Source organism: Equus asinus, chromosome 20 (genome assembly GCF_041296235.1).
Source record: "Equus asinus isolate D_3611 breed Donkey chromosome 20, EquAss-T2T_v2, whole genome shotgun sequence".
Lineage (NCBI taxonomy): Eukaryota > Metazoa > Chordata > Mammalia > Perissodactyla > Equidae > Equus > Equus asinus.
The window spans coordinates 23,399,006-23,455,569 of NC_091809.1; the positions used below are offsets into that span (position 1 = coordinate 23,399,006).

At 44.6% G+C, this 56,564-nt stretch overlaps 1 protein-coding gene and 1 long non-coding RNA gene across 9 annotated transcripts; both read left to right on the plus strand.

Annotated features, from left to right (window-relative positions):
• Positions 1–5,717: 5,717 nt before the first annotated feature.
• LOC106846413 (zinc finger protein 709-like) lies at positions 5,718–31,587 on the plus strand. 8 transcript variants are annotated; one of them, XR_011496171.1, is made up of 8 exons: positions 5,718–5,877; positions 6,749–6,942; positions 7,856–7,963; positions 18,484–18,610; positions 18,815–18,875; positions 19,269–21,586; positions 21,687–21,995; positions 23,688–31,587. XR_011496171.1 is itself a non-coding variant. In XM_070492100.1 (6 exons), the coding sequence occupies exons 3-6, from the start codon at positions 7,901–7,903 to the stop codon at positions 21,511–21,513; spliced, it is 2,496 nt and encodes an 831-aa protein (XP_070348201.1). In that variant the 5' UTR covers positions 5,718–5,877; positions 6,749–6,942; positions 7,856–7,900; the 3' UTR covers positions 21,514–23,376. The 8 variants fall into 8 exon arrangements, 4 of the variants coding, with proteins under 4 accessions (XP_070348201.1, XP_070348205.1, XP_070348202.1 ...); XR_011496168.1 differs by having other exon boundaries at positions 19,269–21,995; positions 23,688–31,583; XR_011496169.1 differs by lacking the exon at positions 23,688–31,587 and having other exon boundaries at positions 19,269–21,596; positions 21,687–23,376.
• A 20,742-nt stretch (positions 31,588–52,329) lies between these two features.
• Positions 52,330–53,615, plus strand: LOC106824728 (uncharacterized). Its single transcript, XR_006516102.2, has 2 exons — positions 52,330–52,651; positions 53,122–53,615. It is a non-coding gene; the product is annotated as an uncharacterized lncRNA (long non-coding RNA).
• Positions 53,616–56,564: the final 2,949 nt, after the last annotated feature.

Genomic DNA, 56,564 nt, shown 5'->3' on the forward strand with positions numbered 1-56,564 from the left:
GAGAAGAACAGCAGTACACGTAATTATGCATGTATATTGAAAACAGGATAAATACCTATTTTTTCTTTCTTTTAGCTGATATCAAGGGAACCGTATAAAATAGTATGTAGTTAATGTGCTGTTGTCCTTATTCCATATAGAGCTGTAACATATGTGTAATTTGTTTCTCATTCAAAGCACAAAGGTCCTGGGTGGGCGCAAAGCTGTGTTGTGCTAAGGAAGTGACTATAGACAGTAAAGAAATAAATGTAACAAGATATTATTGGTTCTAGCCTTAGTAGATGTAATCTGCATCAGAATAATACCACAAAAACGGCAAAAGAGAATAGGGCTCTATATGAGTAAAGATTCTGTGCATCACTGGAATGGAGTTGGTGTAATCTGAAGCTCCTTCTTATAAATTAAGAAGCATGTGTTGAATAGTAGAGCAACCCCTAAAGAAGAAAGAACTTCAACAATAGAGTGAAGAAGTCATTTAAAAATTGCAATGCTCCATTAGAAGATATTCAGTTAATGCAATAGAAAGCCATAAAGAAGAAGAGGAGAGGGGCAGCCCCATGGCCGAGTGGTTAAGTTCGCACGCTCTGCTTCAGTGGCCCAGGGTGTCGGTTCAGATCCTGGGTGCGGACACGGCACCACTCATCAGGCCATGCTGAGGCGGCGTCCCACACGCCACAACTAAATGGACTCACAACTTAAAATATACAACTATGTACCGGGGGGCTTTGGGGAGAAAAAGGAAAAATAAAATCTTAAAAAAAAAAAAAAGAAGGAGTGGAGAAACTAAAAAGAACATGACAATTGTATAAATTAAAACTAAAAAGGCAGGTGTCATTGCAACTAGGTCAGGAATACTAAATGCGATTGCATTACACGATCCAGGCAGGAGGAAGTGATTGTCACCTCAGATTAAAACAAAGAAACCATGATCTAAATACATGGTCTGTACAGGAAGCACACTATAGATTCAAAGATACAGATTGAAAGGAAACGCAGGGAAAAATGTACATCTGGATTCAGCCCCCCAAATTCAGCTGGAGAGATGACACAAATATCTAGCAAAATAGACTTTAAAACAAAAAATATTACTAGAGCTAATAAGGAACATTGTATCGTACCTGTGGGGTGAAAGGTTATAGCCTGCAACTAACACAGTACAAAGAAATAAATTTATAGGCGTTAATGCCCGTACTAACAAGGAAGAGAGATCTCAAATCAGTAACCTACCCTTTGCTTTAACCGGCTTGAAAAGATGAGGTACCAAACCCAAAAGTAAGAAGAAAAGGAAACAAATTAGAGAACTGAGGTGAAATGGACAAATTCCTAAAAGACAGAAACTAGGGAACCTAAATCAAGAATAACTGGAAAATCGCAATAGAAGTAAACAAGTGAAGGGGTTGAATTGGTAAACAAGCGACCACCCACAAAGGAAGGCCAGGCCCAGATTGTTTCAGCACAGAAATCTCTGAAACCTTCAGAGATCCTTAATACCAATTCCCCACACACTCGTCTAAAAATCACAATGGAGACAATAATTTGCATTCATTTTCTGGGGCCAGTTGCAGCAAATACCAGCAAACCCAATCCAGGAAGATATAAAAGAATTACGCACCATGATCAAGAAGGATCTATTCAAGGGATGAAAGGTTGGGTCAATATCCAAAATCCATTTATGTCATCAAGGATATCAACAGACTAAAAAGTAACAATGGCATCACATCATTTCAACAGAACACAGGGAAAATAACTGACAAAATGCAGTACCCTTTCATGGTGAAAGCTCTCAGATTACCAGGAATTAAGGAAATTTCCTAACGTCATAATGAGCACTATGGAAAAGTCACAGCTAGTATAATATTTAATTGGAAAAGATTGGCTGCTTTCCCCTAAAGAAAGAAACCAACGAAGCATGTCTGCTCTTGCGACTTCTATTCCAGAATGTACGGGAGATTTTAGCTGGAATCTTTATGCAGCAAAAGAAAAGAAAATGCATAAAGAAGGGTTAGAAAGATGTAAACCTATCTCTACTTCCAGCTGAGCTATCTTGGTTTTAGCAAACTGTCAGGAATCCACTACAAAGTTTAGTAGAACTGATAATTACAGTTAGCAACATGGTAGGATACAGGATCAAGATATAAAAATCAATTGTATTTCTATACACTTGCAATGAACAATCTGATAATGAAATGAAGAAATGCATTGACAGTAAGTTCAAAAGAAGAACATCTTTGGAATAAACTTAGCCAGAGAAGTACAAAATGGATGCCCACAAAGGTGCAAAATATGGGCAGAAGAAATTAAAAAGGTATAAATAAATGGCAAACCTCCCAATTTTGTGAATCAGAAGACTTAACATTGTTGAAATGGCACTATTCCCCAGATGACCTGAGATTCAGCACATACCTGTCATCGATGCCAAGTGATTCCTCTACACAAAGTGGCAGGCTCGCTCATAAAATTATGGGAATTGCAAGGGAGTCAGAGTAGTCAAAGCAATCTTGGAAACAGAAGAACAAAATGGTAGGACTAACATTTCCTGATTTCCAACTTTGTCATATGCAATGGTAATCAAGAGTGTGTGGTACTAACACAAGGACAGACATACAGATCTACGGACTAGATTGAGATTTGAGAACTAAACCCATACCTCTGTGGTCCACTGATATTTTTTAAAATTGCCAAGAACGGGGTAAGAATATTCTTTTCATAAATGGGTGCTGGGCAAGTGGATGGCCATATGCCCAAAAAGAGGTTTTATCCTTATATGAAATCACATACAATAATTTACCATAAATGATGAAGACCTAAAACTTAGAGTAAACAATAACACAATCAGATAAAATATAGGAAAAAACTTAAGCACCTTGGGTTTGGCAAAGAATTATTAGATAAGACACCGAGAGCAAAAACGGGAAAAAATACGTTACTTGCACTTCATCGAATCAATCACTTTTGTGCTTCAAAGGACCCCATCGAGACAGTGAACACACCCTTTGGAACTCTTGTGCACTACTGCTGTGAATGAAAAATTATTTTGATGGTATGAATGCAACATGGCAATTCTTCTAAATATTACAAACTGAGTTACTCCCTGAACTAGCAATGCCGCTTCTGGGAATGGCAGTAGATTTGAAAGCAGGGACTTCAACAGATATACGTCCACTGCTGTTTATACTAGCATTTTACACATTTGCCACAAGGTGGAAGTAACCCAGGTGCCCTTCAACGGATGAATGGATCAAGAAAATCTGGCACATACATACAATGGTGTATCATTCAGCTTGGAAAAGAAAGCCAGTTCTGACATGGGCTACAACTGAACTGCACTTAAAAATGGTTGAAAATGTAAATTGTATGGTATGCATATGGTACCACAATCAAAAGCAGAAATTTTAAGGCAAGAGAGTGAAAACACAACCTATAGAATGGAACAAAATTCTGCAAATCGTAATTCTGTTAAGGAACTTGTATCAAAAATACCTCAAGACCTCCTCAATCTTAATCAGAAAAAGTCAAAAAACTCTATTTAAATATGGTAAAGGATCTGAATACACTGTTTTCCAAGGAAGACAGGGAAATGCTCAAGAACATATGTAAAGATGCTGGGCATCCTTAATGAGGAAGGAAACGCAAATCAAAACCCCAATGAGATACCACTTCACCCCCACTAGGATGGCTGGAATCAAGATGTGAGGTAAGAAGTGTTGTTGAGGATGTATTTAGAAATTGGAACTCCCACACGTGGGTGGTGAGAATGCAAAATGGTGTAGTTACTGTGGAAAAGGCTCTGGGAGTTCCTCAAATATAAAAGCTAAAATTACCATGTGACCCATCAATTCTATTCCTGGGTACTTAGTCACATTGTGTGTGTGTGGGGGGGTGTGTGGGTGTGTGTGTGTGTGTGTGTGTGTGTGGTGAGAAGACTTCATCCGCTGTCTTAGCAAATTTCAAGTACACAAATTGTATACATATATCAAGTCATCGCACTGTGATCTCTAAATATGGACAGTTGTGTTGTTCAGTTATCCCTTGATAAAGCTAAGGGGTGTGGGAAGAGTTTCCAGGTGCATCCGACATTCATTCAAAAAGACGTCCTTTTTCTTATATCAGGGAAGGTAAGTCAACGGCCTTAGATCTGGATGTTATAGCCGTTAACATTTGAGAGGTCTCTAGGGACAAGGGCAAAAACTGATCTAAAATAAATTTCCTTCCAGTGTCAGATGTACACCTGAGACTTTAATGAACACGTCACACGCTGTGGTTACACTGAGAAGAGTCCTCGCACCCAGCCTAGGCTGTGGGATTCAAACTTCCCACCAGAGCCAAGTGTCCTGGGATATTTTATCTCTTTTTTTTTCTTTTTTGGTGAGGAAGATGGGCCCTAAGCTATCTGTTGCCTGTCTTCCTCTATTTTGTATGTGGGACACCGCCAGAGGGTGGCTTTCATGAGTGGTGTGTAGGTCCACACCCGGGATCTGACCCTGGGAACCCTAGACCACCTGAAGCAGAGCGTGTGAATTTAACCACTACACACTAGGCCAGTCCCCATGGACTCTTTATCTTAAGGAGCAAGTGAGTGGGGTGGGAGGCATGGGTGGAAGGCTCATTGCTGACAAGGATCACTGAATAAAAGGGAGCCTGACCCTTTATCACAGATGGTGAGGTCACATTTAAGTGTCAGTGTTTCTCAACAAGGGTCAGAGTTCCACATTTGGCCTTGCAGGCTTATCACAAGCCCATGGCCCCTAGAGGACATAAGATCTTATTATTTCCACGTGGCCTGGCCTGGGTCACCCTCATGGTCTGTGACGAGGATTATTTCAGGCTGGTTACTTTTAAAAACACTGCAGAAGGGAAGGAGGCTCTGAGGAGTGGAATTTGCTTGCCCTTTGATGAGGATATTTGCATTTGTGAAGGAAGTCTCCATCTGTGGGGGCTTCTCCCTCTCTGCACCAGGAGGAAGCGGGGATGACCTTACCTCTAGAAACTCTAAATGGGGAGGGCAAGGTCTTAAGCATTGTTTATTGTGCTTGTCTGGTAACCTCATGTAGCTGACTCCCCCCACCATCAACATCCTCCGGGAAGCACAGGACATCCTGACTTAATCGGATCTGATTCTTATCTAAAGTTATAGGACCCAATAACCAGACCCCACCTGCACTGACATCATTTTAATGACGTTTGTTTACATATTCTTTCCTTTGTCTTGTAAAGAGATAATTCACCTTAAGTTTAGCTCCAACCTTCAACATACTGCAGCAGCTCTTGCTGCCCGTGGGTCCTGTCCCCAGGCAGCAGCTCTTTACTGTCCAAGGGCCCTGTCGCCATGCTATTCCATACTATTCTCTGAATAAAAGAGCACTACTGCTAGACCTTGAGAGTATGAGAAATCCTTCTTCGGACTCCTCTGCTCACCGAGCCTGCATCAGTCTGTACTTGCGCCATTTGAAACTCAGTCAGTCCTTCCCCCTGCACACCTGGACGCCTGAGTTCACAAAGAGCTGGGTGGAAACAATAGAGGCAGCCCCAGGCCAGGAAAAAGTTCCGTTTAAATGCAAACGTGCCGGGTGAGTCTGGTTCCAGCCGGCAGCCTAGGCGGGTTTGGCTGAACCCTGCAGCCTCCCCGCTGCTGTCACTCTGGCATGAGGCGGCGGGGCGTTTGGGATTGTCCAATCAGGGGAGGCTCTGGGGCAGGAGGGTGGGGCCGTGCGCTGGACTTCCTGTGAAGGTGGCTTCCGGCTGCTGCCGCGCTGCGGGTGAGCTGTCTTCTGCCGTAAGTGTGGTGGTGGCTCTGCCAGAGCCTCTGTCGCACTGTGACCTGCACTGGCCGTGGGGGTCGTAGGAAGGACTCAGGAGGACCCAGGAGCCCTGGAAATGGTGAGAGTGCGGCCCCGGGGCGAGGACACGGCAGGCGGGGCTGGTGGGAAGCGGCGGGGCGGGCCCGGCCTCCCGCGGTCCCGGCCTCCCGCGGTCCCTTCCGGGATCTGCGGCCCCGAGTCCGCGGTGTCGCCGCTGGGCTCTCAGGCCTCTCCGGCCGCAGCGTGGGGGCGGGGCCGGCAGCCGGGCCCCGGGCGTCCTGTGGTCCCTGCGCGCGGCGACTTGGGCCGGAGCGTCTCTGGGCCGCTGTGCGCCCGCAGCCCCGCGTGTCCCAGACAGTGCGGGGCCCGCGGGAGCGTCCGCAGGACAGTCGGGCCTCGGTCTCCGGGTTCCGCGCGCGGAGGGGCTGCGGTCTGTGGGTCCCCAGGCCCTCCTTTCTCCGCAGGGGGCACCTGTTTTCTCTGAATTTTCCATGTATTCGGGGAGCCGGGTCTCAAATCCACAGTCCTGTCCCCACAGGCTGCTCTTCCTGGGACAGACAGTAAATCCGTAAATTTTCAGATGCCTCCCCGCCCTCCCAAAGCCACTTCCCCTCTTTGATTCACAGGATCCTTATCAACACTTGGTCCTCCATGGCGCGTTTCAACCAGACCCAATATGTTAACCGTTTATCATTATCCCCCAGAGCCCTGGATGGCTCTATTTTTTTTTTTTCTGTAAGATTTTTTTTTTCCTTTTTCTACCCAAAGCTCCACCCCCCACATAGTTGTATATTTTAGTTGTGAGTCCTTGTAGTTGTGACATGTGGGACGCTGCCTCAGCATGGCCTGATGAGTGGTGCCATGTCTGCACCCAGGATTCGAACTGTCGAAACCCTGGGCCACTGAAGCGGAGCACGTGAATTTAACCACTGGGCCACACGGGGGCCCAGGATGGCTCTATGTTACAGATTACATTTGTCTGTGTGATGCGGCCTCCGGGAGCAGAGAAGTCGAAAGAAAGATTCCTTGGACTCTCAAGGTCTGGCAGTAGTGCTCCTTCATTCAGAGAACAGCGTGTGGACAGGACCCATGGGCAGGAAGAGCTGCAATGGATTGAGGGCAGGGCTAAACTTATAAGGCATAGGTATGTGAGTTATTTCTTTACAAGACAAAGGAAAGATCGTGTGAAAAAGTTGTGGGGCCGGCCGGTGGCACAGCAGTTAAGTTCTCACGTTCTGCTTCGGGGGCGCAGGGTTTGCTTGTTTGGATCCAGGTGCAGACATGGCACCGCTTGGCAAGCCATGCTGTGGCAGCATCCCACATATAAAGTAGAGAATGATGGGCACAGATGTTAGCTCAGGGCCAGTGTTCCTCAGCAAAAAAGAGGAGGATTGGCAGCAGATGTTAGCTCAGGGCTAATCTTCCAAAACAAAAAAGTCATTAAAATGGCTGGTGCAGGTGTGTTTGGTTATTGGGTGGTCCTGTACCTTTAGATAAGAATCAGCTGGGATCAGGTCAGGATGTCCTGTGCTTCCCAAGGATGATGCAGATTGGTATGCAGGGCAGGACGCCTTGGGCTTCTTTCCCTTGGGCAGCCTGGATCCTCATCATGTAGATATTGTACATGAGAGGAAAGCAGAGAATAATCATCTGGAACCTCACTACATGAAATCCTTGTGCCTCTCCCCAAGGATCCTCTGGGCCCCGACATCCTATGGGAAGTGCTTTGGGTGGAGGTTCCAGTTGAAAAAATGTCCTGGGTGATCGGTCCCATTGGCATCCGCCCACCCCCCATTTGTGAATGAGAAAAAATTATTCACTTATTTAAGTCTTGGTTTTTCAATAAGGGTAAATACATTTACTGAACACACCTTGGAAGACCCTGTAAAATAGTTCCAAACAGGCACCAAAGAGGTGAATTTCAGGAAAAATATAATATTTGTTTGTTACGTTCCATTTGTTAAGAATACTTGTTTCACTCTGTCTTCACCTGAGCATGTGTAGTAAGTTTCTGAGATCTGTTCTTTACTTTTGGATGTTTTCAAATGAAATTCCAGGGCTTAGACATGCTGACCACAAGCGTTCAAGTGTGATGTCTTGTGATGGAAATAATGTCACCACAGGACCAGGAACAGAGTTGTCATCCCAAAGCGTGCGTCTTTGGCGTAAGTGCTATTTTGAGCTGGTGATTATTAAAAAAACAGCAGACACAGGCAAATCTCAGAAACCTAGAAGTTACTCTTTTGTAAGGGAAATTTACATTCTAAGAGAGACGTCCCTTTGTAAGGGTGCCTCCCTCTGTGTGCCAGGAAGTGCAGGATGACTCTAGATCTCTAGAAACTCTTACCAGTGGAGAAGGTAATGAGTTGAATCTGCATGACAACTTCACCCTTGTTTATGGTGCGCTTCCTGCCAGCTGCCCATCCCTAACCCCATCTTAACAACAGGACCTTAAAGCCCTTTGTCACAGGAGGCAGCCAGCCGGGAGCCTGTGCTGAAGAGAGAGTTTTGATCTGCAAGTCAGGCCTCACCCTGCCAGGTCTTTGCATCCCAGCCGGCCCTCCCTGCTCCCTTAAGCCTCAGCCCACGCTCTGGATGAGGGAGACGGAGTCGAGAGCCTGTCCTCCTGTATCCTTGCCAATGGATCAACTGTTCCTTTTTTCAAAGCCTGGTGTGCCGTGGTCTCAGCTTCTGTGCGCATCAGGTGGCGAGCCCCCCCTCAGTTAACAGTAATAATCAACTGACATTATTTTGCTGAATGGAATAGATATTTGAGGTTTTCTAGTTGAAGTGGTAGAAATACCTTATACTTTTCTTCCTTATTTTCCATGGAAGGACTGGGTTTAAGTGATTTTGCTGGATTATTCCAACACTGGGCTTGTTTGATTTAAAATAACAATGATGTTGCAGAGCATCTCCAGTGGGGAGCAGAGGCCCTCAGTCCAAGACTCAAGCTAAGGCCCCCTTGAACCTGCAGAGGGAAGGGCTTGCAGGCCCAGCTGTCCTTCCTGGGGAGCCTCCCCCTGCAGGTGTCCTCCTGCTCACACCCCCATGGAAGGAGCCTTTCTCCTGAGAGGAGCTGCAGAGCCCTGGACAGCTGGGGGTGCACGTGCTCATGGGGTGGGGAGTGATGCCGTCTGAGGTTGTGGTTCTGGTTCCTTAGGCCTGGACATTTTAGACATTGTTTGAGTTTTGCACCCACGCTGTAGGTGCACTGAGAGTGTAATCTGCACAGTGAGAAAGTCTGTGAAGATCAGGTGTTCCATCCTGTGGACAAAGGGTTCATGAATTTCGAGTTCATTTCCTTCAGAAGCTTAAACTGAATCCTGCTGAGAGTTTCCCCATGTGTGAGAGTGGGAGCCTGGGGGAGGCAGTGCTTCCATGCTCACAGGAGAGGCAGGGTGTGTGGAGCTCCCAGAGTTCATTTCTGTGGCTGCTCAGGGGTCCCCACCCTCCTTCCCCAGGGACTGACCCTCTCCAGAGGTTCTGCCTCAGTGGGGTGAGTCTACACCTCAAGTCTGGGAATATGGTCCCTTTCTGTGTGTGGGTTTCCTTGTGAGCTGCAGGCCAGCAGGCTGCTTCTATGAGCTGATTGGAATATTCCTGGTTCTGTCCTCGGATTCCTTGATCAGTTGAAGATTGCAATCCTCTGATTCTAGTTTCCATTTGCACTTGGCTTTGGAAATGTAATGTCAGAGATACAATGTGAGCAAGGCAAGACAATTGTGGAAACAATTTTCTTCCATTTAGACAAGAGAACCTCAAGAGGTGAGATGGGTGTATTTCAGTTCTCAGGTGTGTCGACAAAAAAAAGCAATCTATAAATGAAAATTTGGGTGAGTTTATTCTGAGCTGAAATCTGAGGGTTATAACCCGGGAGAACCTTTCCACAAAGGAACAGAGCACTCCAAAGAAGTAGGGGTACACAGGGTGATTATATTCCCTCAAAGAGGGTGTTTCACATGTGATTGAAATGTCCCTCCCGCAATAGTCACAAGATTGCCCTGTCGGCACAGCGCTTGATGGACACAGAAGGTGGTGGTCTGCTATCTCTGGAGGGTGTAGCACGAGGCAAGTCTATTGTCTTGAGCTGGGTGGTCACAGGCGGTGGGCGTAGCAGGGAGCAAGTCTATTGTCTTGAGCCGGGCGGTCACAGGCGGGCACCAGAAGCAATCAGTTCCTAGTCTAAGGAAAGATGCTTAATCCTTAAAGAAATGCCAACGTTGGGAGGGTAAGAGAAGTTGCACCTTTATCTCAAGGGCCTTTGTTCTTGCCATGGGGAATATCGAAAGCAGATGTACAATGCATGCTCAACGGCCACAATCAGGCCCTTTTGGAAAGACAAGGTCAGGCCGAATTAGGTTCACCCAAAATGGCTTCCTTGTATACTCCAGTATATCCTATTACTTGCCATTTTTATTTGTCAGGTGCATTTTCCAGGTTTGTGTCAGTTTTGTGTGTCCATGTCCCTAGAGAACTTTGACATTTAAAAGGCTGTACTATTCCTAAGGCAAATGAATTTTATTTATTTTCTTATTGTTTGTGTGTGTGTGTGAGGAAGATTGTCGCTGAGGTAACATCTGTGCCCATCTTCCTCCATTTTATGTGGGATGCTGCCACAGCCTGGCTTGATGAGTGGTGCTGGGTCCACACCTGAGATCCAAACATGTGAACCCCGGACCACTGAAGCAGAGCAAATTGAACTTAACCGCTATGCCACCGGGCCAGCCCCTGAATTCTATTTTAATGGATGTGGGAAAAGGCACTTGAATTTCTCTTTTCATTGATGTGAGGAATCAGGTCAGAGCTTGTGTAAATCTTTGGAATTCCTAGTTTATTTCAGGGCTTACTTGCAGACCCCTAAGGTAGTATAATATGCTACTCCTTCCTAAAAATATTCCCAGGGTAAATATAGTGGAGGCAGAAACAAAAATGCCCCTTGTCTTTTTTGTTAGAAAGGGATTGGTAAATTTTTTATGGTGTACAGTTTTATGTCCATTAGCGTTTAAAGAATTAAATCTTGGAGTGATTTCCTACGTAGAAATGTTAAAACTAAAAGTTATTTAAAAGTAATGATCAAACAGGAAAATATGGCATATTTAAATGTCTCTCCTTATTTTATTTTATTTTTGAGGAAGATTGGCCCTGAGCTAACATCTGTGCCCATCTTCCTCTCTTTTATATGTGGGTCCCCTGCCACAGCATGGCTTCACAAGCGGTCCATAGGTCCATGACCAGGATCCAAACTGGCGAACCCCAGGCCTCCAAAGCGGAGCATGTGGACTCAACTGCTGTGCCAGTGGGCCTGCCCCTGTCTGCCCTTATTTCAAGTGAAGAATACATGGGAATGTTTTTTCTTTTTTTGAGGAAGATTAGCCCTGAGCTAACTGCTGCCAATCCTCCTCTTTTCGCTGAGGAGGGCTGGCCCTGAGCTAACATCTGTGCCCATCTCCTTACACTTTTATGTGGGACGCCTACCACAGCATGCCGTGACAGATGGTGCCATGTCTGCACCTGGGTTCCGAAGCAGCGAACCCCGGGCCACTGTAGCGGAACGTGAGCACTTAAGCACTGGGCCACCGGGCTGCTCCCTGCATGGGAATGTTTAAAAAATTTGTAAGAGAGGACAGTAACTTAAGACAACTTCCTGCCCACATGTCCTGCCCCACTCCTGCTCTTACTCCAGCCACTCTCGACTGACCAGTTTTGCTCACTGCTTCATCATCCTGTTGGTGTTTCTTTATATAAAAACGAGCCAGTGCGAATGCCTATTTTTGTCCCTCAGGTTTGTTCTTCTAATGAGTTGCCAGGATTTGATGCTGATGATGTTTGATGACTGAACACTTAAGCCTCACTCTCCCTTTCCCCTGGGCCTTCTTACCTGGACGGGCTCATGAGAAAGCCTGGAGGCTCCTGCACTGTGGGCTGCTGCTTGCTGGGCAGCTCCTCCTGGGCGCCGTGCTGCCCTGTGTTGCACTGTTGACCCCACCAAGCCCGGGTTATAACTGCAGAGGACACTGAGTTGGCAGTTTTGGAAATTCCTGTCCTCTGTGGGCAGGAGTCTGGGAATCTGGCCCTCCTTAATGTGATGTTCTGTCAGTGTCTTGGGTGGCATCTGTCTGTGTGTTGAGAGTGAAGGAGAGACTGAGGCTGGAGTGGCCTTGACATCAGGGGGAGTCTGCGGTTATGAGGATGATTATACCCTGTCACTGAGCTGAGCCCATCCGATGGTCACTCCTTCAAGAGCAATTATTTCAGAGAGAAAGAAGAGACAGGAAAGTGTAGCCAGTAGGAAGCAAGATTCCAGAGGGCTCCCCAGGGCCCCTAAGTCACTCTGCTGCTGCTCCCAGCCCTGTACCTGTTGCAACAAAGATCCCAACCCTCTGGGTTATAGTGGACCAACCACAGTCTGAGTTTGGCCCAGTGAAGAGATTAATTCAACCCAACTTAAGCCCAGGCACCTGAAACTCTATAAAGCAAGCAGTTGTCTTGCCCCTTTGTGGTAAAAGAATTCTGGAAATCTCTTGACTCAGAGATCCCCAAAATAGAACTCAGAAGTCACCCTTATATGTACACTAATAGGTCTACAACACCAGGACACTCTTCATCCACCTTGGGGTTCTGCTACTACTCCTAGTGACCATGGCACTTCTCACAGGATCCAGTGCTGTGCTCCCCAACAAGGCATTCGATGGAAGTTTCCCCTCCCCTGTGGGTCTCAGGCTCCTAGAGCACAGACTGGCTTATTGAAATATGTTGAAGTTGTTGCACAACTAGAAGGACCTACGACTAGAAGATACAACTGTGTATTGGGGGCTTTTGGGAGAAGAAGAAGAAGAAGAGATTGGCAACAGATGTTAGCTCAGGGCCAATCTTGAAAAAAACGTAACTTGAAGTCAGTTGAATGAGAGGTGTCCTGTTTCAGTCAAAAAGGGCTGACTTGTAATGTCTGTCTTCATCCTTTTTTTAAAAGACTGCATTTTTTTAGAGCAGTTTTAGGTTTACAGAAAAATTGATTAGAATTTAGCATTTCCATATAACCCTTCTCTCTGCATCTGCACAGTTTACACTTTTTCACATCGGGTATCGCTGTGGTACATTTCATAGAATTTCCAAGCCCATGTGGACGCATTACAGTGCACAGTGCACATTAGCATTGACTCTGTGTGTTACACACTGTGTGAGTTTTTGCAAATGTGTAATGACGTGGACGCATCATTTCTGTATCATGGAGTGTAGTTTCACTTCCCTGAAACTCCCCTGTTCTCCACCTATTGACTCATCCCTCCCTCCAACCTCCAAATCCTTCACAAGTAAAGATTTTTCTAGTGCCTCATACTTCTGTCTTTTCCAGAATGTCATATACTTGGAATCATACACTACATAGCCTTGTCACATTGGCTTCTTTACTTAAGAACTGTCTTTTAAGGTTCCTCCGTGTGTTTCCATGGCTTGATACCTCACTTCTTTTTATCATTGGACGGTGTTTCATTGTTTGGATGCACCACTGATTGACTGTTCGATACTTGAAGGACATCTTGTTGAAAATTCTAACTCTTGCCAATTATGAATAAAGTGCTTCTAAACATTCTTATGTAGGCTTTGTGCGAACATAAGGTTTCAGCTCATTTGGGAAAATACCACGGAGCGTGATTGCTGTCTCTTACTCTGTGTAGTGACAGTGTATCTTATTCTGAAAGGAGGTTCCGGTCTTGCAGTGTGGGTGTTCCAAATCCCATTTCCACCCGCGATGAACTAGGATTCCCTGTAGCTTTGCATCTTCACTGATATTTGCTGTTCTGAATATGTTGACTTTTACCCATTTCATAAGTGCTTAGTGCTGCCCACTGTTGTTTTCTTTGCAATTTCCTAATGACATTTGATGTGGAGCATGTTTCATATTGCTTATTTCCCATCTAGATCTCTCCTTCAGTGAGCTGTCTGCAGATCTTTTGCCCATTTTTTAATTGCATGTTTTTCCTCTTACTATTACAGTTTAAGAATACTTTGCATATTTCAGATACCAATCATTTATCCAATAAATGTTTTACGGAGATTTTCTCTTACTCTGAATTTGTTGATCTTCTCTTTACTCCATCTTTTTCAGAGGAGGAGTTTTTTGTTTGACTTAAAATTGTAAAATTTTTGGTTTTTTCTTTTGTGGCCCTTGCTTTTTGGTTTTCTATGTGAAAATTCATCAAGAAACACAAGGTCATCCAGATTTTCTTCTGTGTTCTCTCGTAGGAGCTTATTCCTTTGGCATTTTACATTTAGATCTGTGATGTGTTTTGACTTAATTTTCATGAAAAGTGTGAGGCCTGTCTCCATTTGTTTTGTGTGTGTGTATTTGCACGTGGATATCCATTAGTTCTCCCACTGTTTGTTTAAAATACTTGCTTTTTCAATTGAATCTCCTTTCCTTCTTTGTCAAAGCTCAGTTGACTCTCTTCGTGTGGGTCTAGAAGGAGAGCAAACTTGCTGTACTCTCTTATTAATCCCAGGAGTCGTTTCTGTCATTGTGAGTTCTTCCAGTTGTTGCGTAGAGACAGTCATATCATATGGAACAAACCCCGAGAATTCAGCTACAGGATTTGTGAAGGTGTTCTTTCTCAAGAAGTGGAAGTTCTCCTCTGTTACTGGTTTATCATAAATAGATATTGCATTTTCTCAAATCTTATTTTATGTTCATTTCCCCTCCTTTCCTTTCTGATATTACTAATTTCTGTCGTCCCTCTCTTCTCTTTGTTATCTTGAGTGCATATTTCTCAATTTTGTTGGTCTTGTGAAACAAGCAGCTTTTTTCATTTTCTCCATTGATTTCCCACAATGACATTCATTTCCTTTCTTATTTTATTATTTCTTTTATTGTGCTTGCTGTGGGTTTAACTTGCTCTTCTTTTTATTCTTTGCTAAGGTGCATGCTTGCATGAGTGATTAGAGATCTTTGATTTTTCCAGTGTATTTGTTTGATGGCATGAATTCCCCCCTGGATACTGCTTTCGCTACATCCAAGAACATTTGCTATGTTGTGTTTTCATGTTTTTACTTCAAAATAATTTTTAGTTTTTCTTGAGACTTCTAGTTTCATACTATGTATTATTAAGAAGTGTATTTTTGAATCACCACACATTAGGGGGTTTTCCACTATTGCTGGTATTGCCTTCTAGAGGAATGCCTAGGTGGTATGGGAGCCTATTTTGTATGATTTCTGTTCTTTCAAATTTGTTAAGGTGTGCTTTATGTCCCAGGGTGTGCTTTGTTTTGGTGAATGTTCCATGTGAACCTGAGAAGAATGTATATTCTGCTGTTCTGTGAAGTATTCCGCAGATTACAATGAAACCCAGCAGTTTTGCAGTGCTGTTCATTGCACCTCTGTCCTTCCTCACTTCCTGCCTACTGAGATTTCTAATTCCGGATGAGGGGGTGTTGACTTCTACAGCTGTGGTACTGGATTTGTCTCTTTCTCCTGCATTCGGTCAGTTCCTCCCTGAGGTGTGTTGCCCCTCTGTTGTTAGGCAGGTACACATGCAGCGTTGCTGTGCCTTCTCAGAGAATAGGCCCCTTTATCCGTACCTGCTGCCCCTCTATCTCGGCATTTTCCTCAGTTTGAAATCTGCATTGTCTGTGATGTCTATTCCTTTGGCCGCTTCCTTTGGACTCGTGTTGGCATGGTCTGTTTTTCTCCATCCCTTTACCCTTCATCTCTCTTTGATTTTATACTTAGAGTGGGTTTCTTGTAGACAGCATACAGTGGAATTTTTTGAACTCTGTTACTGTGTCTTTCAGTTGTAATGAGACCATTGATGATTAAAGAGGTTAATGATTCAGTTGGATTAATATTTACCAAAATTTTAGTTTTTCCATTTTTACCCTTGTTTGTTTTTGTCTTCTACCTTTTTGCCACCTTCTCTGGTTAAAATTGAGCATTTCCTGTAATTCTTTTTTTCCCCTCTCTTAGCATATCAGTTACACATTTTTTAAAAGACACATTTTTGTTGTTGCCCTTGAGATTGCAGCATACATTTACAACTAACCCACCCCTCTGCCAAGTAACACTGTGCCACTTCACTGTGTGCAAGTACCTCTTAACACACTGTCCCCAATTTTCCTTTCCCTGTGTCTTGTGACATTGCTGTCATTTATGTCTCTTGTCCATTAGCTTCTCGTTACCAAGTTCATTCTTCCTGACGGTAGTTTAAATAAAGTGTTATCTGTTGTATTAATTATAAGAAACATAAAAGATATGTCCCCTCATCTTTTCTTCTTCTAATCCCCTACCTTTATCATTTACATTCTTTCTGATAAACTTTCCAACAATTTCATTCTAAGTATGTGTACTTGGGACAAATTTCCTCAAATTTTGTCTCAGAAAGTCCTTATTTCTTCTTTGTACTGAAGGATAATTTTCCTTGACCGAATTCTAGGAAAGTGAGTTTTATTTTGAACACTCTAATTCTTTCAGTCTCCTCTGCTGTTGTTGCGTGGTTTTTGAGAAGTGGTCCAATTTAATTCAAATCTTTGTTTCTTTCTGTCGAAGGTGTGTTTCTTCTCTGGTACTTTTCCGCACATTCTCTGTGATGTTTCTCTAGTTTCAGTGTGATACCCTTGGGTGTGCACTTTTGTACTTTATCATGTTTAGTGTTCCGTGAGCTTCCTGGATGGACAGTGTGCTGGCTATCATAAATTTTAGAGTAATTTGGTGATTATTACTTGATGTTTTCTTCTGTCTCTTTTCCTTGAAGTATTCCCATTATCTGTATTTTGAGCCTTCATTTACAGAGGCTTGTCCTAGGCTTCGTGGAAATTGTGTTCTGTCTTTTTTGTTATTTTTGCCCTTGCATTAGACTCTGGGGAAATAGATTTTTTTTTTCTTTAGATCAGGCCTTATTAAGAACAGAATATGTGGGGCATATTTCAAAATGCCATCTTTTTTTTTTTTGTCTTTCCCAAGTTTGGAGACTCTGGTTTGTCCTGGGACCTCAAGGCTCTCCTGGATCTAAGAAGGGTTGTTCATGTCAAGTTTGTCCATTTTCTTCTTGTGAGATCAAGAATGACAGTTTCTAAGCTCCTTAGGCGCAGGATCAGAAGTCGGCAGGGCATCATCCAGTGTGGCTGGTCAGGAAACACTTCCTCTTGAAGTTTGACAAAGGAAATTTTATGTTGTTTTGGAGGAAACCACTGTTAAATCCTTCATGTATTTTATAATCATGGGCAAATTTAACATCAAACCAATGTGTACTTCAAGGATCTCCCTTGCAATCTGCAGCTCTTTTGATTTTTTTTCTAAAGATTTGCACCTGAGTTAACAATGGCTGCCAATCTACCTGTGGGTTTTTTTTCTGCTTTTTCTCCCCAGATCCCCCAATACATAGTCGTATATTGTAGTTGTGAGTGCCTCTGGTTGTGCTGTGTGGGATTCCGCCTCAGCATGGCCTAATGAGCAGTGCCATGTCCACACCCAGGATCCACACCAGCGAAACCCTGGGTTTCCAAAGTGGAGTACACGAACTTCACCACTCAGCCATGGGGCCGGCCACAATCTGCAGCTCTTAACCTACTCCTCAAGGGGAGCAAAGCTCTGGTACACGGTTAGCATTTGACCAGAAGGAGCTCTTGTGGCACTTTATTATCTCACAATGTGTGCTAAAATTGGTGAGAAGTAGCTTTCAGGAGCATAAGTATAGTGATCTTCTGGTCTAAGTTTTCATGGCTTCTTCCTTGTGCCTGAGCTCTCAGTTCATAATAATTCCAGCCCCATCAAATCATCCAGAGTGAGAAAGGTAGAACTGAGTCTATGATAGATATTACACAAGTGAAAAGCAGTGTTTCACCACGAGAATATTTACATTCAGCCAGCTGCATCTGCTTATGTGTAATGGCCTGGAGTAGTTTAGGACAATGTGGGCAGCTGGGCTTGGTCAAAGTGTGATTTCACAGGCCTCCTGGACTCTCAGTTTGGTGATTGGATCAGATCAAAAAGCTTCCAGTTCTTCACTATGTTTTGTTTTCCTTTTTTTTTTTTTTTTTTAGAGGCAGATTAGCCCTGAGCTTACTACTGCCAGTCCTCCTCTTTTTGCTGAGGAAGCCTGGCCCTGAGCTAGCATCCGTGCCCATCTTCCTCTACTTTATATGTGGAATGCGTACCACAGCTGTGCGTGCCAAGTGGTGCCATGTCCACACCCAGGATCCGAACTGGTGCACCCCGGGCTGCCGAGAAGCAGAACATATAAACTTAACTTCTGCAGCACCGGGCCAGCCCTGTGCACTATGTTTTTATTCACTGAAACATCCCATAGATTTCACCCTCTGCCTCATGGAGTGCTGTAACCTGTGGGTAATATGGAAGAAGATGAAAGAACTTTTCTCATGAAGAATCATTGGTCCACAAATGATATTTGTTTCATTTGTATAGCATTTGAGTCATTTCCCAACATGTTCTGAAACTTGTTCTTAGAGAGAAATTGGATGGAATGTGATCACAGTGAAAATGTGTATTTCCGTGTGTTCACAATATTGTTAAATTGATGAGCATTGTGTACAGAAAAGAGGGAGCTTGTGATGATCACACATAGAATAAATGTTTGGAGATAATAGAATCCCGTCTAACCTTCCTAGAATTGCAGTGTAGATCCCCAGTGCTGTCAGGCTCATGTATCCTACTCTACACACATTTGTGGTGTTTTAGGACTCAGTGGCCATTGAGGACGTGGCTGTGAACTTCACCCCAGAGGAGTGGGCTTTACTGGATCCCTCACAGAAGAAGCTCTACAGAGATGTGATGTGGGAAACCTTCAGACACCTGGCCTCAGTAGGTAAGAATGAGGACATTCCTTCACGTCATCAATGAGAGAACAAGTGGTTCTTGCCCATCGTCCGTGTTCTAAGATGTAGATGTGGAAAGGGGAGGTTGTTAGTAAATAAAGTAGAAATGGCCATAGATTAGCATAGACTTAGAATCTAGAAATTTTTGTCTAATTTCTAATATTTGGAATAAACTCTGTGGGTCTGCATTTCAGGAATAACATGGGAAGATTGTGATCTTCAAGATCAGTACAAAGACCAGGGGAGAAAAGTAAGGTGAGTCACACAGTACAAAGCTCTGCCTCATGTGAGAATCCTTGTATGTTAAGAAATTGTTCTAAAATAGAAGAAACAAAACAAATAACCCTTGTTTCAAATTTAGCTATTCTTAGAAAATTTTCACCAAATATACTTTCTGAAATGTGATGTTGAGGTTCAATTTTTGCAGAATATTTCACTTAGAAATAGTATTAGTGAACCTTATCTATGAATATCATTGTTTGGAAAATAACAAGGGTGAAGTCCTCTTTCAGGAAATTCAGTATATTTAATTACAGAGAATTCACAGAAGGGAGAAAACATAAACATTTCCTATCAATCATAATAAACATAAGAAATATAAAGTCATTAATAGAGAAATCATTAACGATATCCTTGTCATTTTTACAGAAAGCACAGGGTAGGGAGACTCTGTGAAAGTGAAGAGGATAGTCAGTGTGGAGAAAACTTCATCCTTCTTTCAAATCTCAGTCTGAACAAGAAAACTACAGGAGCTATACCATTTGGATGCAGTGCATGTGGAAGAGTCTTCATGCATCATTCATCCCTTAATACGCACGTTAGATGTCACACTGAACATAAAACATATGAGTATCAAAAATATGGAGAGAAGCTATATCAATGTAAGAAATGTGGGAAAGCCTTCACGTATCACAGTTTACTTCAAAGACATGAAAGAACTCATAGTGGAGAGAAACCCTATGAATGTAAAAAATGCAGTAAAGCCTTCACTTCTTCCAGTTGTCTTCAAAGACATGAAAGAATTCATACTGGAGAGAAACCGTATGAATGTAACAAATGCAGTAAAGCATTCACTTCTTCCGGGTATCTTCACAAACATGAAAGAATTCATACTGGAGAGAAACCCTACAAATGTAGAAGATGCATTAAAGCATTCGCTTCTTCCAGTTCTCTTCAAGTTCATGAAAGAACTCATACTGGAGAGAAACCCTACGAATGTAAAAGATGCATTAAAGCATTCGCTTCTTCCAGTTGTCTTCAACAACATGAAAGAATTCATACTGGAGAGAAACCCTACAAATGTAGAAGATGCATGAAAGCATTCGCTTCTTCCAGTTCTCTTCAACTTCATGAAAGAACTCATACTGGAGAGAAACCCTATGAATGTAAAACATGCAGTAAAGCCTTCACTTCTTCCAGTTGTCTTCAAAGACATGAAAGAATTCATACTGGAGAGAAACCGTATGAATGTAACAAATGCAGTAAAACATTTACTTGTTCCAGTCATCTGCGACTTCATGAAAGAATTCATACTGGAGAGAAACCCTATGAATGTAAGAAGTGCAGTAAAGCATTCACTTCTTCCAGTTCTCTTCAAGTTCATGAAAGAATTCATACTGGAGAGAAACCCTATGAATGCAAAACATGCAGTAAAGCATTCACTTCTTCCAGTTGTCTTCAAAAACATGAAAGAATTCATACTGGAGAGAAACCCTACGAATGTAAAAGATGCATTAAAGCATTCGCTTCTTCCAGTTGTCTTCAAAAACATGAAAGAATTCATACTGGAGAGAAACCCTACAAATGTAGAAGATGCATTAAAGCATTCGCTTCTTCCAGTTCTCTTCAAGTTCATGAAAGAACTCATACTGGAGAGAAACCCTATGAATGTAAAACATGCAGTAAAGCATTCACTTCTTCCAGTTGTCTTCAAAAACATGAAAGAATTCATACTGGAGAGAAACCCTACGAATGTAAAAGATGCATTAAAGCATTCGCTTCTTCCAGTTGTCTTCAACAACATGAAAGAATTCATACTGGAGAGAAACCCTACAAATGTAGAAGATGCATTAAAGTATTCGCTTCTTCCAGTTCTCTTCAACTTCATGAAAGAACTCATACTGGAGAGAAACCCTATGAATGTAAAACATGCAGTAAAGCATTCACTTCTTCCAGTTGTCTTCAAAAACATGAAAGAATTCATACTGGAGAGAAACCCTACGAATGTAAAAGATGCATTAAAGCATTCGTTTCTTCCAGTTGTCTTCAAAAACATGAAAGAATTCATACTGGAGAGAAACCCTACAAATGTAAAAGATGCATTAAAGCATTCTCTTCTTCCAGTTCTCTTCAAAGACATGGAAGAACTCACACTGGAGAGAAACCCTTTGAATGTAAAAACTGCAGTAAAGCATTCAGTTATTCCGGTTCTCTTCGAATACATGAAAGAACTCACAGTGGAGAGAAGCCCTATGAATGTAAAGAATGCAATAAAGCCTTCACTGCTTCCAAATATCTTCGAGTCCATGAAAGACGTCACACTGGAGAAAAACCCTTTGAATGTAAAATATGTGGTAAAGCCTTCATTTCTACCAGTTCTCGTTCAACACATGAAAGAACGCACACAAGAGGAAAACCATATAAATGTAAAATCTGCAATAAAGCATTCTCTTCTTCCAGTTGTCTTCAAAGACATGGAAGAACTCACACTGGAGAGAAACCCTTTGAATGTAAAAACTGCAGTAAAGCATTCACTTGTTCCAGTTCTCTTCGAATACATGAAAGAACTCACAGTGGAGAGAAGCCCTATGAATGTAAAGAATGCAATAAAGCCTTCACTGCTTCCAAATATCTTCGAGTCCATTTAAGAAGTCACACTGGAGAGAAAGCCTAAGAATGTGAGGAAAGTGAGAAAAGCTTTAGTTCTCATGCAAATGTTTGAGGATATGCACAAACGCACACTAGAGGTAAAACCAGGTAGATATAAACAATTTGGGACTTTTCTTATCCCACTTCTTTCTTTTTTTTCTTTTAAAGATTTTATTTTTTTCCTTTTTCTCCCCAAAGTCCACCTGTACATAGTTGTATATTCCTCATTGTGGGTTCCTCCAGTTGTGGCATGTGGGATGCCACCTCAGCGTGGTCTGATAAGCAGTGCAATGTCCGCGCCCAGGATTCGAACCAATGAAACACAGAGCCACCTGCAGCGGAGTGCGCAAACTTCACCACTCGGCCACGGGGCCGGACCCGCCACTTCTTTCTTGAAGGCAGAAAGGACTCATTGGATAAAAACATCTTGAATGTTGAGAGCATGAGAAAGAGTTCAGTTGGCCTACACCCTTCTATGTGAAACTCCCACCAAAAGGAAATGTAAACGTAAGTCATATGAGAAAGCTTCATGGAAATTAATTTGTACATGAGGTTCTAGAAAACTTTCAACAGGAAAGAGTCGCTATCCAAGTGGTAAATATGTTATTTGTCAAGCTTTTCTTAAAGTGCAACATTAGACTGTGGATTTCTATTAATTACTTCAGAAATGAATATTGAGGTGAGATGATTCTGCTAGTCATCCTGCATAAATAGTAAATAAGATTCATGGGTAGTGCATTTCCCTTAAATCAGTAAATTTTTTATCTTTAGTTTTTTTTAAATGTTTTAATTGTTCTGTGTGAAGGGGGTATTGAAACATGACAGTTTGTATTTGTTGTGATTTTCTTAGTGGCCTTGTATTTACAGTTCCTGCATGTGCCTCATCCATTGTACATATTGTACATGTTTCAGAGAAGGCTCCTTTCTGGGGGTGGTGGGTGGAGGAGCCTGTTTTTATTTTCTGTACTGTTAAACAGTTGGGAAAAATGTATGCGTGGCAAGTTTATCCAAGAGTGTACTTCCTGTGAATTCTTATTTTCCCATTTGTGCCTTTGCTGTTTGTCCTTCCTTCTGACTGGTATTTGGTGAATAGACTTTGAATTAAGTAGAGGCCTGTGGCAGGGCAACAAAATCTAGAGCTGGACACATCACCCCTGTACTGCATTATGTCAGTGAGGGTAATCTGAAGAGCTAAACCTTTAAGAATCCGTCCCATAGCTGGTTCCTTGTTGGAATTCCCCAATGGCCTCACTTGCGTGAGATCTGGAAGGCAGAAGCACACAAGGCCTTAGGCAGATTTTCGAGCCACCACACAGGGAGGGAGACAGTTACATAGGAGCTTCAAGGACACCACCTTCCATCCCTTTTTCTGGATTCTTCCCCCTTCTTGTCAAGAGTATCTTGAAAACCACCAATAATTAGTTGATTTCCGTTTTGTTAGAGATGCATTTTCCACCAGTTTCACATCAAAGATCCATTGGAGTTAGGATCTTTCTGTAAGGCCTCTTGTGTCCACCAGGAAGCTAATTCAGACCTTTGTGGGTGGAAGTATTCTCTGATTCCCCTTTTCTCTAGATGATAATTGAATACGGTCTGATGTGTATAGGAAACAGCTTTGCTGTTGATAGTGCTAGTGAGCGCATTTTCCTGCTTCACCCTGGCATCTCCAATAGGGCATCAAAAGAAGCACCTGCAAGTTTGTTTCTTTGCTTCTGGTGCAGTGGCTGCCTTGACCCAGTTCTTCCATGTGAGAACAATCACCTTTCTCATGTTGGGAAGACTATGTGTGTTTCTTGTTACTTGTAGCTTGAATGTATTCCCTTGATGTGTTGTCAATGACCTTTGAGTGTATGTCAATAAAACTACGTCTATCTGTTTGTGAAATGAACACTTCTCTAGTTGTTTCATTGATATTTCTTATCAACTGTTCCAGTCCATCCTATGTTAATAAATATTATTGTGGATTTCATTTTTACTGACTATTAATATCCATTTTTGATTATGGATTTTCAGATATACTTTGCAATGTTCTTCATTTAATCATACATTTTGAGTCAATTTTATCATGTGTGGACCAATTCAGGGATTTCTTCATCAGGCAACCTGTATTTCTTATTCTTTTACAGTTATAATTTTTGTCATGAAAATAATTTCTCTTTCATTTTTAATCCAAAAAGTAACCACCATGTTTTTCTTCAGTGCCCTCTTCCAGTGACCCGCAGGATTGCACCTGCCGTCAGAGAGGGGTGTAAGGAATTCTACTAAGAATGACCACCCCTAGAGGACCATGAGGTGTAACAGTAATGGTGCTCGAAGGACTTCATACAATATTTTGGTCTCTGTTTGTGGGTTGGACTGCTATTCAAGGAGGCAGGTTATTTTCTGTCTTCAATGATGTGAGAAGGTAAACTTAATTCTGTCTCTTGTAAACTTTTTTTTTTTGTGAAGCGAATCATTGTTTTCTAGAAGGCAAAAAGAATGTAGTGAAGGTAAGTTAATTTTTAAGAAGTTCCAGTGAGTCATTTTAGTAAGAAGAAGGAAAAGAGTCATTTATGATTTGGACTTTTATCCTTTACCATTTTTACCTGTATGGTCACAAAATACTGTTAGTTTTGTCTTGGAAACTGTGTTCTTTTAACGACCAAGCTGTCAGACACTTTTCTCTTCAGCAGAGTAAGACTTGGCCTTGCAGTGGATGCAGCCAGCTCCTGGTCCTCTGGAACAGCTTTGCCTTCCCTACTTACAGTCTAAACACCGATGTGTTTCCTATGGTGAATTACACACTGTTTACTGTGAAGTACCTCATTGAAATACATAACTTCTCTTCTTAGCATCCTCCATAATATTTTCATTATCTCCTTTAAACTCAGCTGAGGCCTTTGAGTTTAGGTAAATTGTGAGACAGTGCAGACCCAGCCAGGGAAATACGACCACTGTGCCACTCTGAAGCCTTTCCTTCTCCGAGACTGTGCTCTTGCTGGTACCGTCAGCGTCCCTCACAAGCCATGCAGCGTGGAGTCAGTGTACACACTGTAGCAGAGCTGAGACAGTGGGATCTGGATACAGAGCATGACACAGACAAGTCCTGACAGTCCTGGTACTTCCATGTTTGTGGAAAAGCAGAAGTGATGGATGCAGTGAAGCTTTGTTTTGTAGAATAGAAGGAAGGCCTTTGCAGAAAATTAAAAAATAGCATTGAGCTAATAGTCTGAGTTGTGTTTATATCTTTTCTATGAGGGTAGGAGTGAGGGAGGATGTCATTATTATTGTTATTGGCACTTGAGACTTCCTATTGATCTAAGCCACAGGTATTTGTGTTGTCTTTTGTTTTTAATGTCATTTGAGAGGATTTTTATATTACCATCAAATATTTAAAATGTTATCGTTTTTGGCATTTTCATTTTGCTGCTCTACAGACTGGAGTGTGCAACATGCACCCCAGTAAACCATGGAGTTCCTCCCACTTAGAGAGACAGTTGCCTTCACCTGCCCTGTTCTAGCTCATCCTGAGTGAGTTCTATGAGTAGAGTGACATCTCTGTGAGTCCACTGTGATCTCCCCGTGGAAACAGCACACAGAGCTCTGGCTGGTTAGAGGCAACCATCCCAGGAATAATTGAGTGAGCTGGAGAGAGAGGGTATGATTTTTAGTAACATCCTAATCGAGTGTAAGAGGAGCCATGGGAAATTTTCAACATCTTTTCATCACAGGAGTGGCTGGGAGTCTTTAATTTCAATGATCCAGAAAGCCCCGGAGCCCAGGTAGCTGATCACAGGTTTCCTTTCTATATGCTTAGAGATCCAGCACATGTTGTGGAAAATTGGGGAAGAGCAATAACAGCATCAAGGTTTAAAAAAGCGAAAGGAACAGAATCTCTTCCCTTTTTTTTTTAAGTGTGAACTTGTGAATTGGAAGGGTTTCATTCAAATGGACACCACAGGATTGTTCTTCTGAGGTGATGGGATTTTTTCACCTTTTGATGGCAGTATTCCTAACATTTCTGAAAACTCATGAGAGCACTTAAGTATTTTATATATGTGTTATATATGTAATTATTAGAAAGTGAATATTATAATTGCTTTCATATGCTAGAAGAATGTCAAGGTCTCCTGAACCTGCATTTTTATGTGGTCAAACCTTTCCACCACTGTGGGATCCTTCCTAGGAAGATTGCAGGACTGAGATGAAGGACTCAGTCCTCAACGGGCCTTTCTTGCAACCCCGGCTTGTTTGAGAAAACACCCCCTAGGGCTGCACCTGCCCTCAGCTTAGACTCATAACTAAGAGTGAAGTGAGAGGGCTCCCAGACTTTGCTTTAAGTTTAAATCAGGTTCGTGGACAGATCTTTGGAAATTCTGAGGTCAGAAACGTAAACAAAGTATCCCAAGCAGAATCTGCCTGGGGACATCCTCGTCCATGTGCATTAGCATCAGTTGTTTTTGGTGCCATCCATAGACCATTGCCAGCTCTTCATTTCCCAACTCAAGCCTACTCTGTGCCTGCTGACTTGGAAAAGTCTTTAGAAATCCACACATGTCTCACTGTACATTTTCTCTGAGGCAACAGGAGGGGACTGAGCTGAGAGGGTGACAGAAGCAGTGGTAAAAACCATGTCATAGGCACATTCTGTCAGCCACAGTGACACTCTGACATCTGGTAAATCTTAAATTTATCAGAGCTGCTTGCTTACTTAGTCACACGACACTTAGAAATTGACTTAGGTTGAACTGGGAAACAGAAGGCTCTGGAATCTTTGAAATAACATTCCATTAGTGTCCCCCTACCCACAGTCCTTCTCAAAGATGCCTTAGAGGCCTCTCACTGAGCATACAGGCGTCTCTAAAGTCCCATGGTGGAAATAAATTACCTAAGGCGTTCTTGTACCAGAACTATTCTCTTCACTGGGTGCTGCACACAATTAGAGAAGGTACTCCTGGCAACTGACAGAGTCTTTATGTAAATCGAATCCCTTTCAGGGCCTCAGTGGATGATCCCCCAGGTCAACTTCCCATTTTGCTTTGGGTCATGATTGCAGGACCCCCCAGGCTTTCTAATCAAAAGCCTCCTCATTGAAGAGATGGGTATTTACAGCATGGAGCCAGCATTGCTCCTCTGGAGTATCCCATGAACAGTAGGAAGTGCTTCATTCTTCTCTGATGTAATCCATTCTGAAGAGATCATTTCCATTTTAGACACATAGGCCACTTGCAGAGTCACTTAAGATCACCTGGGTGACCAGGGTGTTTGTAAACTTTATGGATAGTGTGCGCCACCACACCCAACAGAGTGCACTGCGGAGATGCTGCCTTCTGTCGCTACATCACACAGGCCATCCTTGATCAAAGAATGGACTGAAGCCTCAGAGTGATCAAACAGCAGTCCTGTTAGCAATAGAGACTTTCTTAGCCCAGAATCCAACCGGTCTCTACATTTTTACAGGTCCTGGGCCGTTACCCATGATCTCGCTGTGCGGTTCCACAAATAGCACCAACGCCTTACCCAGGTTGCCGTCTGTGTTTTAAAGAATTCTGGGAATATCTTGCCTCTAATACCCAATTACAACTCTGGCCGCTCCTTACTCTGCCCATATTAAACCTCAATCTGCAGAGGCTGATTTTTATTGCTCAGGGTGATAAATTAACGTGAATTTCTGAGAGACACATTGACACCTCAGACATGATCGTATTCACCTTGGCCTTACGGTCCCACATAATGTGAAGCCACTTACAGACCTCCAACTTAAGAGTCGAGGCAAAATTCAAGTTGTTTCCCTCCTCTGCCATGGTTAACCAGTGATGGACCAGTGAACCTGATGTGAAAAAGCAAGTCACTGGTAATATCATCAATGGGCCCACCTTCCAGGATGAGGAAGGGGTCCCTACAGGTGATGGCAAGTAGACTTGGTAGGCCCGTCACCCCGTCCCCTGGGCTCCTTGCTGTGTGCAGACCATGGTAGAACTTGATGTGACAAATTACTCATGCCACCATACATTACCCTGCTGAAACCAAAATGCAAGGACTCACCAAGATGCTCCAAATTTATTGATTCTGTCAGCTCAATTCTGAAAAGAGGAAACACTGGGCTCTCGAATAAGTTGTTCAGCGGACATTTGATCCTAGGATGGTCTGACGGCCTCCTCAGGCCAATTTGCTTTCTTCTCAATGGGGCTTCCTGCTGTTGGAGGCATTGATTAGACTCAATCCCATTCGGGGCTCATTGCTTTGTTGTCATCATCAGGCTGACTGGCAGCTGATAGAGCCCTTTCCCTACTGGCCATTCCTGCCAGAACTGTCACTCCTACAGGTCTCTGGCTTATTGTAACAGTGCACCCTGGCCACCACTGTCGTATCCCACTGCCAAGTCTTCCCCTCACATCGCCTGTGGTCTGTGTGCCCTGCATGTAAATACTTCATTTGGGGCACCTCCTTCAAAACCCCTCTGGCTCATCACATACAGATGTGCTGTTTTCCTGCCATTTGCCCTCACCGTGCTCATTGTCATGGGAGTCACTGCTACTGACCTGGGCACACATGAAGTCATTCAACAAACATCCTTCCTGCCAATCAAGAAATGTCCCAAACACTCAAAATTCGTGTAGGAGACAGCTCGTGTTTGTGATGTTTCCCTGAAGGAAAACCCCTTGGCAGCCGTGGTAGCTGCTGCCCAGTTGGCTTTAAAGTATTTATTATCCATCCAGGGAGAGCTCTCTTCCTCTAAGAGGGCTGCCTGTGGTATGTGGGTAGGAAGGTGCCACTAATAACACAACAAGTAAGACAACAGATTAAAATAATATCACTTAAATATTTGAACAGAGTTCTGGAACCATACTTACACGTTCCTGGATCCCTCCACATATTTGGATGACTCTATTCAAATATTTTTTTGAGGCTTTGTCACCTTAAATATAATATGTTTGCACTTTTCACACAGCTGTTTAATTAATATGCAAATCAAATTTATTTGAATAGTGGCATCATGCAGCCAAGCAACCTCAGGAGTGAATACTAATAGACACTGACCTCATTTTCGACATTTGACTCTCAATCAGCTGTAGACGCCTGCTCACCCTGTCAGGATCAAGATGGTAAACAAGTTATGAAGGTTGACACGTGCCCCTTTGCTTTTTGTGTCTGCAGATGGGAGGCTCAGACCTTTAAAATGTGAAGCCTCTAAACCTGCACATATTAAATGGCCAGGCTGTGGTCCTTTGCACAAGCCACATGAACAAGCTTTCCCTTGGCCTGTTCTCTTTAGAAGGTATTTTGGAGAATAAACTTTTGTATGAACTTATTGCATGTGGTAACATTATCCTGACATCTGGTCTGAAGGTAGAGTATTAACCCTGCCCGCAAAATGGCAATGATGAAACAGAAGGTAACTCATGGAAAATGTCTTTCTCATAATGCACAGGAGCTCAGTGTAGGGAATTCTTAGAAGCAGTATAGGAAAATGAAGCTAAAGTATCAGCAGAAAAAGGACTATTTTATCTATGAGACGTTTTATACAAATCTCATGGTAAACACAAAGCAAAAATTTAGAGCAGAGGAACCAAGCATTAAAAAAGAGGAAACTGAGAAAAACATCATTGAAAACCGCAAAGTAAAATGGCAGACAGAAACACAAGGGAAAAGGAAAAATGGAGATATAGACCAATTAGAAAACAAAAGGCAGGATGGCACCGGTAAGTCCTCCTAGATCAATGATCAGCCTAAATGTAAATGGATTGACATCACCAGTCAAAAGGCCCAGAGAGGCCACGTGGAGTAAAAGACATGACCCAACTCTCCGCTGCCTCCAGGACACTCAGCTCAGCTCTAAAGACAAACACGGGCTCAAAGTGAAGGGGCAGAAGAGGAGCCTCCAGGCAAATGGCAGCCAAAAGAAAGGGGGTGTGGCCATGCTGACATGAGACAAATAGACTCCAACCCCAAAACAGTAACCGCAGAGATGGACATTAGATACTGATAAAGGGGCTAACCCATCAGGAAGACATAACGGTTAATAATATATGTGCACCCAACACGGGAACACTCAAATATATACAGCACCCATTAGCAGACCTCAAGGGAGAGATTGACAGCAACGCGATAATAGTAGGGGATTTTAACCCCCCACATACATCAGTGGGTAGGTCACCCAGGCAGAAAGTCAACAAGCAAACATTGGCCTTAAATGAAACACAGTAACAGACAGACTTCCTAGATATATACGGACTGTTCCATCAAAGGCAGCAGAATACCATCCTCCTCAAGTGCACGCGGAACATTTGTGTTGGGACACAAAGCAAGTCTCAATAAATTTAAGAAGACTGAAATCACATCAAGAATCTGTTCTGACCACAATGGTGTGAAAGCAGAGGTCAACTACAGGAAGAAAGCTGGAGAAATCACAAATCTGTGGTGAGAAAACAACAGGCTGCTGAACAACTACTGAGTCAGTGTTGTCACAGATGAAATCTTGCCATTTGTGACACCATGCATGGATCTTGAGGGTGTTATGCTCAGTGAAATAAGTCCGAAGGAGAAAGGAAAATGCCATATGTTTTCCTCATGTGGAGTATAAAACAAAAAAACTCAAGCCCTGTCACCCCAGCTGCCACTCCGAGGGCTTTATTTCTAGGAAGAAGAGAACTTCAAATTGTCAAAGCCTGCCCCAGCGGCCTGTTGCTGAGGGTGAACAAGTGCGGGGTTAGTTGGCTCGAAAAATTGGGACACTGTTTTTTCACTCCTTCCACATGGAACTGAGGCGACATCTATGGGGCGGTGACCTGACAATCCTGGGGCACCGGTCACCCTGTCCCAGCTGCTGAGGTGGCTGGAACATAAGTCATCCATGAGATGCCAGGAGACACAATGAAGACGACCTCTGGCTGCTGTCTCTCCCCTCCCCTGAGCACTCAACTCCTGAAGTGGGATTGTCACTCAGAAACTGGCTTCCCGTTGTCCTCCAGACAACTCCAGAGTCCCGGCACAGAGATTTTTCCTGAATGTGGGGGTGAAGCAAGCCATGAAACACATAGCTCTTCATCCCTTTCCAAAGAATGAAGGTGGCTCGCAAGCGATCACGAGAAGTGCAACTCAAAGGACGCTCTCAAAGAAGTGGAGAATGAGGTGAAAGGCAATTAGCAGTAGATTTGAGTATTTGATAAAGATCCAGCTTAGACTGTGGGCTGACTAGTTTTCTGGAAAGAACCAGACAATTAGACTGCTGAGAGGGGGGTTCCAAGGGTCAGAACAAATATGCAACAGTGACTTCAGGAAGTGTTTCTACAAAGGAGCAGACTGTTATTGGACTAACTGGTAGAGCCAATGATGCCCCCAGGACCCTGATGAAAACAGGAGAGCAATCGGGCAGCGGTTAACTGAATGGAACCACCGCGTGTGGCCCCTAAAGGAGGAAGAGAGCCCTGGCAATACCGTTGTCCCCCAGGACAGCAGTGGGCTCACCCAGAGCGGGGCCCACCTGAGGAGCTGGGGAAGAGGTTTCCCTCTGTATGGCGGGCGGTGAGAGAAACAACTTTTGTTCTGAGTTGCTGCCTCAGCGTGTTACAGTCTGAGGCCCCTGCTCACACCCAGAATGTGGACCTTTAGAGAAGGACCTGAGTTTAGGATTCTGCCCTAAATTCCCGCTTTACTTTCCCAGGGCGCCTTTTAAACTAAGCACCTAGAGTTCAGCCCGGGAATAGTTAGTGACCTCCGCCCCAACCCCCTTATAAGTACCGGGTGCTTGCTCCCTGCTCTCTGTCTCCTGCTCGCTCCTGACCTGGACAGAGGACCGCCCTATCCCCAGCTCACTGCACCCTCAGCCACCGCTTCTGTGACCTGTGAGTAATAAATCCTGTGACTCTGTCCCTTTCGGTGGGTGCATTGAAACTGCCCCTTCAATCAAAATGAGCCTGTGGGTTTCACTTCCCCACAGTGGGAGCTCACATGCTGAGGGAGCTCCCTGCTGACACTGTGTGGGTGGCCTGTGCCCCCTCCTTCAGTGGGTCATAATCTGCCTATCAATTCAATACACCAGCTCCAGCTTCTGCACACAATTGACAATGGGGATGGGGCTGTGGGCTGTTTGTATGCACTCGATCCCTCGGAGCTGTGAAGGGCTTACTAACCTCCTCTCCTGGACCGCTCAGTCTCTCTGGGAGGAACCACCGCTTGCTGGGGTCTGGGGTGGGGATTTCCACTGCTGCATAAGCTGCTGCCGGGTGAAGCCTCGGATTCCCACCCTACACCGTCAGTGCTGTAGGTCAGAGCGCCCTGCAGAGACCGGCCTGCAGGCCTCAGTCTGAGGTGGGTGTGTCTCCCACTCCTTTCTGAGAGACCCCGCTGGGTGTCAGGGCTGGAGGTGATGGGCTGCAATCATATTAGGAAACCTTGGCCTTGAGCCCAGGAGAGCTGACTGGGAAGGTAGGGCTCTGCCCCGTTGCCCCAGGCAGGGACCAGGGGCCTGGGCCATCAGGTCATGGGAGCCGAGGAGAGTTCCCCTCGAACAGAGCTGGGAGGGGAGGTGGCTGCTGGGCCCACGGTGTCAGTGGTCAGTATCAGGGTGTTGAGCTTGGCCAGCCAGCCCTACCCCGTGACAGAGGCAACTCTCCCAGGGGCATCATGGCAGGCTGGCTGGGCAAACGCTGCCGAGGCAAGTGCTTATTGTGCTGCCTTCCTTGTGGCTGTCACAAATCACCCTGAACCTAGGGGACATCGGGAGTCCCACCCCTGACATGGTGCAGCAGAATGAATTCTCCCTAAAAGCAGGCCCCTGAGCACGTGGTACCAGGTTCTCCCAAGTCTCCAGAGGAGGTTGGAAAACTACCAGATGCTTGTAAGACCCCTGCTCCAATGGCCTGGGCTCCACTGAGCATGGCGGTGCATCAGCAGGCCAAATCACCATTGCTCCGTTCTCGGGGCTCGGGAGCTTTCCTGAGTGCATCAGCTAACACTGCGCTGGTAGAGGTGGGCTCCAGCCCCCAGAGGATAATGCGGACATCCTAGAATGGGGGGCGGCAGCATGTGAGTTGGGGAAGAGGGAGTCTCCTCAGGTCTTCCCTGTCACTATCCATCATACCAAGAGACCCACTGATGACCAGCCTGAATGAGAGATAGACACGTAACTACAGTGACTATACCATGTTAGAAATGCAAGCTTTTCTAGAAAAAAGTTCCAAAGGGAGGGTTGGAAAGGCCACTGATTGCCTATTACGGGTCTGTGGGACCATTTCCAAGCTGTTGCTCACAGCAGCTGAGATGTGCCATGTGGCCACATTGGCCAAAGATCCCAAAATTCACACTGTCAAACAAATCTTAAGGTATTGAGGGCCCATTTTATTAGATACACCCTAGGGGAGCAACTGACTTGTCATCCCAGTGAGGGGGCTACTGAATGTGTTGAGCCACCAGGGCAGGAGACACAGGCAAAAGGAAATGGACTCTGCAGAAAAGACACACCCCACCACCCAAGGCTATGAAGCCCACCAGGATGAGAGGGAGATGCCCTGCCTCTCCCGACTTGGATTTTTATGGCTTGCCAGCAAGCCCAGCCTTCCATCACGGTTATCACAGCAAAGGCTCACTGTGCATGGAACACCCAGCATGAAACGCACCTCCTGTTACATCAAATTGGATGGTTCAATGGGTGTATCGTTCTGTTGACAGCCACGCCTGCACAGAGCCCCTGACCATTTCCAACCCAGAGGAGACACCCTTGGGGCCAGCATCTAAGGAGTTGTTCTTAAAGGGGGGTCCGCTATTTATAAGGCCATGCTGTCACAATTCAGAGAAATGTCAGCTACAGTACAACAGGCAGTAGACTGCATCGATGCTGTAGCTGGACACAAAAAAGAATTTTCCCCATCTTGTTGGCTGGTAAAGGTGAATGGGCCCCTCTTCTCCCTCAGCCAGGAGCCCACTGAGGGGCCCTAGGGAATATGGGGGTTTCCAGGCCCCTTATTGGTACCACAGAGGGGTGGCACCTTGTCCCATCTCTCTCCTTCATGAGATGATCACCAGGTCTCCCTGCATTGGCAGCTCTGGAGATCAGGGGTCCCAAATGACCTAATTTTGGAACAGCCTGACCACAAGTTAGAAGCATTTGCTCAGGCACTGCAGGCTCTTCAAGAGACTGCCGACCACCTCCCCAACCCCCGCCCCCAAGGATGGTGCTGTCACCTCTCAGAATGCCCCAGCCCTGGCTCCTGCTGGATCCGGGATCCTGTACCCTGGTGTCCGAGAGTGGCAGATGCCCTAGGCCCATGCCCTAGGAACACAGCAGTTCTCCTGAGCTTGTCCCTCTCCTGAGGGACAGTCGCCCACGTACTTCCTTAATTATCCATTGGAACACACATAATAACACTTCACTGCCCTTGCTGATCCTGGAGCCCCACTCACAGTGCTTCCCAGGAACCCTTCCAAACCTAAGCGAGGGGCACCCTTTAAATTACAAGGTGTAACAGGTGGGACAGGGGAAGGCATTCAGCTTCCATTGGATGTCACTCTTGGAACAATCTGTATTAAAAATCTTATAGTGGTGGCCCCTCTGGCTTTATCCTTTCCTGTTATAGGTATGGATGCCTTCAGGTGCCACCACACCAATGCTTGGCCTTCCTCGTGGGAGCCCCACATTGGGAGCCAGTAAAACTGCCACTCCTGATTACACAGTAAATACCCCCAATATTGTTTGCGACAGGGGATTGAGGAATTATGGCCCATATTTCAAGGTTTGTTAAACACCATTACTCCTTCCAATTCTCCCATTTGGTGGGTATTGAAGCCCACTACTACTGAGTGGTGTCTTACAGCCGACTACCAAAATTTAAACGCTGCAGTGCCCGTTGTTAAGGTTTCCATTTCCAACATTGTCCAATTAGTTGAAGACATCCAAAGGGCTCCAGGGGACTACTTTGCCATGATCAATCGAGCTAACATGTCCTATTCAGTATCGATCACCAAGGAGTCCCGGCCAGATCATTTGCACATTCAAACGCACCCAATATACCTTTACCCATCTGCCTTTGGGCGATCTTAACAACCAGGCTATTGCGCACAATCTTTTTGTTTTTTAAGTAATATTATTGGGATTATAATAGTTTATAACACTGTGTAATTTCAGGTGTACATTATTGTTTATCAATTCCTAAATACACATCATCATGCTCACCCCCAGTAGTCTAATTTTTATCCATCACCAGACATGTGCCCCTTCGTCCTTTCGCCCACCCTTGCCCACAATCTTTGCTGGCAAAACCTGGATGCCCTTATAGTGTCCCCTTGCACCTTCTGACACTATTTTGATGGCATTCTAACTTGGGACCCCTCAGAGGATGCAGTACACAGGCCCTAACATGGCTGGTGACCTACTTACAGCATAGAGGTTGGGCTATTGCTCCACATAAAATTCAAGGGGCAGAAACAATTTTAAATTTCTGGGCATTAACTGCTCGTCTAAAGGCTAGGAAACTCTTCCTCCAATTAAACATCATTTCTTAACTGTTCAGCCTCACGTCAACCTACAACAAGCCCAACACATGTTAGGTCTCTTCACATTTTGGAGGCAACACACACCACCCTTAGCCATCAGACCCATCCACGCAGTCACACGCCAATCCCCCACAATTCACTGGGGAGAAGCTCAACAGCAACACTTAGAGCTGGTGCAAAGATCAATTCATCAAGCTGCCACTATAGTGCTTGCTGCTCCAGGGTGAGGCGGCACTCTGCCTGCCAGGCTGCCCACCTCTGCACCTTTGAGTTTTAGAAGGCCAGGGTTATGTGTCAAGTCTCACAACCTTACAGGGGCCCCTTGAACACTACACTCAGTTGCTTGCCTTCACCACACCCTTTAGATTGGTCCACATTATGAATCCTACTGGGAGTTAGTGAACTTAGTTTCTATTGGGAGAAGCCCTCCCCAGGTTCGGATGCTACCACCACTGCAGCATCCCCTCTACAACTTTCAGGACCACAGCTACAGGGTCACCTTCCTGCATCACCCTGAGGAGACCCTGCCCCACGGTCACCACTCAGGGCTCCACAGTCCTCCCATGCAAGCCCTCCAATAGTCTTCGCATTTTTATACAATGGGCAGAAATGGGAGCTCATTTTTATGGCCACCATAATTGCTAGGTGTGTTACCAGGTTCAACAAAAGATTTTTCCAAAGTTAATGGCCTACCAGGCTGATTTATTGACTCTGCCCCAGTTGCCCCATGGAAGGCACCCCACTCGTTCCTGTGGCTTACCTGGCTGCATTCTACACTTCTCAACTGCTCCCTTGCAGGTCACTCTGCAGTACAGTATGTGGCACATGGCAAGAGCCCCCATGTGCCCTTTATGATCTACCCTATCTGCCCAGGACCAACACCACCTGGATGAATATGACCTACTCCTCCTCCCAAGGAGCACGATCCCCATGCTCTTGGACTTCAAGGCCCAGCCATGTGGCAGGAAACCTCAACTTACTTTGGCTTCTCCAATCAAGCAGTTGCTGTCCACTGTGGGTCCAGCGCCCTTGTGCCAATATGCATATGTGGATCTCCATATGTGCATTTCTCCTTCCCTCATCCTCCAATGCGTTTGCCTCCTTGATGACCCTGGGGAGTCCTGTCTGTTCACACCGATTTACCCTAGTCTCCCTGGGACTGCCCTGACAGATCACTGAGCAGGACCTGCGATCCGTCTCTCTTTGTGCCCCCTCACATCAAGAGCATGTGGCATATTATAATCATCGTTATGTTGGGAGAAGGTCTGCTACTCTCTCTCACCCAGACTGGGCTAGCTGCACTGGGCTCACAACAGCACATTATTAAGGCAAACACCAGCCTGTCAGCCACCTGGCTGGATGCGCAGGGATATTACACCAAAGCCGGGCCTTACTGCAACAGCAACAGGATTCTTTAGTGCAGATGGTTTTGCATACCTGTTTAGCTTTAGATTACTTATTTGCCAAGAGAGCAGGCAGATGTGCTGTAAAGGGCACCACCTGCTGCATGTATGTTAATAATTCTGGACAAATTCAGGCAAATTGACAAAAGATGGCCCAACAGCTACAGGGATTCCATAATCTCCCCCAAGCCTTTTATTAAATGTCTACCTTAACCTTATCAAAGGGCTCTGATTTATTTTCTTGGCCGGACCCCAACAAATGAGGGGAGGGTTGCAAACAGGATTTGAGACTGTCATTCATCTATTGATATCGTTGATTGCCATTTTTGCTTTGCTTTGTTCAAATATTTCATGTGCCGGTGACCAAAACTGTGCCAGCAGCTTTTAATATCTCCACCGTCCAGACACTGCCCACGTTTTCCCTAAAGACGAATGCCTCAGCATCATGGGGTTTATTTTGATGAGAAAAACAACTATTTTGAGTTGCTGCCTCGGCATGTTACAGTGTGATAACCCTGCTCACACACACAGTCTGGACACTTAGATAAGGATCTGAGCTTAGGATTTCCGCCATAAGTCCCCACTTTGCTTTTCCTGGGTGACCTTCTAAAATGACCACTTAGAATTGAGCCTGCAAAAAATTAGTGACCTCCACACCCAAACCCCCTTATAAATAACAGGTGCTTGTACCCTGCTCCCTACCTCCTGCTCACTCCTGACCTGGGACAGAGGACGGCCCTTCCCCTGGCTCATTGCACCCCACCTGTTTCTGGGATCTGTAAATAATAAATCTCGTGACTCTGTTTCCTTTGTGTGGGTGTATTGAAACTACGCCTTCAATCAAAATGACCCCGAGGTTTTCATTTTCCCAAACTGGGAGCTTAGATGCTGAAGGAGCTACCTAATGACTCCATGTGGGTGGCTGGTAACTTCTCATTCAGCAGGTCATAATCTGCCTACACTGAACTTTAATCCACCAGCTTCAGCTTCTTAACACAACATATTATACAGTGCACCTTGTTAAGGTGTACAATTCAGGGGTTCAGTACATTCACAGTTGTGTGCAATCATCCCCACGGTCAATTGTTGAACATTTTCATCACCTCAAAAAGAAACTCGTCCACACTCTAGTTATCACTCGCAATATTTCCATCTTCCTCCTCCAATCCCCAGCCTTAGGGACCTCTGATCTACTTTCTGTCTCTATAGGTTTCCCTATTTGGGCTCTCAAATGAATGGAATTACATATGATTTTTGTCACTGACCACTTGCCGGGAGCCGTGGCTACATCATTTGATCGGCTGTTTGACAGGGTCCAGCCGATTAACGCCTAGGGGTGCAGGGTCGCCCCTTGGTGAAGAATAACTGGCCGGCCCCTCACATAGTTCTGAAACCTGTGCCGCTTCTAATTGCCCTTCATTCCTTTTCCTTTCTTAACCTCCAGTTTTCACTCCTTTGGGTGGCTGCTTGGGAGGCACTACCTCCTGGGAAAATTAGATATAGTAAGAGAATGTGACCACCTGCAGGTAACTTTCACTTAATTATTGGAGGAGCACACAGTCCCATTTGAGACAAGCAGAAAGGAATCCTGCCCAGATCAGATGTCGAATTAGGTTTATGGCCTCTATCTGGTTAATGTTTCCTTCTCCCTCCAGTTCTTTGTCTAAATATATATATGCATCGTCCTTCTAAGTTTGCTGGTTAATTGGATGATCAAGAAGTATCTACATATTATTCTTGACCTTCTGCTTTCTGTTAAAATGTTATAGAGGTTTTCTCCTAAAAGCAATAAATAATAAACCATTGATGCGTAGAAGGGCCGAGGGGTGCAGGGATGCCCCTCGGTGAAGAATGGCCGGCTGACACCCCTGATATTTTCTGAATTATATGCATGCTTTCTATCAAGGTTATGTCTATACTTATTTCTGTTTTTTACTCTTGAAGATATATAGTTTAGCTTAGCTTTGCAGCCCTTTACTTTACTAACAAAATGATACTTTCTCTGGCAGTGTGCTTAAGGGACTGTTAGCTCCACAATCTAAAAGAAAAAGGAATGCTTTCACCCCCTAAAGGGCGCAAAAATGTAAAGATGTTTAACTGCCCGCTGAGAATGCAGATAGCCCTGGGGATAAGATACTGGGGAGTCGCCTTTTGTTCCCACTAACCATCTACACTAATGGCGTAAATGATTGAGGGAGGCAGGGATGGCTCCCCCAGGATGGAAACAGACGGACTGCTGTCCTGTCCGGAGGCCTGGACCTTCTCTCTTTGATTTAACTTTACCATGAATTACAACAGGTATCTAGGTACCTATCTCTTTTAGCTTAGAGACAACAAACACTAGTTAGTTGCGGAGAAGACGATCATTAACCTTATGCTATATAGAATGGAATGCTAATAAATATTCTTGTGCTCGTTTTTTACTTCCTTATCTCTCTGAGAATATTTGTAGAACTATTTCTGTACTAATCCTGAAAAATATATAAGCAACACCTGTGCACAGTAAAGTCGGACTTGCTAACACCAACCCAAGTCTCACGTCCCCTTTATCTTCCCCTCATTGCGCCGACACTGTCTATCCCTCAGGAACCTGGACTCAGCCGGGGCGGGACTCCGGCAACCACTCAGCATAATTTTTTCAAGGGACAACGATGTTGTAGCATGTATTGATGCTTCATTTGTTTTTATGGCCAAATAATATTCCATTGTATGGATAAAACGCGTTGTTTATATCTATTCATCTACCTTTCTATTTCTACCCTTTGGGTACAATGAATAATGTTGCTATAAAATTCATGTACAAATTTTTGTTTGAACATATATTTTCATTATTCTGGGGCATACACCTAGCAGAGGAATAGATGGGTCATGTGGTAATTCTAGGTTTAATTATTGAGGAACTGCCAGACTGTTTTCCAAAGAGACTGCACCAGTTTACATTTGCACCACCAGTGTAAGAGGGTTCAAATTTCTCCATATATCCTTGAAAACTTTATCTCACTTTTTTGATTCTAGCCATCCTAGTGGTTGTGAAGTGGTATCTCCTTGACATTTTCATTTGCATTTTCTTAATAAGTAGTGGTGTCCACCATCTTTTCACGTGCTCTTGGCCATTTCAGTGTCTTCCTTGGAAAAATGTGAATTGAGATCCTTTGCTATCTTTTTAAATTTTTTTGCTGAGGAAGATTCACCCTGAGCTAAAATGTGTCACCAATCTTCCTCTATTTTTTTGAGTGTGGGTCACCACCACAGCATGGCCACTGATGAGTGGTATAGGTCTGCACCCAGGAACCAAACCCAGGCCACCAAAGTGGAGCCCACCAAACTTAACCATAAAGCCACTGGGCCAGCCCCATGGTCCTTTGCCATTTTTAAATTGAGTTACTTGACTTTTTATAATTAAGTTATAAGAGGTCTTTAGATATTCTCTATACAAGTCCCCTATCAGATATATGATTTACATAATTCTCTTCCATCTGAGGATTGTGTTTTCACGCTCTTGTTTAAAAAATGTACTTTTAGGGGCTGGCCCCGTGGCCAAACGGTTAAGTTCCTGCGCTCCGCTGCAGGTGGCCCAGTGTTTCATTGGTTGGAATCCTGGGCACAGACATGGCACTGCTCATCAAACCACGCTGAGGCAGCATCCCACATGCCACAACTAGAAGGACTCACAACGAAGAATATACAACTATGTACCGGGGAGCTTGGGGGAGAAGAAGGAAAAAAATAAAATCTTTAAAAAATATACTTTTAATTGTGGTAAAATACACATAAAATAAACTTTACTCGTTAACCATTTTTGAGTGTACATTTCAGTAGTGTGAATTACTTTAACATTGTGAGACCAGTCTCTAGAAATATTTTGATCTTGCAAAACTGAAACTCAGTACCCATTATACGACAACTCCTCGTTCTCCTCTCAGTGGCGCTCCTGACAAGCACCATTCTACTTTTTGTCTCTATGTGCGTGACTGTTCTAGGTCCTCAGAGAGTGGAATCATACAGTGTTTGACCTTTTTTGATGGGTGATTTCTCCATGCATAATGAAGTCCTTAAGCTTCATCCATGTTGTACATTGTGTCAGAATTCAAAGCCGAAATACACCATTTTATGTATGTACCATACTTTTTTGATCTATTCGTCCATTGTACACTGGAGTTACTTCCACCTTTTGGCTCTGGTAAATAATGCTAATATGAACATGAATGGACATGCATCTCTTTGAGTCTCTGCTTCTAATTCTTTTGGGTACTGACGCAGAAGTAGAATTGCTAGAAGAGATGGTAACTCAGTTGCTAATATTTTGAGGGACTCCCATGTTGTTTTTCATACCTGCAACACGATTTTATATTCCCAAGAATAGTGCACAAGGTTTCCAAAGCGTGTTTTCACGTTCTTGATGTCCTGTGAAGCACAAAACTCGTTAATTTGATGAAGTCCAAATTAATTTGTTTTCTTCCATTTTTGTTCTTCATGTCATATCTAACAGTTCTTTGCCAAATCCAAGGACAGGAATTTTTCCTGCATTTTATCTAAGAGCATTATAGTTTTATTCTTTTGCTTAGGCCTTTGATTCTTCTTGGTAAATTATTATGTGTAGTATTGCTGCCGGGATGGGCTGGGCAGTGAGCTGAAGGAGTGGATGGCAGTAATAGAACACAATCTATATATTCAATGGGACAGGGGACCATCAGCCTCAAAGACTGAGGTGAGGTCCCTCTGATCACCACATATTTATTTGCAGGTAAAGAATCACAGGCATGTACAACAGCAGGAACTCATGCCTGCAGGGACATGCAAGCCAAAGCCCAAAGGTTCTATTCTTCATCCCCCCGAAACACGCCAGCCCTATCCCAGGTCATTCCCTTGGGGGGGGTATCTTAAGAACAATCAGCAAGGTATGCAGGCAGCGTTCCGTACCTGCAAGGGCCCGGCATTCCCAAACCCCTTGCCTTCATGCTCGATAACATACTCCCCTCCGGCCTTGGATTCCAAAGCACAAGCAATCTGGTATAATTATGAGAGTCAGCATATCACATATCTCCCAGCCACCCATTTGGAATTTATTTTTCCTAGGCTTAAAGCCTAGCAAGAATGCTGCTATGATCTCCTGCAGCATGGTACTGTAGGGGAGGAAGACATTTCCTCTTCCCAAATGTGGGTTCGTCTGGCCAGAGAATGAATTAAATTCACATGAGACAGAATTGCAAGAGAAAATTAAACCAAGCTCTATGAGGAACCATGGCCCGGGGCCTTTCTTCCCAAAGGAAGAAAGGGCACCGAAGAAGTGGGGTGCACCGAGTGGTTATATACCCCCAAACAGGGTGTCACATATGATTGAAATGTCCCTTTTACAATAGTCACGAGGCTGCTCTGTCAGCACAGCACTCGATGGAAACGGCAGATAGGTCTGCTGTCCCAGTGAACGCCGCGGGGTGGCAGGTGTGTTGCCTCGGGCTGGGGGGTCACAGATGAGTGCCGCAATCGGTTCCCAGCCTAAAGAAAGATGCTTAATCTTTAAGAGATGCCAACGTTGGGAGGGGGAGGGAAGTCAGTCACAGGAGGTTACCAGAGAAGCACAATAAAATGCAGATTTTAAGTCCTTGCCTTTGGTATTGATTAAGAGTTTCTAGAGAGAAGGTCATCTCCTTTCTTCTTCCTAGTACAGAGAGGGAGGCACCTTTTACAGATAGAGATTTACCTTACAAATGTAAAGGTGTCCTAACAAAGGGCAAGTTCCATTCCTCAGAGCCTCCTTATCTGTCCCAGTTTATCAAAAGCAATCAGCCTCAAATAATCCTGATGCCAAAGAGACATAGCTTGGGGTGGCCAATTTCAGGTCCCTACAGTATGATATGTTTACAACCTCTTTCCTTTCATACAGCTAACCACTTGACCCAGCACCAGTTTGTGAAAAGAACATTCTTTCTTCATTCTTAGCACTTTTTTCAAAAGTCAGTTAACCATAGATGGGTGGGTTTATTTCTCAAATCTCAATGTATTCCACAGATCTGTAGCTCTATCCTTGTGTCAGCACCACACCATCTTGATGACTACTGCTTACTACAAAATTTTGAAATTGGGAAATGTTAGTCCAGCCAATTTGTTTTTCTTTTTCAAGTATGGCTTGGCTATTCTGAATCCCTGAAATTCTATATAAATGTATAAACCAACTTGACAATTTCTATAAATAATCACCTGGGATTACGATAAGTATTGTGTTGAACCTTCAGATCATTTTGGGGAGCAATGCTATTTCAACAATGTTAACTCTTCTGGTTCATAAAATTGGGAAGTTTTCCAACTTAGTGAAATCTTTATTAATTTCCGTCAATGATGATTATAGTTTTCATAGAATTTGCTTTGTACATTTTTGTTAAATTTATTCCTAAGTATCTTATTCCTTGTGATGCTATTTTAAATGCATTTGTTTTCTTAATTTCATTATCACAGTGTTCACTGAGGTGTATAGAAACACAACGATTTTTTTTATTTTGATCTTGTATCCTACAACATTGCAGAACTCAATTAGAAGTTCTAGTAGTTTTTTGTGGACTCCTTAGAGTTTTCTCTATGCAACTGTAGGGATGGAAAAATTTTACCTTTTTCCCTTCTACGTTCTTTAGCTGGTCTAATAATTAAATTGATGTTAGGCAGATTAAGAGGAAAGAAAAAAACAAATTTAACTCCCTACATGTGGGAGACTCATTTAAAAAGTGAGACTCAAAGAAGTGACCAGGGCAAGAAGCTTCTCACATTTTAGATATCAAAACAATGTATTGGGGAAGGATTGACAAGGCAGAGGGGTTTGAATTAGTTGTAGTAAATGGCGAAGAAATAACAAAGTTTGTTTATACAGCCTACTTGACCCTAAATTCCTGTCTCTGATGCTCAAGTTGTCTTCTCCCCTCCTGGTTCAAAGAGGGTACCATTCACATGGGAGATTCATCTCCTGCTTTCAGAGGGAAAAAGGAGGGCCAGAGTGTCTTTCTTGTGATGGCTGTTTCTCAAGTAACTTTAATACAAAATAATCAAAAAGCCAGTGTATCGTATCTTGGGGTGACATATTCTGAACCTCTACACAAGATACCTCATGTGGAAGTAGAGAGTTTTACATCTTCCCAACCAATTTGCATGCATTTTATTTCCTATTATTGCCTAATGGTTCTGGCTAAAATCTCCAGGACATTTAGAAGTGGCAAGAGCAGACATCCTTCTTTGGTTACTTATCTTCGGGGGAAAGAATTCCAGTCTTTCACCATTAAATATAATATTAGGGGGCCGGCTTCGTGGCCGAATGGTTAATTTTGTGCGCTCTGCTGCGGCGGCCCAGGGTTCGGATCCTGGGCGCGGACATGGCACCACTAGTCAGGCCACGTTGAGGCGGCGTCCCACATCCCACAACTAGAAGGACATGCATCTAAGATATACAACTGTGTACGGGGGCAGTTTGGGGAGATAAAGCAGAAAAAAAAAAAAAAAGGTTGGCAAAAGTTGTTAGCCCAGGTGCCAATCTTTAAAATAAATAAATAAAATGTTAGCTGTGGGTTTCCCATAAGCCCTCATTATGAAAGAAGGAAATTCCCTCTATTCCTGGTCTGCTGGGTGTTTTAACCATGAAAGGGTCCGGATTTTGTCATTTTCCCTGAGTCTATTGAAATGATCTTGTCATTTTTGCTTTTTACTCTCTCAATATCCTTTATTACATTAATGGATTTTTAGATGTTAACCCAACTTTTCATCCCTGGAATAAACCCACTTGGTCATGGTATATAATTCTTTTTTATATGTTGGAAGATTGGGCTTGCTAGTATTTGTTGAGGTTTTTTGCATCCATATTCACAGAAGAAACAGGGGTGTAGTTTTTTTCTGCAACACACTTGTTGTTTTTCATATCAGAGTAGTACTGGCCTCACAAAATGAGCACAAAGAGTTTTCTCCAATCTATATTCTTAAAAAAAATTGTAAATAATCCCAGTGCACACCACAGCCCACAAGTTCACAAAGAGCTGGGTGAAAACAACAGAGGCAGACCCAGGCCGGGAAAAAGTTCTGTTTAAATGCAAATGTGCCAGGTAACTCAGGTTCCAGCCGCCAGCCTAGGTGGGTTCTGCTGAGCCTTGCAGCCTCCTGCCACTGTCACTCAGGCCTGAGGGGGCGGGGCCTACAGGACTGTCCAATCAGGGAGCTCCTGGCGCAGGTGGCTGGAGCGGTGCACCCTGCTTATGTCAGCATCCCTTCTGGCTCCTGCTGTGCTCCAGAGCACTGTCACCTGCCGTTAACATTACTTTCTGACTCTTCCACAGCCTCTGTCCGGCTGTGATCTGCACTGGCTGAGGGAGTCCTCAGGAGGACTCAGGGAGACCCAGAAGACCTAGAAATGGTGAGTGTGCCACTCTGGGGTGAGGAGACATGGAGGAGGGACTGGTCAGAACCGGCCATGGTGGGACTTGGCTTCCCTATGGTCACCTCCAGAGTCTGTGGACCCAGGTCCACTGGTGGCACCGCTCAGACCTCAGTTCCCTCTGGCCTGAAGTATGGGGACTGGGCTGACAGCCAGGACCCTGCGTCTATTGTATGTCACTGCATGCAGTGACTTCGGCCTCTGGGCAGCTCTGTGCCCGCAGTCCTGCATCTCCCCAGATTGTGTGGTGACCACAGGGAGAGTCATCAGGAACAATCGTGACTCGGTCTCTGGGGTTCATGCATGGGAGGAGCTGTGAACTCTGGGGTCCCCAGTGCCTCCTTTCTGCCCGGAGGACACCATTTTCTCCTGAGTTTTCCAGATGTTTGGGAAGCAGAGTCTCAAATCCACAACTCTGTCCCCCCAGCCTAGCTCTTCCTGGGCTGACAGTAAGTCCCTACATTTTCAGATCTCTCCCCACATTCCCAAGTGCCAACTTCCCCTCTCCAGTTCAGAGCATCATTATCAACTGTTCATCCTCTGTGTTGCATTTCAAACAGACCCAATATTTTCACTGTTTATCGTTTTCCCCCAGCACCATGGATGGTTCTTTTCATTATTATTATTTTAGTTTATTTTATTGATGTCATAATAGTTTATAGCATTGTGAAGTTTCAGTTGTACATTATTATTTGTCAGTCACCATATATATGTGCCCCTTTATCCCTTATGTCCAACCCCCTTCCCCTATGGTAACCACTAGTCTGTTTTCTTTGTCCCTGTGTTTGTTTATCTGCCACACATGAGTGAAATCATACGGTGTTTGTCCTTCTCTGTCTGGCTTATTTCGCTTAGCAAAATACCCCCAGTTTGGATGGCTCTTTTCTACAGATTATATATGTCTGTGGATGTTTTACATGAGAGGAAAGCAGAGAATAGCCACCTGGAAGCACATTGCAGGAAATCCTTGTGCGTCTCCCCCAGGATCTTTCTAGGCGCCGACATCCTCTGGGAAGTCCTTTAGTTGGAGCTTCCTCTTCAGAAAGTTTCCTGGGTGATCTGTCCTGTTGGCACCGCCCCTCCCTAGATCTGTAACATACAAGATTTATTCCCGGGGCTGGCCCCGTGGCCGCGTGGTTAAGTTTGCGCGCTCTGCTGCAGGAGGCCCAGTGTTTCATTCGCTCGAATCCTGGGCATGGACATGGCACTGCCCATCAAACCACGCTGAGGCAGCGTCCCACATGCCACAACTAGAATGACCCACAACGAAGAATATACAACTATGTACCGGGGGGCTTTGGGGAGTAAAAGGAAAAAAAATCTTAAAAAAAAAAAGATTTATTCCCTTATTTAAGTCTGTTTTTCACTATGAATAAATATATTAAATCAGCAGAACTTGGAAGACGGTATGAAATAGTTACAAACAGGCAACAAAGAGATAATTTCAGAAAAATACATTCTTGTGTTACATTCCATTTGTTAAGAATACTTACGACACTCTTTCTTCCGCTGAACATGTTTAGTAAGTTTCTCAGGTCTGTTCTTTACTTTTGGATTTTTTCAAATGAAATTCCAGGGGTAGACACGCAGACCACACTTGACCAAGTGGTCAAGTATGATTTTATGCCATGGAAACAATAATTAACTGGCATCTTTTTTCCTGAAAGGAATAGGTATTTGGTGTTTCCTGGTTGAACTAATAAGAGGGCCTTAGAATTTTCTTCCCTATTTTCCGTGGAAGGACTGGGTTTAAGTGATTTTGCTGGATTATTCAAATACTGGATTTGTGTGATTTAAAATAACAATGATGTTCCAAGGCATCTCCAATGGGGAGCAGAGGCCCACAGTCCAAGACCCAAGCTAAGGCCCCCTTGGATCTGCAGAGGGAAGGCCTTGAAGGCCCAGTTGTTCTTCCTGGGGAGCCTCCTCCTGCAGGTGTCCCACTGCTCACACCCCGATGGAGAGGAGCCTTTCTCCTGAGAGGAGCTGCAGAGCCCTGGAAAGCTGGGGGTGCACGTGCTCATGGGGTGGGGAGTGACGCCCTGTCTGAGGTTGTGGTTGTGCTTCTTAGGCCTGGACCTTTTTTTTTTCTTGAGGAAGATTAGCCCTGAGCTAACATCTGCTGCCTATCCTCCTTTTTGCTGAGGAAGGCTGGCCCTGAGCTAACATCCGTGCCCATCTGTGGGACGCCTACCACAGCGTGGCATGCCAAGCAGTGCCATGTCCGCACCCAGGATCAGAACCGGCGAACCCCAGGCCACTGAAGTGGAGTGTGTGAACTTAACCACTGTGCCACGGGGCCGGCTCCAGGCCTGGACCTTTTAAATGTTATGTTTAAATTTTGCATCAACACTGTAGGTGCACTGAGAGTGTCATTTGTGCACAATGAGAAAGTCTGTGAAGATCAAGCTTTCTGTCCTATGGACAAAGGGTTTATGGATCTGAGAGTTCATTTGGGTCAGAGGCTTAGACTGAATCCGGCTGAGAGTTTCCTCAGTTGTGAGAGTGGGAGCCTGGGGGAGGCAGTGCCTCCATGCCCACAGGAGAGGGAGGGTGTGTGGGGCTCCCAGAGTTCATCTCTGTGGCTGCTGAGGTGTCTCCACCCTCCTTCACCAGGCACAAAGCACTCTAGGAGTTGCAGCTCAACTTTGGGGTGTTTAGACCCTAAATTTGGGAACATGGTCACTTTCTGAGTGTGGGTTTTCCTTCTGATCTGTAGACAAGCAGGCTGCTTCTACGGACTCATTTGAATATTCATGTTTCTGTCCTTGGATTTCTTTTTCAAACAATCATTTCATCCCGTTGATTCTAGTTTCATTTGCACTTGGGGTTTTTTGGGTTTTTTTTAAAGATTGGCACCTGAGCTAACATCTGTTGCCAATCTTGTTTTTTTTCTTTTCCCCCAAGCCCCGAGTACATAGTTGTACATTGTAGTTGTGAGTGCCTCTGGTTGTGCTGTGTGGGACGCCGCCTCAGCATGGCCTGACGAGCAGGGCTAGGTCTGCACCCAGGATCTGAACCAACGAAACCCTGGGCTGCAGAAGTGGAGCACACCAACTTAACCACTTGGCCATGGGGCCAGCCCCTGCCACTTCTATTTGACAATGGACTGGTGATTTTAGCCAGAACAGTTTTGCAAGAAAAGGAAACAAAAAGCATGCAGACTGGGTGGGAGGATGTAAAAGTCTCTTCACCTGCATATGACTTATCTTATATAGAGAAAGCTCTAAGGAATCCAGACCTACACGTGTGAAATAACAAACTTCAGCGATGATATGAGGAAAGGGAACCCTTGTGTACTGTTGGTGGGAATGTAAACTGGTGCAGCCACTATGAAAAACAGTATGGAGGGTCATCAAAAAAATAAAGGAGACCTGTCATATGAGTCAACAATTTCACTTCAGGGTATTTATACAAAGAAAGCAAAAATGCTAACTCAAAAAGATATGCACCCCCATGTTCACTGCACCATCATTTACAGTAGCCAAGATAAGGACACAGCCTAAGTGTTCATCAATAAATAAATGGATAAAGAAATTGTGGTATACAGGTACAATGGAATAGTGTTCAGCCATAAAAAGAATGAACTCTTGACATTTGTGACAACATGGCTGGACCTTGGGGCTGGCCAGTGGCGCGGTAGTTAAGGGTGTACATTCCACTTCAGTGGCCTGTGGTTCATTGGTTCAGATCTCTGGTGTGGACATGGCACTGCTTGGCAAGTCATGCCGTGGTAGGCGTCCCACATATAAAGTAGAGGAAGATGGGCATGGATGTTAGCTCAGGACCAGTCTTCCTCAGCAAAAAAAAGAGAAGGATTGGCAGCAGATGTTAGCTCAGGGCTAATCTTCCTCAAAAAAACAAAAACAAAAACAAAACATGGCTGGACCGTGATGACATTACACTAAGTGAAATATGTCAGAGATACACAAATATCGTATGTTCTCTCTTATGTGTGGAATCTAAAAAATACAGCAAACAAACAAACAAATACCAAACTCATGGATACAGATAACAGACTGGTGGTTGCCAGAGGTGGGGGTGGGGAGTGGGCGAAATGGGTGAAGGGGGTCAAAATGTAAAATGAAAAAGACAAAAAGTAAGGGAGTTGTACCCAAAATGCATATTTATGATAATCATGCAGTGACAGAAAAAGGATTGCATACTTTTAGATGTTTTAAATTTACAATCTATGCACCACTGCTATTGGATAGTCATTAGTGAATGTACATACATGCAAAAGGATATCAGTTACAGAACAGGAAATTAAATTCCCTTAAATTAATTATTTTTCAGGGTTCACTATTTCATGGATTCTGTTCGTGAATCCTTAGATTTAACACTGTTGAGTTGGCAATACTTCCCAGAATGATCTAGATTTTCAACAAAATCTCAGCTGACTTCTTTATACTGTGGCTATTAATAAAAGTAACCTTAACTAAATTGGAATTGGGAAGGCCTGTAGGGGGAGCTTTCACACCCTGTCACACATCCTCAATTATACCAAACGTAATAGATGATGGCTTTCATCTTCGACAGGAAGAAAAATTACTTGACTACTGAAGGAACCTTCCTCTCCTCACGGGGCAATGGCTCAGCCAAGGAGGAATGCCACAGTTCAACCAATGAGTGCAATGTCACTTTCCCCCCGCGGGTTTTCATTTAGAACAGCCCCTCCCTACTCCCTCTTTTTCTGTATAAAAGCAGCTCTTTTTCTTTGCTGGATTTTGTGTAGGGTTTGCCATGGCATGCACATCCTAAATTGCAATTCTTTCGCCTATTCTTGAATAAACTCATTTTGAGATAAAATAACAGGCAAATTTGCTTTTCAAGCTGACAATAGAAATTGGCAAGCTGTTTCATAAATTATATGGAATTGCACAGGAACCACGATAGCCAAACCAATCACCAAAAGTAAAACACAGCAGTAGGATTAACATTTCCTGATTTCAAATCTGACTACTCAGCATGGTAATCAAGGAATGAGGTAATGACACAAGGACAGAACACAGAATGATGGATTTGATTGAGATTCCAGACATAAACCCATTCATCTATGGTCAATTGATTCTCAAAAAAAAAGTGCTAAGAATGAGGAAAGAATATTCTTTTCAAAAGTTGATGCTGAGACAACTGGATAACAACATGCAAAAAACTGAAGTTGGACTCTTACATTACACTATATACAGCAATTTGCCAAAATGGATCAAAGACCTAAATGTGAGATAAAACTGTAATACCCTTAGGAAAAAGCATATGGGAAAATATGAACCTGGATTTGGCAAAGAATATTATATATGACCCCAAAAGAAAAACCAGTAAAGAAAAATAGATAATTTGAAATTCATCAAAATTAATCACTTTTGTGTTTCAAAGAACACCAAGAAAGCGAAAACATCCATGGGAACCTCTGCACTTCTGGCGGGAATGTAAAATCATATTGACATTGTGGAAAGCAGGATGGCAGTTTTTAAAACATTACGGAGAGTGTTATCACATGATCCAGTATTTCCACTTCTGAGTATATACTCGAAAGAATTCAAAACGTGGACTCAAACAGATATATGTGCACCTGTGTTCATAGGAGCATTATTCACAGTAGCCCCAAACTAGAAGCAACCCCAGTGTCCTGAACGGATGAATGGATCAACAAAATGTGGTATTCGCACAGAACAAAATATTATTCAGCTTTAAAAAGACATGAAATTCTGACACATGCTACAAGATGGGTGAACCTTGAGGACATCATGCTAAGTGAAACAAGGCAGTCCCAAAAAGGACAAAAACCATATGATTCCACTGATGAGAGGTATCTAGAGCAGTCAGATTCACAGAGACATCGGGACAGTGGTTGTCAGGGCCTGGGGGTCATGGGCAAGTAGGCTGTTGTTTTATACACAGAGAGTGGCAGTTTTGCAGGATGAAGAGTTCTGGAGATCGGTTTCACAATGTCAGTGTACTTCACACTATGAACTGTACACTTAATATAGATCAGATGTAACTGTGATGGAATAAATATAGAAGGTAATCAAAAGGTACACACTTCGAGTTATAACATAAATAAGTCATGGGGATGTAATGTACAGCATGGTGACGATAGTTGATAATACTGAATTGTATATTTAAAATTTGCTAAGAGAGTAGATCTTAAAATTTCTCAACACAAGAAAAAAAATCATAACTACATGTGGTGATGCATCTTAACTAGATTTATTGTGGTACACCTGAAAGGAATGTAATGTTGCTTGTTAATTAGATGTAAATTTTTAAAAAAATCAAGTATCGATACATGCTACCACATGGAATCCCCTGAAAAAATTATACCACGAATGAAATCAAACACAAAGTCCACATATTATACAATTTCATTCATATGAAAGTAAACAAATACAGAAATGTAGAGATACAGAAAATAGATTAATAGTCGTCTATGGCTGGCGCTTGCACGAGCGAGGTGGGAACATAGGGCAGTGCTAGGTTAAGGGTAGAGGGGTTTCTTTTTAGCTGATGGAAATATTCTGAAATTGACTGTGGTGATGATTGCACAGTATCTGTGAATATACTGAAGACCAGTGAGTTGTAGACAGTAAAGTTTCGATAGAATTGGGTGTGTATTGTTCCTCAAAAAGAAAAAAAAACCCCACAAAACTTTACAAACAAGTAGATAAATGCATTAAGAGTTTCACAATGCGGGGCCAGCTCCATGGCCAAGTGGTTAAGTTCGCCTGCTCGGCTTCAGTGGCCTGGGGTATCGCAGGTTCAGATCCTGGGCATGGACCTGGCACCACTCATCAGGCCACAATGAGGGGGCATCCCACATGCCATAACCAGAAGGACCCACAACTAAAACATACAGCTATGTACTGAGGGGCTTTGGGGAGAAGGAGGAAAAAAAAAAAGAGTTTCGCAAGGCAATCTCTTAAGCACATGAATACTTTCCAGGTAGATACTACATTGACATAACCTTTTCTTTTCTTTGTTATTATCAGTCCAAATAGGAACTGAATTTCCTTAGGGATGTTATAGACTTTCACATTTCAAAGTTCTCCCACGATACATTCAATGATCTAAAGTAAATTTCCCTCCAGTGTAAAACGTACACCTGAGACTTGAATGAAAACATCTCATACCCTGTGGTTAGACGGAGAAGAGGCCTTGCGCCCCGCTAGGGCTGCGGGTTCCAACTTCCCACCAGGGCTAAGGGCTTGGGAGGCCACAGGATTTTTTAACATTATGAGTGGAGGCGGGGAAGGGCAGGGTGGAAGATCAAAGACCAAAGTGGAGACAGACTAATTATGACATACGGGGAGGTGATGTTAAGGGTGTTTGCAAAGAAGGGTCACAGCCCCCCGAGTGGCCTCCCAGCATTGCATTTCAGCGGAAAAGACCCCAAAGAGGCCAATTGCCAGCTCTGGGTCGGCTCACACACGTAATCTCCATCCCGCTGTCACTCAGGACGAGGGGCCTTTCGAACTGTCCAATCAGGGCCGGCGAGAGGGCAAGTGGGCGGGGCGACGCTGGGCAACCACCCTCGACTTCCTGTAGTTCCACAGTCCTTCCGGTCACGGGTCACCTGCCGTTAAAGACCCCACGGTGTTCAGCTGCTGACTCTGTCGCGTTGTGACGTGTGCTGAATCGCGGGAAGGACCCCGGGGCCCCGGGAAGCAGCAATGGTGAGAGGGGGGCGGCCCAGGCCGGGTTCGCGCGCCCCGCTTCGGCGCTCCGGGGTTTGCTAGTTGGGATCCTGGGCGCGGACATGGCACCGCTCATCAGGCCATGCTGAGGCGGCGTCCCACATGCCACAACTAGAGGGACCCACAACTAAGAACATACAACCGTGTACTCGGGGCTTTGGGGAGAAGGAGAAACAAGCGAAAAAAGAAATGGTGAGCGCTCTGGCCGGGGCTTGGGAGACACAGTTTGGGGCAGGAGGGAGTGGTGGGAAGCGGCGGGGCGGGCCCGGCCTCCCGCGGTCCCCTCCGGGGTCTGCGGCCCCCGAGTCCGCGGTGGCGACGCTCGGCCCTCAGGTCCCTCCGGCCGCAGCGTTGGGGCGGGGCCGGCAGCCGGGCCCCGGGCGTCCTGTGGTCCCTGCGCGCGGCGACTGGGGCCGGAGCGTCTCTGGGCCGCTGTGCGCCCGCAGCCCCGCGTGTCCCAGACGGTGCGGGGCCCGCGGGAGGGTCCGCAGGACAGTCGGGCCTCGGGCTCCGGGGTCCGTGCGCGGAGGGGCTGCGGTCTCTGGGGTCCCCAGGGCCTCCTTTCTCCTGAGTTTTCCACATATCTGAGTAGCAAGCCCTCCAATCCACGACCCTGTCCCCCCAGCTCTTCCAGGACTGACAATAAATCCCTAAATTTCCAGATCGCTCCTCGCGTTCCCGAACATCAGCTTCCCGTCTCCGAATCACAGCATCGTCATCAACCACAAACAGACCCGATATTTTAATTGTTTATCATTTTCCCACAATCAATGGGCGGCCCTTTTAAAAGGGTTTGTTTCTTGTTTGTGGATGTTTTACTTGAGAGAAAGTAGCGAATCCCCGCCTGGAAGCTCGTTGTGTGAACTCCTTCGGCCTCTCCTCCCAGGCTGTGTCCTGGGCGAAGACGTTCAATCCTAAATCCTTTGGTTGGAGGTTCCTCTGGGCAAACTTTCCCCGTGATCTGTCCAGTCAGCGCTGCCCCTCCCTGGGTTTGTCAGCTTGAAAAGATAGATTCACTTTCTCTTGTCTCAGGTTTTCAGTGAATAAAAGTTTATTTCATCAATACAGCTTGAAAGACGATATAAAATGTTTCCAAAGACGGAAGAAAGAGGTGAATTTCAGAGAAAATAAAATATTACAGTAGTTCATTGTATGATTTAAAAATTGTATTTTTTCCTCCCTGAGCATGTTACTCGTATTCTGACATGTGTTCTTTTATTTTGGGTGAGTTCAAATGGATTTCCAGGGCTGAAACATGCAGACCTGAAGTGTTCAAGTATGATTAATAGTTTATAAAACAATTTCTTGTCATGGAAATAATTAATTGATATCTTTTCTCCTGGAATGCAGTACATTACTGTGGGATTTCTTTTGTCTTTTTTTTTTTTTTGAGGAAGATTAGCCCTGAGCTAACTGCTGCCAGTCCTCCTCTTTTTGCTGAGGAAGACTGGCCCTGAGCTAACATCCGTGCCCGTCTTCCTCTACTTTATATGTGGGACACCTACCACAGCATAGCTTGACAAGCAGTGCCATGCCTGCACCCGGGATCGGTGCAGCGAACTTAACTGCTGTGCCACCAGGCTGGCCCCCGAGTGGGGTTTCTTGTTGAGCCAGCAAAGTGCCATACAGTTTTCTTCCCTCATTTCCACATAAAAACTGGTTTGAGTGTTACAGTTGGATGGTTCAAACACTGGGTTTGTGTATTTAAAATATGAATCGTGGTCCAAAAAATCCCCAGTGGGGACAGAGGCCTGAGGGCAGCGAGTCTAAGCTGAGGCCCCCTTGAACCTGCAGAGGGAAGGCCCAGTTGTCCTTCCTGGGGAGCCTCCCCCTGCAGGTGTCCTACTGCTCACACCCCCACGGAAGGAGCCTTTCTCCTGAGAGGAGCTGCAGAGCCCTGGAAAGCTGGGGGTGCACGTGCTCATGGGGTGGGGAGTGACGCCCTTTCTGAGGTTGTAGCTGTGGTTCCCTTGGGCCTGTTTCTAGACATAATTGGAGTTTTGCATCCACAGTGTGGGTGCACTCAGAGTAATTTGTTTACACTGAGAAAGTCTGTGAGAGTCAGGAGCTCTGTGTCCTGGATTAGGGCTAATCTGGGGTCCATTTGGGTCAGAACCTTAAACTGGATCCAGCTGAGTTTCCTCACTGTGAGAATGGAGCCTGAGAGAGGGAGCATGTGCACTGTTCCCTGGGGAGAGGAGGGTGTGTGGGGCTCCCAGAGCTCCTTCCTGTGGCTGCTCAGGTGCCCTCCCCTCCTTCTCCAGGGACTGACCCCCTCCAGGGCTCTGTCTCCACCAGGAGGTCAGGAACACGGAACCTTCTGACCGTGGCTTTCCTTCTGTCCTGTGGGAAGCAGGCTGCTCATCTGAGCTGGTTCCAGTGTTTGTGTTTCTTTGCTTTGGATTCCTTTATCGATGGACTAGTGCAGCCCTTTGGCTCTCGTTTCCCTTAGCACGGGGGCCCTGAGACTGCAAGTTGAGAGATAGGATGTGAGGGAAGCAAAAAAATTTGGAGCAAAGTAGAAATTTTTTTCCTTTGAGACAAAAGAACCTCAGGATGTGAGAGAAATGTATAAAGTTTTTAGCACATTTTCCATTCTTAGATTCGTGTTTCTGTGTGTGTGTTTCTAGAGAATATGGAAATTTAAAGGCTGTAGCAATAGAATTTCTATTGTAATTGATATGAGGAAAACTTCTGAAAGCCTACGTAATCTTTGAAAATCAAATACACTTAAGTAGTTAAACTCACACCCCTATTGCATTAAAATATACTGCTCATTCCTGACAAAACTCATAGTGTGAGCTACAGGGAAAGGACAAACTAGGATGCCACTTGTCCTTTTAGTTAGAAAGAGATTTGAAAATTTTATTTTGTGGTTTGCAGTTTTGTAACTATTGGTGTTTAAAGGAATTAAATCCTAGAATAGTTTTCTATGTACAGAAGTTAAAACTAAATAAAAGAGTGCTAAAAATATATATATATCAGTTTCACTGTTTTAAACTAAATCTGTAAAATAGCAAAGTCTAACTTAAGAGGACTCTTTGCCAACATATCCTGGTCCCCTCCAGTGCTGTTACTCAAGTCACCACCCAAATACACAGTTTTGATTAATTTGCTTGTGTTTCTTTATATAAAAACAAGCAATTGCAAATTCATATAGTTTTATCCATGTTTGCCCTCCACATTTTTGGTGACTGCTCACAGCTTAAGCCCCACCCACCCTCCTCCCCTTGTGCCCCCACCTGGACAAGCTGAGGAGGAAGCCTGGGTGCTCTCTCCTCTGGAGCAGGCAGGAGATTCCCACCACCCCAACCCCTGCCTGTGTGCAGAGCTCTCGCCCCGGCCCCACCCCCAGGCCCAGTGAAGTCCCAGGCCAGGCTCCATTCCTTGCTTTCTGAGCCCTGTCAGAGCTGCTTGAGAGGCCCAGCCCTCCCTTTGGACCTCTATTATGTGAATCCTAAGCCTTTTCCTACCCTGTGTGTGTGTGTGTGTGCGCGCGCGCCACCCTGGCATCAGTCTCAACAACGGAACCACCCCTCTGCAGGTGACCATGACAGTTGGTGCCCTGAGCAGCATGTTCAGACATGACCCCACCCGTGGGTCTGTCTTCTCTTGCTCTGACTTGCTCTCTTGTTCTGCTGCCTGGTGGCGGCGTGCGCTGTGGGCTGCTGCTCGCTGGGGAGCTGGGCTGTGAGCTGTGCTGCCCAGTGTTCCATTGTTGACCCACCAGTTCTAGATTCAACTGAGCAGAGTTGGAAATTTCAAGAATTTATGGGCATTTGAGAACAGGATATGGAATTGAGTTCTGTATAACATGGCCCTGTTTCAGTGTCTTTGCCGGGATTCATCTGTGTCTTAGAGTGAAGATGTGACAGAGGCTGCTTTGGCTCTTAAATACCCCAGGGATGGGGGTGGTACAGGGGGACTATACTCAGTGCAAGAGGAGGGCGCATTGTGGTCACTCATAAAACTGCTGTCATTTAAAAAGGCAAAGAGGGGGCCGGCCCCGTGGCTGAGTGGTTAAGTTTTCGAGCTCTGCCTCCGTGGCCCAGGGTTTCACCGGTTTGAATCCTGGGCGCGGGTATGGCACCGCTCATCAAGCCGT

Bases quoted from the DNA above. Each gene is read 5' to 3' on its own strand.
- LOC106846413 (XM_070492100.1), top strand. From the start codon at position 7,901: ATGGAAATAATGTCACCACAGGACCAGGAACAGAGTTGTCATCCCAAA. The intron at 7,964-18,483 runs GTAAGTGCTATT...GTGGTGTTTTAG, and splicing joins CCAAAGCGTGCGTCTTTGGC to GACTCAGTGGCCATTGAGGA. The intron at 18,876-19,268 runs GTGAGTCACACA...TCATTTTTACAG, and splicing joins GACCAGGGGAGAAAAGTAAG to AAAGCACAGGGTAGGGAGAC.